This window comes from Pogona vitticeps, chromosome 3 (genome assembly GCF_051106095.1).
Source record: "Pogona vitticeps strain Pit_001003342236 chromosome 3, PviZW2.1, whole genome shotgun sequence".
Taxonomy (NCBI): domain Eukaryota; kingdom Metazoa; phylum Chordata; class Lepidosauria; order Squamata; family Agamidae; genus Pogona; species Pogona vitticeps.
Genome location: NC_135785.1, coordinates 204,429,002 through 204,489,949, shown reverse-complemented (window position 1 = coordinate 204,489,949; position 60,948 = coordinate 204,429,002). Strand labels below are relative to the sequence as shown.

At 39.5% G+C, this 60,948-nt stretch overlaps 1 protein-coding gene and 1 long non-coding RNA gene across 3 annotated transcripts; one reads left to right on the top strand and one right to left on the bottom strand.

Moving 5' to 3' along the window:
- Positions 1–406: 406 nt before the first annotated feature.
- EPCIP (exosomal polycystin 1 interacting protein) lies at positions 407–19,635 on the bottom strand. Of its 2 annotated transcripts, XM_072994087.2 has the most exons (3): positions 9,439–19,635; positions 8,528–8,596; positions 407–2,772 (listed from the first exon to the last, which is right to left on the bottom strand). In XM_072994087.2, the coding sequence occupies exon 3, from the start codon at positions 2,469–2,471 to the stop codon at positions 1,803–1,805; it is 669 nt and encodes a 222-aa protein (XP_072850188.2). In that variant the 5' UTR covers positions 2,472–2,772; positions 8,528–8,596; positions 9,439–19,635; the 3' UTR covers positions 407–1,802. The 2 variants fall into 2 exon arrangements, with proteins under 2 accessions (XP_072850188.2, XP_020651924.3); XM_020796265.3 differs by lacking the exon at positions 8,528–8,596.
- LOC140705666 (uncharacterized) lies at positions 3,047–39,631 on the top strand. Its single transcript, XR_012085114.2, has 3 exons — positions 3,047–7,213; positions 27,984–28,108; positions 32,307–39,631. It is a non-coding gene; the product is annotated as an uncharacterized LOC140705666 (long non-coding RNA).
- The last annotated feature ends 21,317 nt before the right edge of the window (positions 39,632–60,948 follow it).

Here is a 60,948-nt window from a genome sequence, read left to right as displayed (position 1 = left end):
CAAGCCGATTCTGTTTAAATTACATTGGCTACCAGTTGCTGCCCGGGCCCAATTCAAAGTGCTTGTTTGACATATAAAGCCCTAAATGGCTTGGGCCCTGAATTCCTGAAGGACCGCATCCTTCCATATGAACCTACCCAGCAGTTAAGATCTAACCAGGGAGCCCTCCTGAAAGAGCTGTCCCTCAAGGAGGTAAGAGGGATGGCTTGTAGACAAAGGGCCTTTTCGGCAGCTGCCCCAGACTATGGAATGCCCTCCTGACTGAGATTCATCTGGTGCCGACGCTGATGACATTTCGGCGCCAGGTCAAAACCTTCCTGTTCCAGAAGGCTTTTAATTGAAATAATATCAGCTGTGGGTCCTGATGGCAATTTTTAGAGTATATATTTTAATTGCATTTTAATTGTTTTGTCTTTTTATTGTATTTTAAATGTTGTAACCCACCCAGAGACCTTTGGGTAGTGTGGGAGGCATATAAGTTAAATAAATAAATAAATAAACAAATAAATAAAAGTAGTAAGTATTCATAGTGTTATTTTCGATGTAACAAGTGATGTGATCTTTAAAATTTTGCTTTTAAATGGCATTTGCAATAATTTTTAGAGACATTGTCCCAGCCCTGCCCCCCAATTTTATGCCATCCTCTTGTTAATCTTAAGGGAAGCATTAGTCTTTTGCATGGCTGGATAGCTCAGTGACTCAGAGCACCAGATGGTGGAGCCAAGGGTCAAAAATGTGATTTTCCACTGTGGCCTGCAGAAGAACAGCCATACTGTGTGGCCATGGACAAGCTACACAATCCTAGACCACCCATAGAAGGGAATAGTAAACCACTTCTAAATACTCTATACCAAAAAACAAGCAAACAAACAAACGAAACCAAACACAACCCTGAAAAGGGTTGCTATAAGTCAGAATTACTTTGACAGCATATAATTAATGTTTGGAAGTATTTTCAAGGTGTAGTATTAGGAGTGGCTACTAGCACGAACTTGAGGCTATTTCTTGTTCTTAGTTAATATTTAATGTTTATTAACGTATGAGGCAACAAGTTACAAATATAACAGAGTCTGGCTACAGCAAAGCAATAAATAACCCAGCATAATGAGTTTCCTTTAAAAAATAACATTCCAAGCTCTTTTTTAGGACAAAGGGAAAACCACAGTTCATGGAAGACTTCCTGGCTCATTTGCTCACTTGCACAAACTGAGGAGCAAAAGAGTCCAAAATTTTTGGTCATATTAATGTTTATGAAGTTAAGATACAGTTGTCTCAAACATGGCCACAGAGTAAAAATGTGACTGCACTGACAAATAATGCAGGAAAATTTCCAGGATTGGGACAGTCTAATTTGCATTATTTTCCATTATCTACATGATGTACAAGCCAATGCAAATCTGGTCAAAGTCCCACCTGCCCCAATCTATACTTCTTCCCTCTGCCGCTGTGGCTTCTACATTTTTCAAATTGAATGCATTCACATTGGTTTCGATGATATGATTGCTTCAGCCAATGCAATGCTTGACCAAAAACTAGATCCCTCCTTACCCAACTTGCTGGGTACAACTTCACAATGGATCACTTCAGCACTTCAGGTCCTTCCTGTTGCATAGTCACACACTCAGTTATTACAGTTTGAAAAGTAGACACTGTGTCCAGTAGGAGATGAAGACTGAAAGAAAATTTGCACTTTATTAAGAAATATAGAACTAATGTTAATGCAGCACCATATAGATAGCTAGATAGAAGCAATTGATCTCTCTGAATGGCTCATGGCTGTAGGAATGGCTGGGCATATAATGTCAGTAAATGAATGTGATAAGACAGCTGCTATTATGTTTAGTAAAAAAGGTGTCCAAGTACGGTAGATGTGGAAAGTGGATTGTGATGTTAGAAAGGATTTCTATACTGTAGGATTTCAGCGGGGCATAGCCATTGAAAAGAGAAGTATCTATAACAGCAATGTGAGTGCTCATCTCTGTGTCTCTGCACGAAATCTTTAACTGGCTTTGTGTTCCACCATCACAGCTACTGTAAATGGTTAAACTTTGCTTTTGCAACTGGCCGTTGATCTCAGTTCTTATCTGCAGTCTTCGTAGTCCCCAAACAACCAGATGTTTTGTTGACAGAGGAATAATTCCACAGAGTGAGAGTTTCAGGTCGTACACAGTTGTAAAGTTTAACAGCATTCCCAACATGGATGGTTCTGTGAACCAAACAGTTAGGTTACTGTAGTAGGTTTTGTCTATCATATATGGCAAAACAGTCCTGCAGTTGCAGATCAGATTTGCTAGACTGTAATCACAGTCGTTATCATTAATGCCATCAGGACAGGTGCAGTTCCGGATCATGTTTTCCCTAGTGAAAATCAATGTATTGTTCTTTTGTCCTCTTGCAAAACTATCCACACAGAAGCTTAAGTAGCCGATCAAAAAGAGACGGTGCCTATAGATGGATACTGCCATCGTCATTGCAGGATTTCAAAGTCCAAGGAAATCATTTCTTAAAAATCAGTGATGATTGCCATCTCCTGAGAGACAGCAGGTGGCATTATTGGCAAACAGTACACTTAGCAGTCAAGTGTTTTTCTCACACAAACATTATGCTTTGCCTATAATCAGATCAGGGTTGGGAATACTAATTATTCAAGACATTTTCTTGCATTCCTCTTCATAACATACACAGATATGGAATCTGCATTGAAATTCCTCCTTTTCTCTCAGGATTTTGGGAGTCTTGGGAAGTCTGTATCTTTTAGTCTCATTTCCATACCTGTAACATAGGGAATAAGAGTGTTACTGAAGGAGAAATAATATAAATTATGAGTATATTTCACATGGAAAATGTGACAAATATTAATCTTCTGGTGCTGAACCTCACTCCTCCTTTCATCAAATCTAATATGAATTATATGATCGGCCTTAATATAATCACATCTGAAATACGGCTGCAATCAGTTACTGTGTTTCCCTGAAAATAAGAGAGGGTCTTATATTAATTTTTGCTCCAAAAATGCATTAGGGCTTATTTTCAGGGGATGTTTTTTGTTTGTTTGTTTGTACAACAATCTATATTTATTCAAATACAGTCATGTCATCATCTTCTGGTTGCTGCACAATGATGGGGTTTCACTTAACTTATTTTGGGGGCTTATTTTTGAGGTAGGCTTTATATTACGAGCATCCTGAAAAAATCATGCTAGGGCTTATTTTCAGGTTAGGTCTTATTTTGGGGGGAAACAGGGTTTTGTTTTTTTTAATTCTTCCATAGAATACAGATTAGAGCATATCTCTTAGACTAACTGTGCCTCTGCCAAAGCATTCCCCCCCCCCCCATCCTCCTGAAACAGTGTTTTCAGGCACAAGGGCAAAGTGCAGGCCCATCAGAGAATCTGCAATAAATAAGCACATTTTATGTGCTTGGTTACCCTTTGTAACAAAATAAAATGCGAGAATACAGTGAAACTCAGGAGTGTGAGAAATCAGATGTGTACAACAATGCAGAGGATAATCTGTGGAAAAAGGCAACCTGGGCACCAGTGTGCAGCTCTCTTTGTTCTTAAACAAATACAATGAGGAGATTTTTGGCATATTACTAACAAGTTTCATTTGCTATAAGTTTTTACGGACAGCAGACTGTTTCTTCAGATGCTTTGTGGGCTGTGATCTATAAAGGTTTATGGCAAATAAAACAGAGAGCAGTCTATCAACCCTATTTCTTACCACTGTGACTGCTGTACCTTCCACCCATCAACAGCAATGCCACACTGGGTAACATCTGTGCCAGGACATGTTTTTTATTTATTTATTTATTTATTTATTTATTTATTTATTTATTTATTTATTTATTTATTTATTTATTTATTTATTTATTTATTTATTTAACTACAACCTCAAGATCCACCAACCTAAGCAAAATGCAAAAGTTATATTGAGTTAACAAATGGTGTACTTCTGAGCAGATTCAAAACCTATGAATATATTTTCAGTGTAGGAAATGGAATGTATAAACATTGCAGTAAACTAAAGTTTTCACTTAGGCAACTACAAAGTGCTTTTCTCTGGAAATGACAAATTCGGAAGGAATGGAGTGGCTCTAATATTGAGGCAAGATGTAGCACAGGCAGTTAAGGGCTATAATATAAGGTCTGCTCAGATAATATCAGTCAAACATCTGGGTTGGTTCTAACCTATAAAGCCCTAAATATCTTGGGCCCAATCTATCACAAGGACTTCACCTCCCTTTACGAGCCTGCTCTCGAGTGTTAGGATCATCAGGAGATGATCTCCCAGTCCCACCACTTTCACAGGTACATTTGGTGGAGACAGAGGGAGAGGGCCTTCTCTGTTGCTGCTCCAAGACTTTGTAACTCCCTCCCACAGGAGGCCAGGCTGGCCCCATCTTTGCTATCCTTTTGCAAGCAGGCCAAGACCTTTCTCTTCAGGCAGTTTTCCCTGAGAGACTGTCTGGCTTAGTGGGCTTTTTAAATGTTATCATTGATTCCTGAATATTAAGCTCCTTTGCATTTCAGTAAGTCATATGAAATGTCTATTCTGAGCTATATGCTCTGCTCTGATAACCGTTAGCACCTACACTACACCAACATTTGATTCACTGGTTACCTACGTAGAATTATGTATGTGCATGTCTGGGTGTTATGGCACTTGCACTCAGACTATTTTACTGCTTGCATCATTTGGCGTTTTAAAAAACAAATTAACATCGCTAAGCGAGGCACCACTGTACCTATAAAACAAAGCTTGGTAAAATTTTACAGTAGAGCAATAACAAATATCTAAGTACAGTAATTGAAAAACAACACAGTAGCCAAAAGCAGATACCAGACTTACGAAATAAAAATACGGTTGAATGTCAACATGGTTAAAAATACAATTTAAAAAAAAGACCAATAATGAAATTTGTGTTTCTACTTAAAAGATTCATCCTTTCCCTAGAAGAGCCAGCCCATATCTTTCTGGCACAGGGCTAGGGCATGCAGTCTGGCTGGGATGATTCATTGAGATGCAAAATAGCTTTTTGTTCCATCTTCCCAGACAAGCATTTGAGTTAAAATAGATTGGAATCAGAAGATAAGGACTTTTAAAGCACCCACCAGATTGCATCAAATTTCACAGTGTGGATGGGCCCTCATCAGAGAAAACTGCTGGGTGCTGATCAATTTCAGTGATAATGGGTTAGATGGATCTGTATTCTGACTTGGGGTCAAACTATATATTAGACAAAGTATGTGATCGGAAGAGGGAATTCTTTAAGTGCAGAGTGTTGTATTTGCAACTTTGCACACTGCCTGTGGTTTGTGTGAGTTGGAGGGATTTTTCAGGACTGGGGTGATTGTATATTTACTCTACCACTAATTGGTAATTCCTTCCAGACTTTGATTTCAAAGAGAGCCCCACCTCCCTCTTAAGAGTCTTTCTTTCTCTCTTTTGTTTGTTAGAGGCAGTTGTTTTTTGTTTTGATCTGTTAATTTGGCTGTTAATGTGTGCAATAAAGAAAGCAGCATATATAAGTCTGTAATCTCAAGCAACTGTAAGTAAAAAATTTTTATTCTTTCTCCTACAAATGTCTCAGAGTGAGTTATTGAGATTTTAAGTGTCAATTAATGAGAAAGGCATGAACTCTGGGGAACTTGTGTGGATCATTGTACTTCTACTGCATAGCAAAAAGAGAATTTACCAGAAATCCAAAACTCTGCAACACAAAGGGTGTTTGATGGCCACAGCAGGAGTTTTTAAAAACATATTTCCTTGTTCACAAGTTAGCTTGCTTTGTTTTGCTTTCAGGATATAAACATGGGCTTCGTGTGTATGAAATATTAATGTGGTTTGAGCTTCTATTTTTGTCATCTATAATCTGTAGCTTGACCATTGGTACAACATAGTGTCCACTGTTCTTAATAATAGGTTTACACTGAATACGTATTTAAAAAATTAGGTGAGGGTGAAAATATCATATCCTTATAGAGGAACTTTTCAAAAAGCTTGTATTTAAACAACAGTTTAAATTTGTAGTCTTAAAATGTCCAACCTTTCTAAGTCCTACCCATAGTATTTAGTCTTTGTGGTTGGTTGCTGTAGTGAGGAATATGGATTTGTATCTCCTAGACAGAACAGAATAAACCTGGGAATGTCTTTTATTTATCCGTTAAGCGAGGCGAGGGCGCGAAAATGGCTGCCGGCCATTACGAAGCTTCGCTGAACGGTGAGTATTTGGCCCATTTGGAACGCATTAAACCATGTTTAATGCGTTCCAATGGAAATCCCTGCCCCGTTCAACGATGCTTCAGCATAGCGAAGGTTAATCCGGAACGGATTAACCTCGCTATGCGAGGCACCACTGTATATCAATATATATATATATAGGGGCTAGATTGCCCCTTGAAGCAAAAGAGAAAATAAGCTAGTACCATGGTGTAGCTGGCCATAACAATTGCCATTTTGCTTCAGGCAGCAAAATACTTTGGACCAGGATGGCCTGGATCTGCTGGATTCCCACCATTCCTTTTGGTAAAGAAATACAGTAGTGTTCAATTGTAGGCATGTTCTTTGTGCCAAACACAGTGTATACTTGAGACCTGTCCATGTAACACTTTGGCTGAAATCCTGTTGCTTAGAGTAGTAAGTTACCCTAGAATAGACCCACTGAATCAGTGGGCATCTGGTGAGTCAACTGCCCTGTAAGTTCCATTGATTCAAATGAGCCTACTCTGGTTGCACCTTACTACACTAAGGGAAACAGTAGCTAGAGTAGGCCCATTAGAATCAATAGAACTAACAAAACACGTGACCCACAAAGTCCCCACTGATTCAGTAGCCCTACTCTAGTGTGACTTACTATGCTAAGTGACAGGATTTTAGCCAATCTGTGTGTGGCTCATTTATTAAAATGAGAAAAGATGCAGAAGTTATTTTATATAAAAAAAATCAGGTTTCAGGTTCTGGAGTTAGTTTCCTTTTAGATAAACTTGCAAATGCCAATGGAATGACTGCTCTGCCAATGTTTGTTTTATCCAAACATTGCTATGGTATCATAGCAGCCTGTCACTCCCACGAAATGTTTCTACTGATCCTGGAAGAAAGAAATCTTTCAAACTGCACAGAAAAAGATAGGTATTCAACATGAATGGGAAGTGGATAAACAGAAATCTAAGACTACAAGGGAAAGCGTTATCTCCAAATGAAACAGTAATAATGTAAGTTTGCCAAACTGACAATTAGTTTTGGTTTTCCTACGTATTATACAATATACAAGGGTAAATCCTTAGGCATTCTTAAAATCTACAGTTAAATTTATAGTTGCCAGTTGCATATGAATTATAGGACTGAGTTTATTACCGGTGCCCAAATGAACACAGCATTTTCAAATCTGAGTGGTAAATGTGGTCACATTTTAAAATTCCACTTGTATTTAAATTTTTCACCTCGAGTATTGTCTCTTTCCTTGCCCTAGGCAAGCTGCACATTTTGCAGTGTTATATTTTGCACATTTTTTCAATAGACACTATATTAGTACCTCTGTTTAAAATGCAAAAGGAATAGATTTGGGGTATTCCACAAGCTGTGTCTTGGATATAACAGCAGTCTGTCCCTTGGATAACTCCCCAGCGCTTAAGAGGAGCTAGTGAAGCTCTGCTTAAGGTTCAGTTACTCAAATGACTGTCTAGCAGTGAAGGCAAGGGAAAGAGACTTCTAGTTTATTGGCATTTTATTGCACAGAGAGCCTGCTCCACTGCGCACACCCAAAGCCCCACCTGAGATCATTGTGTTCCTGCATGAGGACAAGAATAAAGAAGCACCTGGTTATCAAGTAAAAACACTGGTTAATGACATCAGAACACATAGTGCCCACCAAGATAGGTAACTCCCTCTCCCATCGTTGCAACAAAGGCTTTTTATGTTGTTTGTGACAAGAATGCCTGATGTTCAAGCTGGATTCTGAGAAGGAAAAGGCACTCGAGATCATATTGCAAACATTCACTGGCTACTAGACTCCCCCCAAAGAATTTCAGAAGATCAGTCTATGCTTTATAGGGACTACAGCAAAGCCTTTAACTGTGTTGATCATTAGAAGCTATGGGTTGTTCTGAAAGAAATGGATGTACCTCATCACTTGATTGTCCTAATGAGTAAACAGTATTGTGCACAAGAAGCTACTGTTAGGACAGAAAATGGAAAAAAAGAATGGTTTTCTGTAAGCAAGGGTGTCAGACAAAGGTGCATTTTATTTGCTTGTCTGTTCAATCTATATGCAGAACAAATCATGTGAAAAGCTGGATTAGATTCAGGTGAAGGCGGGAAAACTGGGGGAAGAAATATCAATAATTTAAGTTCTGCAGATGACATCATCTTACTGACAGAAAGCAGCAATGAGTTAAAATGACTTTTAGTGAGAATTGAAGAACAAAGTGTCACATTAAGCATTATTTATATTAAATAAAAGGAAGAAATGATCATCTTAATATATGTTCATAAGAAAGTTCTTAAAGGAAAGCTTCCTTCCACCTCACCTATTGTTGACATTTGTACTCCTGAAAGCTCCTCTTGTGTGGGCAGGAGAACAGGTGGACTGTTTCAGGCTGTTTGCCCCAAATTGGCCAGTAAAATAAGTATATTAGTGTAAGGAAGTTTATAGACAGAAATTTTATCACACCATCTCATGCCAAGAGCCCAACCCCCATCTCTTGTCATTTAAGAGTTCCCATTTACTGGAATTTGCAGGTTGCAGATGGCTATAGAGGGAGGGAGAGAGGGAATTTTTTTCTTGAAAGAACTTCCTTAAAATCCAAGCTGTGCCTGTTTTCTAAGTAATATTCTGGTATACCTGTGTTCGTCCTTTTTTTTTTTTTTAGAGAATTAAGGATTTAGAGAAGCACATATATATAGACTAATTTATGTTGTTGTTCAGGTCCAAAATTAGCACAACTGAACTAGTTCATCTATAGGTGTGCTAAGTCCTTTAAACAAATCAAGACAGATTTTATATGATTGTACTGACTTGTTTTTGTCCTTGTTCCTGTATAGTCAACATAACTAAAATAAGTAGTCCAGTCTGTACAAACTGGAAAGGAGTTTACATGAGGAAATCAGACTCTGTTCTCTACCAACCATTCTTTAGTTTCATTTCTTAAATTTGTACATGTTTATTTGATAATTTATTTCCTTTAAAGTACTACACATGAATACAATTTCCTGACTTGAAAGGCGTTTCTGTCCTTGTGAGTAGATTTATCTAGAGTAAAGCCAGTATAATACTGAAGCCTGAAATTCAAAAACACGTTTCCATTGGGAAAGTATGTTTCAGGGTGGGAGAAAAAGAACGCTGCTGAGGTGGAATCTCCCTAGTTTTGTATGAGGAATTGTCCTCTGCTATTTCTGTAACAGCAATACACATTTTTGTTTTAAAAGAAAGCATACTTACGCTTGCAGCTTCCAAGCTGTGCTGCTGTGTGGCTCTTCACTTCTTAGATGTTATCTATGAACCCGCAGATGCTTCCCTTTCCTATGACAGCCTGGTTAATCATCCAAACAGAGTGGAATGTGTGGTCTTGCACTTGCTGTTCTTTTATGTTTTGGTAGCCCAAGCTACCATGACAACCAGGAGAGACGCCACAGGCCTATCCTACTTCATTAATAACTAAATAAAATAAACACCAAGTTTTATTAGCTCTCTTATGCATCTCTGATTGTTAGCCTAACACTTCATGCTTTTGTCTTGAGAGCAACAGAACTCTCCGACAACAATAGCTATATAGTTGTGAAATAAAATAGTGACGGTCCCCCAGTCTCTTAGATATCTGTCTGACCTAAAAGGAATGAGATGTGGAGAATGCTTTTCTTCTTTATGTATTTTTCCCCATTACAGAACTGAAGCAATCAGAGAACACTGAGCAGGGTATGGCCGTTGCAAGGGTAGGAGTTCAAACTTAGCTTCTGAACAGATCTGGATTCTATTGGATATTCTCCCCGGGTACTGATTAGCTGGATACAATCCCAGCTTTTTTTGGTGGGCTGGCCCAAGTGGCTTTTCTGCCTGAGGCAGAGTAGTAAATGGCATGCATATCCAAGTCAAAGTGTATAGCCCAGACCTCAAGCCAGCCATATTATTTAGACATAATAGGTACAAAAGCGAGACACAAAAGTGAGACACATCTTTCCTTCCACCTCTTCAGTTAGAAGAGAACAATAAATTAGATAAGTATTTGCTGCTTTTTTTATGATATCCATAATTTGCTGCCTGAGGTGGTCACATGCCTAATGGGAGAGCTAGTCCCATTTTTTTTACACTTGTACAGGATAAGTTTCTGACTCAAGAGTAACAATGTCTACTTCCCGGAGTAAATGTCTACCTACAATTCTCCCTCTTCATGCCAGAATACCTCAGTATCAGCTGTGCAGATTAGAGGTGATGGAAGTCATAGTCCAACAAAAGGTAGAGTTGTCCTCATCTGCTCTACCTAGAAAATGTACCTTGGGTTAGTGCATGTAATGTGTGAGTGCACATATATGCATGCATGCTGGCTTTCTCCAGCAATACTGCAAAGGTTGCTAGGACTCATTTGGTGTAGTTTAAATTGCTTATTCCCTATTACTGCTGCTGTCAGTTACAGATGAGATATAAGTGTTATTTCAGAAACTGTAGTTTATTTCCTTGTTGGGACTGGGATTTTCAAGGAAAATAATGAATGTAGCATGTAGGGGTATATACAGAATACAATTGGCAGGATGATTTTGGTGTCAAGGGAGAGTACATTGATTTTGCAATACCAATACAGTATGTCATCGTAGAGCATGAATCCAAGGACTGACCCCCATGCTGGATTTTGGAGGGCCACTCCCACTCCTATACTGCCATCTACCCTGAAGTATTTTTCTTGTTAAACAGAGTTGGAGGGAGACTGGAGACCCTGGAAGGCTGGGGAGCACTATTTCTCCTAACTTTTTTTTAAAAAACCCTAACACGTTCTAGTGTCCTATATTTTAAAAATGTACCTTAGAAAAAACAAGGAGGCCCAAAACATAGCAAATTTGCTACCCATACCTCTTAGGGGGCACAAGGGGATTTATTTTTAATGTTATTTTTTAATTTTAAACAACAATTTTAAAAAGAGTTGACTGTCTTAAATTAAAATATTTGCTTGATACCTTATGGCAGGAGATAATACCCATAGCCAGTATCACAGTGAGCTTCTGCTGAGTGGAAAGTCTCCCCCCCCCCCCAACATAAGAATGTGGAATTATGTGGAATCATGCTGTCCCTGCTAGCAAATGGAAGATGAATTTGATTCATGGGGATCCCTGCCCATAACAATGCTTGTGTAAAGGGGCATGGTGCTCTGTCACCACACTGGCAGACTGTTTGGTTGCTGCTGGCGAGTGTGTGTCTGCGGATTTCAGCCTTGTCCAAAAATCTTGTTTTCCCTATATGTATGTTAGTGCATGGAAAAATCAAGTTGAAGCTGAAGAAGAGCAGCAGTAGTGGCACTGTAGGTGGGAATACCGTGCCATCTAGTGGCTCAGTATTGTTATGAATATGTAAAGGTCTAGCATGGAAAGGACATGTTCTCACAGCTGGCCTAGGAGATTTTGCTGCTTCAGGTAGAATAGCAAATGACACCTGCCAGTGTTAAGATACAAAGTATCCCAGACCAGCCAACATTTTTTTTATACCTGAGGAAAAAATTTCCCCTGCCTGGGTACGAAAATGCAAGTGTAAGAAATCAAGTTACAAACAGTACTATGCTGTTTTGGACAACCAAAATCTGCTGCCTGTAGCGGCTGTCTCAGCTTGTCTAACAGCATGGCCATCTCTCTGTATTTTTACATATCTCCATGTTGCAATGCAGATCCTATTTCAACTTTTGTTGGTTTGGGTGTAGAAGGCCAACAGCTTCTCGTTTGCTTAGATTTTGGGGCCAAAACATGAGACCATGTGGTGTGCCTCTGAAAAATGAAATGCTCGTACCTGTGAGTGAGACCGACGATGTGGATCTCCTGCAGTACATATATGATGTGCGCAACATACATAGCAATGTCTTCACATGGAACTAGCAAGTCCTGGTAGAGATGGGTACCCAGCTTTTAAAGTCACCCACATGTAACTGCACTAAAATTTCTCCTTTTCCAGCTCTGCTTTCCCTAAGATTTCTTTCCTTATCTAGAAACCCAGGGAAACTTAGCAATTCCTGAGATAGGCCAAACCAGCTGGAAATATTCCATATAAGTGTTCCTACCATTTTGATGTTTAGCCATAGTCATAAGTGGGTGTTGTTTGTGCTAACCATGTAGAGAGAGGTGAAAATGTGAACTACATTCTGCTGCCCCGGTTCTCATCTCCTTTGTGCTGGTGATGAGTTTGGCTGCAAAGGTCAGGAAACCACCTAAGGTTCTCAGTCTCTGTCATTATGTTCATTTGAACACTGTTATAACTCTCTTGTAGACCTTTCCCATCAACCTGAGGAGGTTGGCAAAGGAGAGAGTAGGGCTGGAGCAGAGGTGAAAATCCTCTACATGCCATTTAAAGCAAGGGTTTGCCTGCTTTCAATGGGTTTTCTCCCCTTTTTACCACTTAATATCTATGAAGTAATTTAAGCAACAAGTAAGTCATTATAGACTATCAAATAAATTCCAGCTTATGTATGGGTGTGTGTGATGAAACTTGAATATAGTCCTGTTTGGCCGAGGTCAAAAATATTATTGTTGAAAGTAGTATGGAAGTACAGCACCTTTCTTATGTGTCAGGCTCTTGTGTTTTTAACAACTGTGTAAACAATATTTGAGTTCAGCAGTTGACAAGTTCTCAGTAGAATGAGAGAAGTTTCTGCTACCTTCTGCCTGTGAGATGGTTCTCAAAGACACTGAAACCCAACAAATGTCATCAGTCTGGTGAGTCTTTGTCACAAAGCTTTCTGCCACTGGGGCAGAGATATCTAGCATTCTGAAACCAAAATGGGAAGATATCACTCCATCATTCCATTCTCTGGATATTAACTTTGCCTGGTGTTAACAGTTAATATTTATATCATCCAGTTAATTACCACAGAATCTCATATTATTTAATTTCCACAGGCATATGTTTAGAATTGCCTTATGAGTTCCATGCATAAAGTTGAGATATTTTTTGTACTCCTTCATAATTAACCTTTTTGTCCAGAAATTTTGGAACACTGGTCCTACAGTTCTTTATTATAAGCCATGCCAGGAGAGTGGGTGAAGCAAGTGTAAGTTGTAGGCTGAAACCCCTCAAGGACCAAAGCTTTTCTGGCAAATTCCTCTCTAATGGGGGGGGGCGGGGATCTCTGGAGTCAACCAGATGTAAGACTTCTTTATAGGGCAATAGCAAGGAAGAAAAGCTGTTGAGCTTTCACAAGCTGGAGAAATAAACACATAAAACCAGTGTAAGGTGGAAGTGCTCAGAGGATTGTGAAATATGTAATAACTAAGCAATTTGGTTTGTAGGTGGATTCAGAGTTTCTGAATGTATATATCCCAGCTTGATTTGTCTTCCATCCAGTTCATTTTGTACCCTGCATACATATTGATCTGTAAAAGTGTGAAATCAACCCATTGGAAAACTTCAATGGCTATCACTGTTTTGTTTGTTTTGCTGATAAACATGAAATTTAGTGATGTGATAGAGGGAAGCAGGCTGGATTTCATTGCTATTATATCTTTAAGGACAAAGTAGTTTCTTTAGTGGGTTAACTTCTTTAATTGTGGCTTAATTACTGCATTTACTGTTTTGAATAGTCTGCTTTGAGTTGCCCTTAGCAGCTTGTAAGTGTAGGAAAAGCAGAATATTTATGTACTTGTTAGAATTTATTAAATCTTAGGTTTATGTACTCAGTTTTGAGACATCAATTCAGTGCACAGTTACGCAGTCTTACTGCAAAACAGAGACTTTACAGTGGTTTAGGTATTTGGCTGCAGAGCCAGAGGTTGGGAATTTGATTCCCCACTGTGCCTCCTATGAGTAGATCCAGCCTGTGTGGACTTGGGCAAGCTGACAGTTCCAGGATACCTCCAGAAGAAGGTAATGGTAAACCACTTCTGAGTACTGTTTACTTGGAACACTCTGAAAAAAGGGCCCTATGTAAGAATTGGTTTGACAGAACATTATTACTATTAAACATACTTAGGCTTGCCACGTGAATCTGCTACATAGTGCTGGAGAGGCTGATTTGTTTGTTCCTAAACATCAGTTTTTAAAGAATGTTGTAAAAATGTTTTATGTCTTTTAGTGGGTATAGAATCCTTTTACAATGTGCTCCCCTTTTTACTACCATGTTTTCCCATGCTTTGAAAAACAAATATGAAAGAATCAATTTACAATTGGAATATGATCTAATGATCCTACAATGGTGCTAGTTAATACTGGCTGTATAAACCAAGCTGCCAAATATGCAAAGCATGGGGGAGAGGCATAAATTTGTATTCTTTTCTAATCCTCTTCCAGGTACAGAATTCTTCATTTGTACCATAGCTGCTTAATCCAAACAGCTGCCTAATCCATCTCAAATCCAGGAATCATTTCTTCACTTGTTTACTTCAATTAAAAATACCTCTGATAAATAAAATCACATGTAATCATATATTATAGACTGAACTGATTGCTTAGTTAGAAAAATATTATCTTTTCCTCCCCATTTTCAAATGCTACCGATCTGCATCCATAATAGAAACTCAGTTTTAGAGAAGGCAGACAGGCGGGCTCAAATTATCCTTGCATATTTTTAAGGGGAAAATGGTCTGGACAGAGTGAGCAGTTGAGTGCATAGAAGTAGGATCCTAAAAATGGTTAATAAGTCTCTGGATCTTTTAGGTGCAATTCGTGTTTCTTTCAAGAAAATAATGGCTGCTTTCTTCTATATAGCTGTATTTTCCTTCTCAGGAAGGCCTTGATGCCACCTGCAAGACACAAGACTAATTTCCCCACCAAATTATACTAGCTGGAATGACTAGAGATCAAGGTTTCATAATTCCACCCACCCCCTTCTGTTTCCCCAAGTTATCAATTTCTCTACTAGGTAGAAACCTGGACTGAAACTGACTCAAGGATTCATAATAAACAGACATCAGTGGGATCTCTGGCCTAAATTCTGGCTCAGTTGCATGAGGTATAATATGGTCCATAATATGTTTTGCGTCCAGGCTGAAATTATAGCTTCTACTGGAAGGCAGCCCATCTAGGAGAAGGAAAACTCCGATTTCAAACCTCCACTGCCTTGTGGCTATATCCACTCATGGAAAAGGCTTCAGGAGTTAGCCTCGAGGCAAAATCCGGAGATGGAGTCCCGAAGGCAGCATGTGTCATTCTGCCAACTCCTGCGACATTGCTGGAACCAGTTGTATTGGCTCTTGCCTTTCCATTGGACCATTTCAGCAATGTGGAGAGGGGGGATCTGCTGCTTGGGTAACAGCCTATCCTCCATATTACCTTACCCGGGCTTCATGCTCTGGAGAGGACACTCCTCGATTCAGAGCATGTTACCATAGTCTCTCGAGACTGAAGGATGCCTATGGAAAATATGGTCAATGTAATCTGTCCATGGCAGCTGGTCACGATGAAGATATGTCTAAGAAGATACGTCTGCAGACTCATCATGACCCTAAGCACTAATGAAACTGCTCACACTGAAATAAATCTGTTAGTCTTTAAAGGACCACAACACTTTTGTTCCTATTTTCATTTTGTTATACCTATTGAAACATAGCTACATAATTGTTTGTAAACTTCTTTGTACCAGAGATAATGAACATGGTCCAGAATATGTCTCACAAGGAATTTGTTAAGAAGGGGAAAAAAGAATCACCACAATAATGACTTTTAATTGCTGTGCTTGGAGCTGTATGTCTGGAAGCACTGCAACCCCTTAGTATGTGATCCTTTGTAATATTTTATCACCAGGTGGCAGAATTTCTTTACAAGCTACCCTCCTAGAATCTCTTCCTCTTTGTCTTGGACATGTATCTCAGCATGATGCAATTACATCAATATTCTTTGTATTCTTGTGAATATTTAATTACAAGGAGTAGCTCGCAAACATGATCATACCATGACAATGGATACATTTAACAAAATTTTGTGCTGGCTCAGAGGATAATATATGTTATGTAACATGTAGCATATTTCCCTTTTGATATTAAAATTATCCATTAAAATTGTAATCTGAAATCCATTTACCTGGAACTGAGCCCCACTGAAAGCTTACTTCTGAGACAGTGTAACATAAAGCTGCTCTTTAAAGACTATATTCTCTGGTGTTCTGTATAGGCAAGTCTCTGTTTCCTCAAGTAATAGCACAAAACAGTGCTATTGTCTTTTATCATCTTCATCCAGATAACTTTAGAGATTATGGATACACCCCACCTCCTGAGTCAGTGGCTACTACCTGAAAAAGCTTCTCCTTCCATATACCTAACAAGAACCTAAGGTCTTATTTTGAGACATTACTCTGGGATCTTCTGCTAAATGAGATGAGAGAGATAACTACGAGCAGAGCCTTTTGCACCCCTGTTGTGGAATATCTTCAACAATGTTTTTTCTAGGTACAGTATCTATTTTGCAGAGGAAGGACAGATCCTGAAGCTGAGGCTCCAATACTTTGGCCATCTCATGAGAAGAGAAGACTCCCTGGAAAAGACCCTGATGTTGGGAAAGAGTGAAGGCAAGAGGAGAAGGGGACGACAGAGGATGAGATGGTTGGACAGTGTCATCGAAGCTACCAACGTGAATTTGACCCACTTCCGGGAGGCAGTGGAAGACAGGAGGGCCTGGTGTGCTCTGATCCATGGGGTCATGAAGAGTTGGACATGACTTAACAACTAAACAACAACAAAAATGTTGCAGTAATTTTGTTACCCAAGGAATAGCTGGTGTAATTCAGGATTGATTTTAAAACTTTAAAACTGTATTAATTCTTTTAAGACCCTTGCATTCCTTATGGTGTTTCCTTTGATTTTATTCAGTGGCTATTTTAGTTCTGTAATTTTTGAGACATATTTTATTGTTACATACTTATGTCATACCAGATCTTTGTTTTGTGTGAAGAACAGAGTGCTTTGGCTGTTGGGTGGTGCAGAAATATTCTGCAGTATAATTTTAATCCCCCTGCCTTTTTAAGATTGTGATGGAGTTGCTCTTTCTGTTTATGTTTGGCACCTACTTTTTATAGAGAGATTATAAACATAGATGCAGACACACTAACAAACAGTATTCCTAAACCAGCTGATGTGAACCAATATTTAAGTGGTTTGCATTAAAAACTACATCATATTATTATGAAAATGAGGACACTGAAAACTGTCAAGAATGAGGCAATCAGAGGTTTGAACCAAACAGTAATACCAGGCATTAAAACCACATGAGCAGCATGCCCTGTAGACATGGTCCTTTACTATCATTTAGAAGAAGGTCCCAGAGGGTTAGGTTATTGTAAAGATGAGGTGATGAGAGGAGGAGAAGCACGTAGGCCACCTTGAGTGAACTGGAAAAAAGATGGGATACAAAGATAACTGAAAAATAATATTTTTCAGAGTAGTACTGGCCTCATCCAGTAGCTGCCACATCAGCGTTCTGTTGATTTTTATCCAAGATAAATGACATCGAACTGGAACTGAAAAGCTAAACCTAATTAGTAGACATTTATTAATGCCCTGTGGGACATTAAAAAGAAAGAAATCTTTGAAGACATTTCTGCTCTTTCCTCTACAACTGTCCTCCTTCAGGCAAGATACTTAACACCAAGCCTCTGAAATTAAGGTTCCTGTGGCAAGCACCAGAGTCATTCACTGTGGGTATGGATGGAATAAGGCAGCCATCCCACAGTTCTCACCTATACTTGAAATATAATCGTGTCTTATTTATAATTTGGGCCCATGGAAATAAATTCCTCTGGGAATCCCTCTGCACTCTGGGATGATCGAGAACAAATCTTGCCCCTCCTCTGTATGACAGTCTTTCAAATATTTGAAAAGTGCTATCATATCACCCCTCAGCCTTCTTTTCTCAAGGCTAAACATGCCCAGTTCTTTCAGCCTTTCCTCATAAGGCTTGGCTTCCACTCCCCAGATCATCCTTGTTGCCCTCCTCTGAACCTGTTCCAATTTGTCACCATCCTTCTTGAAGTATATTGTCCAGAACTGGGCACAATACTCAAGGTGAGGCCTAACCAGTGCTGAATAGAGGGAGACCAGCACCTCACGGGATTTGGAAACTATATTTCTATTAATGCAGCCTAAAATAGCATTTGCCTTTTTTGTAGCCACATCACACTGTTGGCTTATATTTAGCTTGTGATCTACGACAATTCCAAGATCCTTCTCGCTTGTAGTTTTGCTGAGCCAGGCATCCCCCATCTTGTAACTATGCAATTGGTTTCTTTTTCCAAGGCGCAGTACTTTGCACTTATCCCTGCTGAATTTCATTCTGTTGCTTTTGGCCCAGTGCTCCATCCTATCAAGGTCTTTTTGAATTTTGATTCTGTCTTCTAGGGTATTAGCTATTCCGCCCCATTTGGTATCATCTGCAAATTTGACAAGCATTCCCTGCTCTACCTCATCCAAGTCATTAATAAAAAATATTGAAGAGCACTGGACCCAGGACTTGAGGTTCCTCACTTGTTACCTACTCCCAGTTAGATGACCCATTAATCATCACCCTGTCTGTATGATTCTGTAGTCAACTGTGTATCCAGCCCACACCTAGTTAGCTTACTAATGAGGATATCATGGGGCACTTTGTCAAAAGCTTTGCTGAAGTCAAGATACACTACATCTACAGTATTACTCAATATAAGCAGTCATACTGTGAGGCTCAACTATTTATCTAAGATATGGTGGTATTGTTCCACTCCTCTTTCACATAATGATATCAAAACTCCCTTTGTCTTGTCACAAATACTTAGGCAATTGTCTCTTTAAATAACCAGAGGAATAAATGTATTATCTTTAATAATCTGCACTTAATTCCTTTCTTTCTGTTTTGCCAACCTTTGGCTGTCCCTACATGTGTGTATTTGCCCCTTCATTCAAACCTTTATAACATCCCCCACATAGCCAACCCTTAGGTGTGGAGCTCCACACCACTCAATTTCAAAATTAATATAATGTTTTGTTAAAATAACCGTGTCCACAGGATTTTACTTATTCCTAGGCTTTAAATTTATTCAACATAATTCTTCACTCTTTCATCTCTCTCCTCCTCGAACTCCCCACTCTCATTTTCAAAAACACATCATCATATAAACAACACATTTAAACATAACCAGGCATCATATATATCTAATTTATTTCTGCTGGTAAACTTGTAGGAAAAGGATTGAGGACCTCAGTGTGGAGCAAGCAGAAAAATTAAAGCATCAAATAAGTCCACTTTTAGACCATCCTAGTCCTCTCAAAATATAATAGCCAACAGAGCTGCACCATTAATTTTATTCTGTTGTGGCCAAAAATTGGCTGGAGTTTATAACATAATGTCAATAGAGGGCACTATTTAGCTTCCTTCCTTGTTCTCCAAATTTGGTAATACTGTACAGCTAAAGTCCTTATCTTTGGTGCTCTTTTGTTAGATTATCAGGATGAAAGGAATGGAAATTAACATATACTCTTACTTTAGGTTTTTTTTAAAGTCAGTGCCAGTAGCAAATATTTAGATTTTAATTTGTGTACTTTTATTGCTTCAAATTTGTTTTAACAATCTTTTGGTTCAATCCTATTTTAATGATGGTATTTTAATAATAATATAATAATAATATTTCAGAACTGCAGAGCTGGAAGGGACCCTATGGATCATCTAGTCCAGCCCCTGTCAAGGAGGCACAGTGAGGAATTGAACTCCAAACCATATATCTCCACAGTCAGATGCCTAAACCACCGAGCTATCCAGGACTTCTAATTTATTATGATTTTATACACAGTATTTTTTTAAATTATTGTACACTGGCTTATGATCTTTTTTTGAAGAGAGGCCAGGTACAAATAAAGTAAATAAGATGATGATGATACACTCAAACAGAATTGTGTGTTGTTTTCATACATAAATGTATGCAAGTCAAATCAATCAGTAAAGACAGTAACATACAAGGATATTCTTTTGGAATAGTTGGGAGATATGAGTAGAAAACCTTTTATCACCTTTTACCATTTCTCTCTTTTTTAAAATGAGTTCCTTACTTTAAAATGTTTAGGTGACTGTTTATGAATAGGTAGAAACTGTGAGTAAGTGGAAATTGGCATTAATTTAATGTTTGCCATATAATAAGATTAAAAACACTTTTCAAAAAGGTGGTGGACATTTCACCATTCACAGAGTAGGAACAGTTTTTTTTTTATTACGTGTCATCATATGGCTTCCAATGTACAATTAGCTTATAAATTAATGAGCTCAAAAAGGTTATACCAGGAATAGCCTTGCTCAGGCCTTGCCAAAAAAAAAAGTCCAAGACTTTCTGTATCAAATTAATTTATCACTTGTTTGAGCCTTCTTTTTCTATGGTCTTCCACTTTTCCTGGCATTATTGGCAAGAATTCTACTGGAGGATTCCGCTGTTGTAAGTGTAACTGCATAAATTGCAGTGATGAGTTGCAATTAACATACCTAGACATCACATGCATCAATTTCTGTTGGTATTGAGTTGCCACTTGTCTCCTGATCACATGTCAGTTTCACCATTTGGCACATGATCTGGAAATCAAGCAACAACTAATTAACTAATGATATTTTGCTGCCATGATTTACCCAGTTGAACTTATGCTAGGATAAATCACATATAGGATTCTGGCCATTGTCTTTTTCTGTGAGTCTTATCGTGATACATCCAAAGTACAGTTGCCCGAGTTCAGACATTTTAGTGTCTAAATCAAATTAAAAAGCAAGCAAGCAAATTAAAAGCAAGCAAGCAAGCAAGCAAACCCCTAAAATTTTGAATTGCTTCTTTCTACTTAAGAGAGTGAAGACTATGCCACATTTCTGAAAACTATATTTGTACCAAGGAGACACAGAGTGTTAGAACATGTTTTGGGGTTGGGAGGCAGAAGCTATTGTTTCTTAGGTTAAAAAAGGCCATGGGGCTGTAGAACCAAGAAGGATAGGGAGGAAATGAAATTATTCAGGCTGTTCAGAAATTAATAAATTTTCTGGAATATTTTTAGAAGTCTAAAATATGCTTCTGTTACGATGTATTTGTATGTGTTAGTTCTGGTGTGTAAATATATGGTCAGTATTATTAGATTTTTTTAAAAAAGTGTTCATTTTATATTGTGCTCTTTGTAGCAGTATAGCAGTAAAAATAATAGTTACAGTAACAGTAATTATAATATGGAAAGAAACTACTGATTTCAGTAGGGTTTACTCCTAGGTGTGCTTAGGACTGGATTGCAAATGTTTATACATGTAGCTCCTCTTACTAATAATGTAATTATCACCTTATTTGGATGAAGATAGTTCTCTATTATATAAAAACATTAAAATGACATATAATGTCTAGTATAAGTTGCAAATAGTGTAGATCCATTGGATCAATGGGAATGTGGTGAATCAATTCCTCCATAAGATTCATTGATTCAATGGGCCTGCTCTAGTTCAGCTTACTTCTGGATTTCAGCCACTATCTTTATAGAAATAGAAAAAGGTGTTTGAAGCTTAACTGGTTAACATGGAGTATTATATTATGTACATTAAATGTTAAGAAGCCTTAGAGGAAATCAGTAAGAGTGTTATGTGCTGGTTATACTGTAGATCCAGTGATAGGTTTTTACATCTGCCTTAAGGTAAGGACTTCAAAGAAGTGAAATAGCACATATCATTAGCTAAAGAGATTGACAGCGGGTGGTGGTATAAGGTCCTTATGTCCAAAGTGCAAGTACACGATGGGCATAGTTAATGCCAGGTTTGCTTATGCTACATTTTTTCTGCTCAGTGTTTTAGCCTTTCCCATAGCTGTTATTAATAATCCTACAAAACCTTTGCGGGCCAAAGTAATCCTATACAGAAAATGCTCTATTTGACTCCAATTCTAAGTCCATTTACTTACCTGGATATAATTAAGTTGTACTGTATTTTTTGAATCATAGGTAGAACACTACAGAACTCTTTTTAAACGTCAAGAACACTGTAGACTGCAGCATCATGGACAGTTTGCTTAAGAAGGGATTTCTGCTCAGCCTTAAGATTTACACAGTACAGTATCAGGCTACATTGTTGTTGAATTGTGCCACTTCACCTTCAACTTCTGGTGACCCTATAAATGAAATAGGACTCCAAATGTCCTGTAATTAAGAGCTCAGCTCTTGCAAGAATATGTGTGGGTTCCTTTTTGGAGTAAATCCGTCTTATATTTGTTCTTCCTCATTTCTTGCTGTCTTCACATTTTCCTAATGTTATTGACTTTTCCAGTGAGTCTCATCTTCTCATGATGTGCACAAAGTATCACAACATCAGTTCATCATTTTTGCTTCAACAAAGAGTTCATGCTTGATTTGATTTGACCTAGGACCCACCTGTTCTTCACTTCCATCTTTCACACCTGTACATATTGTGGATGATCTTGGCCTTTGTCTCCACTGAAACATTCTTGTGCTTGAATATCTTTTCCAGTTCCTTCATTGCTGTTCATCTGAATCTCAGTCTAATTCTTTTTTTTTTTTGCAGCAGTCTGCATTTGGATTTATGATTGAACCAAAGTGTACAAAATGTTTAAATATTTCAGTTTTTTTATTGTAACATTAAAGCTGTACAGTTCTTCTGTGGTCATAATTTTTTGTCTTAATGTTCAGTTGCAGTCCTGCTTTGGCACTTTCTTCTTCCATTCTTGCCAAAAGTCATTGCAAGTCATTGTTGTATTCCGCTGGTAAGACTGTCAGCTGCATATCTTAAATAACTGATGTTTCTTCCACCAATTTTCACTCCTTCTTCGGCTCAGTCTAATCCATTTTTCCATATATCACATACAGATTAAATAGACAAAGAGATAAAGTATATCTTTATCTGACACCTTTGCCTATGGAAAACCATTCTGTTTCTCCATATTCGGTAATAACAGTATCTTCTTCTCCAAAATAATGGTTATGCATCAGGGCAATCCAGTGATTAGGCATACCCATTTCCTTTAGAACTATCAATAGCTTCTCATGAGATCCACATACACAAAAACTTTGCTCTAGTCTATAAAGACTAATCTTTTTTTGAAATTCTTTGGTGTGCTTCAGTAGCTAGTAGTAGTGCCCACAGGGACCCTGTTGCCAACATCCATTCTATACAGTCATTAAAGTTGGTTAAATTTCTGTATCAAAATTTTGGCACAGACTACAGTATCTTTGGATCCTATGACCTGAGGAATCCACGATGGCAGAGCTGTCAGGTTTATTTCAAATGAGACCCATTACTGAGCTTAAAAAACAAACAAACCTGGTGCTCCTGGCTCTTAGAGAATTGGAGGGTATGGATTTCTGCTGAGTTGGTTGGCCAGAGGAAAAGTTGCATTTTGAATTATAGCTTGCATGGTGGCTGATATGTCTCCAGCATCTAATCTTGATGAGTAATGGTTGGATCATGACACCTGGGAATATTGTAGGACTTCAATCTCATGGCCACAAGCACCCTGCCAAAAAACCCTAGAAAGATAAGAGGTGGTGGATTAAAAGTAGAAATCATTTAATATTTACTATCTTCTACTGCCCAGTATGGTGTTGAAGAGAGAATGACAGATTAGTATTCAGGAGACCTAGGTTTAAATCCCCTTGACCATGGAAATTCACTAGGGCATGTTGCTCATAGTAAAACTAGTCATTAAATATCTCAACTCAAAACACAATTAGGTCACTATAATTTGGTTTTGACCTTATGGCACATATCACAAAACTCATATTCTACTAATGTTTTCAAAACACGAATATGAAGAAGTTAGAGTAGGGTGAGAATCAGAAGTGACATGAAGTTTGGAAATGTTATCTCTACTTTCTATGTATATGGAGCCTTATCTTCTCCCACTAGAACTGAATAGTATTTTGTTGAGTTCATAAACAAAGAATTCATTCATTCATCTATGAATCAATTGCTATTCTAAAAAGTTAAAAGCTTTGTAAAACAAACAACATAAAATTACATGTATATTCACAGACGTACAACATAAACATTGGAGGCATATAATCAGTAACTTCTTACCTGCGCATGAGTTTCTACAGTAATGGCCATCCTAATAACTTAAAATCATCTACCATTCCTCTGTCATGTTAAGAAAAATGTATATTTCTTATAAGAAGTGTTTGTAGGATATCAATGTTCTATGTTATGTCATCATGAAATAATCTGTCATGCAATAATTGCATGATTTTTTTTAAAAAACTTTCAGAAATGTTTTTTATAATGTTTTCCATTATAATAATATGGAACACAATGCAGTGACACAGTTTTTAAAAAACACGTGAAAATGCAGCGTTGCCCCTTTTGAAATGGTAAGTATGAGAAATAAATGCCTTTTCATATGAATTTATAATGTTTTGTTGCCATGGCAAAATCTATAATCCTCTATTCTTTGATGGAAACATGTCCTTATTCCCATATAGGAGTATGGGTGTGTGTGTACAACAGCAGTATTTGTGGGCTGTGCTTTGATGACTGCAGTTGTACAAGTGCTCTAGAAAGTAAAATGATTTTATTCACTGAAGGTATACAGTCACAAAGGCATGTGAGAGGAGTGTCAGTTCTGGTCATGTAGGCTGAAGCCTCGCGTTGCTGCTCCCAGCATTCTGACTGTTTCATCTCAATGACACTTCTGAAGTGAATCTTATGTGGAGTACACTGAGGTGGAATATCCTTGTGAGGCTGACAAAAGAGGGCTGGATATGTCAAATGGAACGAAGCTTAAAGAGGCTGAAGAAGCTGCACATTATCTTCAGCTCGTGCTATTAAATGTGGGATTAAAGAGGAAACAGCCTCCCGGCTCATTGGGCCCATTCAGAAGGCGCTTGTTCCAAAAATTATTGACAGGGGTGGCTTCTATTCAGAGATGCAGCTGACATCAGCAGCCACACAAAGGGACTTTAGAAGGTTAATTAAAATCAGGTAATGGAAGGAATCAACAAGTACTGACACTGCACAAATGCCACAGGGAATCTAATGCAAGGAAAAATAGGTGGTAGGAAGGCCAGCCTCTCTGTGGCCATCTATTCTGTCATACTCAACTTCTGACTGACTTTAAAAAAAAAATTCCTATGGAAACTTTAATGTTAGCAGTGGGTTCTTTTTCTCTAGTTGTCAATTAAGCAGAAAAATCTGAATAATTATTTGCCGATAAAGTCCACTGAAAATATGGTGACCCTTGGTCCTAGGAAATTGTGCAAGAGAATCTTGAATTCATTGGTGGTTTTGTGATAAAATCACCATAAGTGTGTAGTGTGTGTGTGTTTGTGTGTGTGTGTGTGAGAGAGAGAGAGAGAGAGAGGGAGAGGGAGAGGGAGAGGGAGAGGGAGAGGGAGAGGGAGAGTCTCCAGACCCTTCTGCATCTACCCAAACAATTCTGCTCGTACTGGGAGAAGAGCATTTTCTCTTCATATTGCAACTTCTTATATTGTATTATAGACTGGTCCCCAGACATTCTTTACCTGTTAGCTGAATCTAATGGCGGTGAGAGGCACGAAGGAAAGGGAAGGACCCAATCAGCACCTTCATGGAAACGTGTGGTAACTGAACCTTTCATTGGCCAGATCTACACAGGCATGAGGACTCCCAAGGAAATGGGCATCATAAACAGCTAGAGCAACAAGGGGATTTAATTTGAAAAGGGAAAAGCTTATGAGTGTCTGGGATGTTATCTGATGAAGTAAAATGAGACCTGATCTGTGTGTTTCAAGATATATTAAAACACATTTTCTGTCCTTTTAAATAATTTTTTTTTTAATTTTAGAAAAAGTAAATTTTCACATGCATGGTGTGATATATCGGCTGGAAAGCAAGTACTGTGCAGTCCTCTTGCTTTTATTTGGCTTTGAATATTATTAATTTTTATGAGATTTTTCTAATCAAGAAAAACTGCATTCTGGAAATCGTTTGTCTTCAGAAATCTATATCTGTAATTCCAGTCAGCTAAGGACTGGTGTCTATATATTGCTGTGTCCTGTCTCAGATATTTCCTGGCAGCCAGAAGTTAATGTCGATCCAGTGGTTTCAATCACTTTTCAACCCTGGGGAAAGTATTTTCAGCAAGGATGAGACTTCTGTCTTTATGACAATTTGGAGAAGTTACTGTTTTGGACTATAGCTCTGAGAAACGTCATGCTAGCATGACCATTGATATGGCCTGCGGAATTCTGACAATTGTCATCCTTAAAAATTAGATTTCTAAGCTCTGGTCTCTACTCCATCCTACCCTTCTTTTGGTTTGTTTAAGCTCTGGTAGGTCCACAGGTAGACATTCCATTCTATAAGTAATGGGAGTACAGTGGGGTCTTGACTTGAGAACTTAATCCGTATTGGAAGGCGGTTCTCAAGTCAAAAAGTCTGCAAGTCAAGTCTCCATTGACCTACAGTGCATTGAAAACCGATTAATCCCGTAACAGGCCGTTTTTGTTCCATTTGGGTTTTTTTCTGGTCTGTAAGTCAAACCTAAATTTTGCGGCCAGAGAAGTCTGTAACTCAAAAAGTCTGTAAGTCAAGCCGTCTGTAAGTCAAGGGTGCACTGTATTAGCCTGCAGTTTAATTCCATTTGAGCATTAAACTTAAATTGAAATGCATATTTTTGAAGTGGAATTAATAATTACTTGCTGTCAAATTGATTCTAACCTATGGTGACGTTCTCAGGGCTTTCTAGGTATAAAATACACCAAAGGAGTTTTCCAGTCCCTTCTTCCAATGATGTTCTGGGATGCTGCAGCTTGCCCAATACTGCACCAGAGGCAGGACACATAAGCCTATCAGCTATGCATTTTCTGGACATTCTTGGCGAGCTCCTCTCCTAGTTCGCATAGTGGGGATTCAAGTTCCCAGCCCTTTGGTCCATAGCTAAGTGCTCTGGCTCACTGTGCTTATACCAATACTTGGTATTCATAATAGTGCCGTGCCAAAAATTTATCCCATGGAAATTTCAACAATTTTTAATCAAAAAGATATTATCTTTGAAAAGAATTTCAGAACAGGTGAAATTTTGGAGAAATCTTCACAGCTGTAGTTCAGGATCCTCATGTTCCCCTCATTTAGGAGATGCTGAGAAATGTGTGAATATTTTGTCTTTTGCTGTGTAACCATTTCTATGGCAATTGGCAGTCTACGCATTGCTCCATCTTTCCATACTTCAATTATATGATGGGGAAATGCCCTAAAAACATTTTCAGATCAGAAAGAGTGGGCAGCTGGGCAGGTTTTTCAGATCAAAAGAGTGGGCAGCTGGGGAGCTTCAGAGTGATGAATAGACATGTAATGGAAGGAAAAAAAGCAAATGCAGCATCCATCAAGTACACTTGAAAACATAATCAAAAGAAATTCTAAAAGGCACTGGGAATGGGGCAGAAAAAGGGGAGCTTCTTTGCTAAATGTTCTTGCTGCCAGACACAACACTCCTTCCTTCATACTTCCCTCCTCCCGTGTACAGGGAAGGAGCTGTACCATATGCATCTGTAGCAGAGACTGGAGGAATGTACTGAATCCTGAAGAATTAAGCACTGTTCCAAAATTTCCCAGAACACTTTTGTTGTTGTTTAAAATTATTGCCAACATTTCTCAAACATTTTAAATGACTACTCCCCTTCCCACTGCCTAGAATGACAAAAGGGACCGTGTATTGGACAGGAAGCAAAATGGCCGCTGGGCTGCCAACTCAGTTGCTGTTGTTGCCATTTGTAGTGTCACTGCAAAAAACAAAAGCTGTCATCCTTTGGGAGAAGAAAATACTGAAAATATTTTTGAAATTTGCTGCAAAGGTTAGGATTGGAAAATACTTCAATGCAATTTTTTTTGATTTTGCCCTTTGATTCTAGACTCCGGCAGAGCACAGCTGACAAACAAAGCTAAAGGTAGACTCAGGGAGCTTGCGACCAAAACTCAGGGAGAGGAGACAAACGGAGTTTGCCACGGCAGAGATAGGAAGGAGACCAAGACAGAGGTAAGTGGATTTTCTCTAGAGTAACACCAGGAAAGTGCCTGAAGTGTATCCTTAACAGGAAGAGCTGTGTGCTGAGCAGAACAGGAAGGGGTGTGTCCTTAACAGGAAGAGCTGTGTGATTGGCCTAACAGAAAGGGGAGTGTCCTGATTACTGCTGAAGGCTACAAGTAGCAGCTGTGAATTCTGGGGGGGGGGGTGTTTTGATTCCTGACTCCAGGCAGAGCACAGCTGACAAATAAAGGTAAAGGCAGACCCAGGGAGCTTGTGACCAGAGCTCACAAACAGGAGAGCAAACAGGGAGTTCGCCATGGGAGGCCCCCCCCAAAATTTTTTTTGTTCCTTTGGATATACATACAACTACATTTAAACTAACAAAACAAGAGGGACAGGTATCCTAAACAAACAGTTGAAAGTAAAGAAGTTAGAAGGGATTTATGGAGGGTGGAGACAACTCAGTTGTGGTTATCTGCAAAGGTTGTGCTATGTTTATCTTTCTTCCTGAGTGTAAAATGCTGTATACATGCAACAAGTGTAAACTTGTGGCACTATTAGAAGAGAAGGTCAGAGACCTGGATCAATGAGTAGCCACACTCAAGGCTATAAGGGAAGATGAAGCCTACGTTGATAGAACTCTTGAGCAGCAGCAGCTGTCAGAGGGGGCACTCCTGAGGGAAGAAAACCAAAACATTGCAGTGCAGGAAAATGGTGCAGAGGCTACAAACATAGTGGAGGAACCACCATGGAAAAGAATCACAGTTAAGAGCAAAAGAAGAAGACACTCTTCTCTATAAAACCACTTTCAGTTACTTGAAGAAGAGTCTGTTGGAGAGCATGCAGAGGAGACCACACAGGAGGACATGAGTAAGGCTGAAGTGTAGCAGAATACATTTGCTGAATCCACACCCTACAAAAAGAAGAAGAAGAGGAGAGTAGTTGTAGTAGGGGACTCCCTACTATGTGGGATTGAGACTGAAATATGCCGGGAGGATCCATGGACTTGCCAAGTATGCTGTCTTCCTGGATGATGGATAAGAGATGTGATGGAAGGATTGCCATCACTCATAAAACCTACAGATACATATCCCTTTCTTCTTGTCCACATGGGAACAAATGACACAGCCAAACGGAGCTACCAAGAAATCACCTCTGACTTTGAAGCTCTGGGAAGGAAACTAAAGGACTTTGGAGCCCAGATAGTTTTTTCATCCATCCTACTGGTGCTTGGAAGAGGAATCAAAAGAGAAAGGAAGATCCTCTGGGTGAATGACTGGCTACGAAGGTGTGTCAAAGAGAAGGGTTTGGTTTTTGGACCATAGGCTAAGCTTCCTGGAAGAAGGACTAATAGCAATAGATGACTTGCATCTAACAAGGACTGGGAAGAATGTGTTTGCCCACAGCATGAAGAACTTCATCAGGAGGGCTTTAAACTGAGTTGGAAGGGGAAGGGAGACACAATGAGGAATAGACCAAACTGATCAAAAGGGCAACAATAATAATGTTAACAATAATAATCATAACATTAATCATATTATTATAATAATCATAACAAAATTCATAAAAATGTACAAAGACAAATCATACAACCTCCAGTGTCTGTATGCGAATGCCGGATTATGGGAAACAAACACGAAGAACTGGAAATTTTAATTGAGGAGGGTAAGTATGACTTGATAGGAATAACTGAAACTTGGTGGTTTTAACTGTTTTAATTTTTCTAAAATTGCTTGAAATCTTTAGTAAAAAATTATGTGTACCTTTTTAAAACAAGCAAGTATTTTATGTGCTAACAAGCTAGTTTTTTTAAAAAAAACTAGAACAGTGAATGGATTTTTTTATGGACACACCTTTTTTGTTGCTTCTTCCAGGAGATAATTAGAAGCGAAGAGATATTTCGTGAATATATGTTGTATGTATCAAATCAAAGACTCTGATGTTGTTCATTTAAAGAGGATTAGTCACTGTTCTAGGGAGATGCAGTAAAAACTAACGAAGTGAAAAGGAGTTCATATGGTTTCATGCATCTGTTAACAGACAGTGGTTAAGATCCTTTCCTTGTTGTAAAAGGCACACATTTTCATTGGTAGCTATTAAATAGCCATTACCTTAATCAGCCCTTCTTGGTGTTAAGACCTTTGTCTGTCACGAAAGATACTTCATTATTATCTATATGGTTTAGCTTGACACAAACATCCTTATAAACCAATGAGCAAAATTTTACTTGTCACTGCATCAGGTTTTGGTTCTCTTTTTAAATGAAAAGAACTGCTTGTGTTATAATGAAGTGAAAGTATATAGAACCATGAATCGTGAAGTTGGGCCTATAAACCATTGAGTCCAATCCTCTGCTCAATGCAGGAATACAAATCTAAGGACATCTGCCAGGTGGTTGTCTAAATTTCTCTTGAATCCCTCCAGTGTTAGAGCACTCATTGCTTATTGAGGTAATTGGTTCCATTATCATAGTGCTCTAACCGTTAGGAAGATTTTCCTGATATTCAACAAAAATCTGGCTTCCTTTGACTTGAGCCTATTGTTATGAGTCCTGCACTCAGGGATGATCAAGAACAGATCCTGCCCCTTCTCTGTATGACAGCCTTTCAAGTATTTGAAAAGTGCTATCATATCTCCACTCAGTTTTCTTTTCTCAAGACTATACATGCCCAGTTCTTTCAGTCTTTCCTCATAGGGCTTGGTTTACAGGCCCCCTGATCATCCTTGTTGCCCTCCTCTGAACTTGTTCCAAGTTGTCAACAACTTTCTTGCAATGTGGACACAGTACTCAAGATGAGGCCTAACCAGTACTGAATAGAGGGGAACTAGTACTTTGCAGGATTTGGAGACTATACTTCTGTCAGAAGCTGTGCCATTTCTATTCAAGAATATATTCAAATGTGAAAACATTTTATAATATTTTCTGAAATATTTATGATGGAAAAAAATAACAGTGCCCATTTTAAGCCATTCTGTTGCTAGTCACCTGTGAGTATAGGACTGGGGAGTAGGACTGATAATTTGGAAGGAACATCTTAATAAACTGCAAATTATTACTAAGTGAAGTATTTCTCATTGCAATTATATTAACAGTGACAATAAAATTCTACCAACATATCCACTGCTCAACCTAGCTCTTTAAGAACTGAGAGTGCCATTAAATGCATGTCTACTCAGAAATAATTTCCACAGAGTTCAGTTAGATTCCCTACTTTAGCATAGTAAGTTGCAGTTACAGTAGGTCCATCTGAGTCAATGGAACTTATGGAGTTGACTCACCAAATTCTCATTAATTAAATGGCCTTTCATCAGTGCAATTTACTACACTAAGCAGTATGATTTTGGCCACTCTCAGGTAAATGCATGTAAGACTTTACTTAGCCTGAATCCCACTGAAGAGAATGAGAATGTTCAGTGGACCTCTAAATGGCCCTCTTTGGTGGAATAGATCAATCTCTTTTTAAAAAGTTGAACATCTTTCAGTTGTGGTTGCAAATAAATGATTATGTCTTCTATGCCAGTCAAACATAGGAAATAAAATAAAGAAGTCTGTCTTTCAGTTCAAAGAAAAACGTTTTATTACTAAACAAATTTAGAGGGTTTTTTAAAAAGAAGGGTTTATTACTAAACCACATCATCCATCAATAAACCACGTCAGCTGGCATGGCCCAGGCCCAAGAGCAATCGTATCCAGAGGTATCCAGTCACAACAACTCTGAGCTTACAATAACTGGTCTCTGATCTTCTTGAACTAGGATTCTTTGCCTTGATTCTGTTCACATGATCTCTCAGGAGGAACCACTGCCCTGTGAGTCTGACAGTTGGGACTCAGATTCCAGTGAGTAGGGACACTCTGAAAAGCATTCCTTGCCACACTGCCCAAACATCCAAGAGAAGCAGGCAACCACAGTTAAATACCCACTTACCTTCTTACCAACCAATTAACCAAACATGATTTCTGTAGTTTGGTGCCATGCATAAATGTTTGCCATGTTATCTCTCTCTCTCTAACTATGTCTGCGAGAGCGGATTTGTCAAAAAATAAAAGATCATATCAAAATATAACAGTGCCACTACATTTTTGTCTTTTTAAATTTTCATTTTGTTTTTGATAGAACTGGATATGGAACAACTGATTGGTTCAAAATTGGGAAAGGAGTACAACAAGGCTGTATTTTGTCTCCCTGCTTATTTAACTTATATGCAGAATACATCATGCGAAAGGCTGGACTGGAGGAATCCCAAGCCGGAATTAAGATTGCCGGAACAAATATCAACAACCTCAGATATGCAGATGATACCACTCTGATGGCAGAAAGTGAGGAGGACTTAAGGAACCTTGTAATGAGGGTGAAAGAGGAGAGTGCAAAAAATGGTCTGAAGCTCAACTTCAAAAAAACTAGGATCATGGCCACCGGTCCCATCACCTCATGGCAAATAGAAGGGGGAAGATATGGAGGCAGTGACAGATTTTACTTTCTTAAGCTCCATGATCACTGCAGATGGTGACAGCAGCCCCGAAATTAAAAGACGGCTGCTTCTTGGGAGGAAAGCAATGACAGACCTAGACAGCATCTTAAAAAGCAGAGAATCACCTTGCTGACAAAGGTCCACATAGTCAAAGCTATGGTTTTTCCAGTAGCGATGCATGGAAGTGAGAACTGGACCATAAAGAAGGCTGACCGCCAAAGAATTGATGCTTTTGAGCTGTGGTGCTGGAGGAGACTCTTGAGAGTCCCCTGGACTGCAAAGAGAACAAACCTACCGATTCTGTAGGAAATCAACCTTGAGTGCTCACTGGAAGGACAAGAACAGATGCTGAAGCCGAGGCTTCAATACTTTGGCCATCGCATGAGAAGATAAGACTCCCTTGAAAAGACCCTGATGTTAGGAAAGTGTGAAGGCAAGAGGAGAAGGGAACGACAGAGGATGAGATGGTTGTACAGTGTCATCGAAGCTACCAACATGAATTTGACCCAGCTCCAGGAGACAGTGGAAGACAGGAGGGCCTGGCATGCTCTGGTCCATGGGGTCACGAAGAGTCAGCCATGACTTAATGACTAAACAGCAACAATGACCCTACGTATCAAGCCCTGTGAATTGACCGTGTAGGTCAGTGCTATGATAACCCATCTCAACTGTGCTGCAGTTATGGGCTGCTCTCCATTGTGCTGAAACTTAATCCAGTGTTCCTGTCTAGTACTTGTGGTACTAGCCATGGTACTACAGTGGTGCCTCGCATAGCGATTGCTCCATTGAGTGATGCAGTCGCTTAGCGACTAACTGTTTGCAATTGCAAAAGCGAGCGCTTTGTGATGGTCCCTATGGGGGTTTTTCGCTTTGCCATGATCATGGGGAAGCGATCATGGCAAAGCGACCCTTTTTTAACGGCTGATCAGCGGTTTCAAAATGGCCACCGGAAAAACAAAATGGCCACCCACTGTTTTTCCTCGTTTTAGAGGCACCGAAAATGGCCGCCTCATGGAGGATTTTCACTTAAAGGTGAGTTTTTAAGCCCATAGGAACGCATTAATTGCATTTTAATGCGTTTCTATGGGCTTTTTAATATCGCTTAGCGATGAAATCGCTTAGCAACATTTTTTTCCAGAATGGATTAATGTCACTAAGCGAGGCACCACTGTAATTCTATTTTTTCAAAAACGTGTCCCTCCCATCCGCAGCATGCTACATGATATTAAAAATATGTACACACATTTCATATATTAAGTCAAATATCAGAATATATGCAAAAAAATCAGTGATTAGTAAAAAAAACACCCATTTCCTGATATATTCATTAAAATTTAGTGCAAAAATGACATTGTCATTATGCGGAAGACTATTTTGGGATCCACTGTCAAAGTGCTGGTTTTAACTCATAAAGACCTAAATGGTCTGGGCCCAAATGATCACAAACACCATATTATGAGTCGGCTTGTGTGTTAAGATCATCGGGAGAGTCCTTTTCTTCGGTCCTACCATCTTCATAGGTGCATCTCATGGGAACAGGAGAGGGCCATCCCTGTTGCTGCTCCCAGACTTTGGAACTCCCTCCCACAAGAGGTCAGCCTGGCCCCATCTTTGCTATCATTTCACAAGCAGGCAAATACTTTTCGCTTTAAACATGTCTTCCCATAGTAACTGGCTGTGTGTGATTTTTTTAAAAAATGCATTGTTATGCATTACTGTTTATACATATACACATATATGTATATACATATGTGTGTGTGTGTGTGTGTGTGTGTGTGTGTGTGTGTGTGTATATGTATATATATGTATGTATATATGTATATATCTATCTATATGTATGTATGTATATATGTGTGTGTGTGTATGTGTACATATATATATACACACACACACATATATATACATACATACAAATATAAATATACAGTATTTGTTTTTGCTTTTACCTTTAAAGATTACCTTTTAATGAGGTTAACCATTGTTGTATACTCATTGTTTTCAACATCAAATATTGTCTTTCAGTTTTGTAAACCACCTTGGATCCTGTTGAAGGAGAAGGGCAGGGTACATATATTTTAAATAAATAATAAAATAAATGAATAAAGCCAGACCACCAGTATCAGAAGGCCAAAACAAAAGCAAACAAAAAATAAAAACTCAAGAAGCCTAGCCAGGCAGTGATGCATAGCAAGGAATCAGCAGCAAAGGTTAGGATACAAGGATCTTTTTTTAAAAATTAAACCGTGGTTTAAATTGTGATTTAAATCAATTTGATTTCTTAAAAAATCATTGATTTTTATCCACCCTCATCCTTCCACGTGTATGAATTTAGGATGAAGATCTATAATGTAATTAGTTCATTGCAATGCATGGCATGACTCTGAACCGCATCAATTTCACTCTTTGATGGACCACACAAAGAAGCCCTTGCTTTTCCGTTGGTGACAGTCTGGCAAGTTATAGCCAAGTCTTGGAAGTCAAACAAAGCATCGTCATCAGCACACAATCTTATGTGGAACGTAGAATATAGAAAACAATATTGCTTGTTACATACTAACAAAAGCACCTAGCTTCATGTACAACAAGTCTGGGTCAAAATCCAGCGTCATTCTGGGGATCAGCTGTAACTCAATGGGATTTTCTTCCTCTTCTCTCTGTGCTGCATCCCTTTCACTACCCAAAGACCTGCCCTAGAGAGTTTTTTGCTAGTTTCCGAGAGCATATGTTGAAGATACAGGGGGGCTGCAGAAGGGAGGAAGGTCTGCTGTTCTCCCAGTTCTGCTACCAGAAGCAGTTTTGTCGGTGGAATCACCCCACTGGCTCTCCTTCACCACAGATTTTTTTCAAAAGTCATGAGAAGAAAACAAGTGCTTTGAATCAGACCGTATATTTGTAACGGTATCTGCATTTATCACAAGAGCTCCCCCACTTCTTGCACAGAATCTGCTCTCAATTAGCGCCCGCCCTTTAACCGTGCTCTTTTTTTGCCATGGAGCGGCATGAGAACTTAATTAAATTTAATAGACACCATCCTTGATTTGAAGCTCACTCTTACTTAAAGCTTCAAGAGGAAGCAATTAATTGCTGTGCAAGCCATGGCTGTGAAAATCACTTTGGAAAATATGATGCCTGAGTATTTGGAAAATAGATGAGAAATCATTTTTACATGGAGAAAAACACTGATCAGCCACCCTGTACTAAAACCAGAAGTTATATATTGATTATCGTGCTGAACTCGGATAAGGTTTATCATGATTTCCGTTGGTTTGGAAGGGGAATCAAACTGTTATTAGTTCAGTTAAATGAGACTTGATTTTCTATTCTGTCTTGCTATCCCAACAACAGATGATTTTCCATTCTTAGCATGGTAAGACAGGGTAGAAATTCAGTTCTCGTGTTGATATTCCCTTCTTACCACCATAGGTGTGTGGCATCATTTGACAAGTTATTGGTAAGAATGTGGTAATATATTCTGTATCTTATTTTCTGTGCTTTCAGTATGATATAATTTTAATGTAAATTATAAGTTATATGTAGAATGGCAGAAATTATTACACTTGGCAGAATAAAACAGTTTCTACAAATAGTGGATGTTGCAGAAGAATGTGGTGCTGATGTGCTGGAGAGCAATTGTCTACTGTGTACCCTGCCCTCAGTCCCCAGCTGCCCTCATGTGTAACAGAAGATACTGTCCCAAGCTTTCATCATCCAGTCCTGTTGGCTTCTGTATGTGGAATGGGCGGAGCTTGGAACTTGCCTTTAAGGATGATAGCTCCCAGAATCCCCCAGCCAACCTGGTGACATTGTGTTGGGTGGGGGATTCTGTGAGGTTCCAACCAAAAACAAGTAAGAGTTCCAAGCTTGGAATAGCTGAAGAGTTACATCTTGCCGTTTATCTTCGGCCCCACAAAGGTCTAGGGCTAGCCCTGCTCTTAAACATTGTTAATCAACATAGCCACTCCCAGAGAATGGCAAAGGAAGACGACAATGGGGGAAGATGGAAAAATAACAGCTCTGTTTTGCATAGTAAATACTTAGCTGGGGGATAAAATAAGTCCAGATGGTTTACTACAGTATTAGCTAAGCAGCACTATTGGATGCATTATCTACCTGTTTTTTTCAGATTGCCACTTGCCACTTTAATGGGGTTTCACACTGAATATTTACCTTCCTACTGCAGGCTTTGGAGGACTTTCTGTTCCCAAGATGAAAGCTTTTCCCTTTCAGCAAGAGTTTAACGGCTGTTTACAGTGCTCGGTTTCTATCTAGTCATGGTGGTATAATTAACTCCCTGTTTGCTTTCTGTGTTAAGAAAAAAGAAATCCAAGCACCTCACAGCCAGTCCATAAAGAAGCTATCCATTCCAGTGTTTTCCCCCCTCCCTCCTCATGTTACCAACAAGAATTCCTGTTTCCTGATAGCAATTAAAACGGCGTCTATTAGATGTAATTTGTTGGGAAACACACACACCACACACACACATTCATTTGAGGTGCTTCATCTGTTTCATAGATAACGAGGACACGTCAATGTGTTCAATTTGTCATTTAACAACTTTCGAAGTAGAGCCATATGGTTTCTTTAAATATTCCTTTAGTGTTTAATTTGAGTGAATGTTGTGCCATCATGTTGGCAAGGCCCATAATTGATGAACAATGAATCATTAGGCCTCCCCTGATTTTAATATCAAGAAACGAGTCTTAATTACCACAGTTGAATTCTATTTCAGAATGTACACTACAGTTTACAATCCAAAGTATATTTAGAATGCAAAGTATATTTATTATTTTACAAGTCCCAATAAACTTAGCAGGGCCAACATCTGAGTAAAGATGCTCAAAAATAATATGACAGTTTATTCAAATATTACATTAGTATCTTGGAAATTATGTATAAATAAAGAGCACAACACTTTCCCATGAATGCATAATACTCGGAAAGAAGTGAATTTGTACAAAGTACCCTGTTTCCCCGAAAATGACACCTGACCTGAATATAAGCCCTAATATGATTTTCCAGGATGCTTGTAATATAAGCCCCAAATAAGCCCTAGTTAAATGAAGCCCTGCCCTCCACCATTGTGCAGCAGCCAGAAGAAGATGACATGACTGTATTTGAATAACACAGTACATTAAAAAAATCCTGTGAAAATAAGCCTTAATGTATTTTTTGGATCAAAAATTAATATAAGACCCTGTCTTATTTCTGGGGAAACACGGTAATTACTAGGACATATGGTAACTGGTATTCTTCAACAGATGAATGCAGAAACCATTCATATTGAATACTAGAAGAAGGGTTCAATATGTCTTCCTGTTAACATTAGTTTTCTGTGTGCAAGGTGTTATTTTTTTATACTGAGAGAAAAGCATTCAATCATATGAGCTCCTGCCTAGTTTCTGAAGCAGTATACCCTGGATACATATTTACCGCATCGGATGGAACTGGCAGTACAAATCTAATTTTCAAAATTAGAATAATGTACAGTATTACTGTGCTTCTGCTGACTTCTGGCAGTAGAGAGGATCACCACTACAGGGAATGGCATGCAGGTGCCAACAGGAAGCAGAACTGCCCCAAATGAGCAGATTTCTGGGTAAGGAGTGGGATTTGAATTGCACCCACTGAATCCAAAGCTAATCTGTTGCACCAGATGGGACAAAACTGGCACTCGGCTATGCTCACTATGGGCCTCAGTCACTTAACCCTTGCCAGCACCATTATCATTGGGAATGGGAGACTGAAAATCCATGGATCCAGTGGACTGTGCAGCTGCCTCATAAAATGCTTTCCACTCATCTGCCTTTGGTGATGAGGGAATAGACCAGTCACACTGCTCCTTTTCAATACTTCTAATTACTGTTCTGATATCGGTGTGTATTACCAACCAATCTTTCTTTGAATTTGCTTGAAATCACGGCCAATGAGTAGCTGGAAGGATTTATCGACACCAGATGAGGTACAATATGCAGACTTTGGTAAGCAATCAGATAAAGAACAGATGCAGGCAATGTAAGTTGTTGAATGTTTCTTGGATGAACAGTATCAGTTATGGTGGGCCTCTTATGGCTCCTATGTATTCAGTTTTATTCAGTATTCTTTAGGATTTCCAAACATAAATAGAATAGTATAAATTGTTGTTGTTTAGTCATTTAGTCATGTCCAACACTTCGTGACCCCATGGACCAGAGCACGCCAGGCCCTCCTGTCTTCCACTGCCTACTTGAGTTGGGTCAATTTCATGTTAGTTGCTTCGCAGACACTGTCCAAGCATCTCATCCTCTGTCGTCCCCTTCTCCTCTTGCCTTCACGCTTTCCCAACACCAGGGTCTTTTCCAGGGAGTCTTCTCATGAGATGGCCAAAGAATTGGAGTCTCAGCTTCAGGATCTGTCCTTCTAGTGAGCATTCAGAGTTGATTTCCTTTAGAATGGACAGGTTTGTTCTCCTTGCAGTCCAGGGGACTTGCAGTTTGTTCTCCTTCCAGTCCTGGGGACTCTCAAGAGCCCATTTAGTCCTTACTAAATGGGGATTTCCATTCTAAAGGAAAAGAGAAGACTCCCTGGAAAAGACCCTGATGTTGAGAAAGTGTGAAGGCAAGAGGAGAAGGGGACGACAGAGTACGAGATGGTTGGACAGTGTCGTCGAAGCTACCAACATGAATTTCACCCAGCTCTGGGAGACAGTGGAAGACAGGAGGGCCTGGCATGCTCTGGTCCATGGGGTCACGAAGAGTCAGCCATGACCTAATGACTAAACAACAACAAAATGGGGATTTCCTACATCTAACATGAGGGTGTGTCTGTGTCTGTGTCTTTGTGTGTGTTGCAAGTATGTATATGTTTTCAATAACATTCTGCTTTCTCTTTCATAATGGATAACCTATCTCTTTGGGGGTTGTGAGCAAGGCTAGTGTGATGACACTTAATGTACATTTTTGCAATCAGAGATGGTATCAATATGCAAAGATACTAGATAGGTTACAGGAACAAATAACTGCTTGTTTAAAATCAATTAAATTCCTTTTACTTTTTCTTCTCTATATCTAGGGGCAGCAGTATCCACAGAATGCTAGTATGGTAAGACAAGATTATATCTCATTCATACCCATATTCATTGACTTGGAACAAAGAAGCCAATAGGGCCAGATTTGCTAATTCAAAAAGGGCATCTGGGAGCAGTCTGATCTTATCAAATACTTGGCTTTGATGGTTGTTGTGGGTTTTTCGGGTTGACTTTGAATTTGTGTGTTTTCATCCTTGGTTATTCCCTAAAAGTTCTTTACTAAGCACATTTATAAATGAATTTACACTGGATTCCATTTAAAGATGTAAGTGATTGTGTAACCAAATATATAACCAGACTTAGTAACTTATAGCAAAATGGTGTAATTAGCTGTAATCAAAGTAGAAGCTTGTACAGTACCATTTAGTATAAGGAAAGGAATAATGATATTGCTGATGTTCATTATAATACTAAAATGCTGCTGCAATGCTACTTTCTGTTTCTTTCTTTGTATCTTTTACAGATGGTTGAATTGATTATCTCAAATCTCAGAAACATGCAGCACTGGCATTATTGACCTCGAGCAGCTAATTGTGCAATTATCTTTCAACTTCAGGAATCAAGTGCTGCTTGCTCTTATGTCTGAATTCGGAAACCTAGCACTGAATTTCTGTTCATTGCAGCCACATAAAAAGTTCCTGTTTTTTACTCACCTTCAGTCTAATAAACTTTACGATGTTTCATTTGACTGGACTGTTTTCTGTTGCAATTGTGAGTGTTCTCTTATCTACTCAAACCTTCCCAAAGAGTGTCTTGAGAATGCTTCCTTGTAAGATGTCTTTCCTGTTCTTCAAAATAAGGGTCTGCATACAGAGCTGTTAACTTTCTCTGTAGCTATCAAATACCGTGGCCATGGAGTACTGTGAGAAGACAGTCTCATTCATGTCTCAGCTACCATCTTGGCAGCGGCTCTGTTTGATCTGTTAAACATTTTCTGCTGCATGAAGAGGAAAGGTTGGTGAAGTACATTCTCAAGAAATAGGGAAAGAGAGAAAACCTTTGGTTTAAAGCAAGAACTTTTGATTGAAACCCGTACTCCCCAAAGAAAAGAAACTGAGAGCACAGATCAATCTTTCATCACAGAAATTATGGGTCCATAAATCTACCGCACTTGTACCTTAACTTCCATCTCAAGTAAATACTTGTGTTTATTTGTATCAGAAGCACCACAGTATATTAATAAATAATTTTAGTCCACTAACAGGCAACACCAAAAATGTTGTGGGCGACTAACATCAAGTCTTCCATGGCACATGTTGAAGAACATAAGTCAGAAGATGTATGTTGTTCTCTGGCCTTGCAAAGGACTGTGCTGCTGCAAAAGCCTAATTTTCTCAGGTTCACTTTGGTTCTGCCAACTTCACTGTTATATAATACCAGTCAATGTTTTAATAATTTTGATTGACTGTGCCTGATGTTTAATAATAATAATAATAATAATAATAATAATAATAATAATAATAATAATAATAATAATAATAATAATAATAATAATAATAATAATAATAATAATAATAATAATAATAATATTGATTTCCAGAAACCCTTTCTAAGGTTTTCTAGGCAGAGAATACTCAGAGGTGGTTTACCATTCCCTTCTTCTGGGGGTCACCCTGGTAGTGGGAATCAAATCCCAATGGAAATCAAACTCCCAACCTCTGGCTCCACAGCCAGTTTCCTAACTTACTGGGCTGTCCAGCCAGCTGTAACCTATTATTTATCTCCTATATTATTTAATATCTACACGAAACCACTGGGAGAGATTATCCAGAGTTTTTTGGGTTCGGAGCCACCAGTATGCAGATGACATCCAACTCTACCTCTCCTTGCCACCTAAATCCAAGGAAGCTACTTCAGCTCTAGATCAGTGCCTGGTATCAATAATGTGCTGGATGAGGTTGAATAAACTGAAACTAAATCCAGACAAGACAGAGATACTCCTGGTGAGTCAAAAAGCAGATCAAGGAATAGGGATGGAGCCGGTGTGTGTGTGTTTAGTCGTTTAGTCGTGTCCGACTCTTCGTGACCCCATGGACCAGAGCACGCCAGGCCCTCCTGTCTTCTACTGCCTCCCGGAGTTGTGTCAAGTTCATGTTGGTTGCTTCGCAGACACTGTCCAGCCATCTCATCCTCGGTCGTCCCCTTCTCCTCTTGCCGTCACACTTTCCTAACATCAAGTTTTCTTCCAAGGAGTCTTTTCTTCTCATGAGATGGCCAAAGTACTGGAGCCTCAGCTTCAGGATCTGTCCTTCCAGTGAGCACTCAGGGTTGATTTCCTTTAGAACTGATAGGTTTGTTCTCCTTGCAGTCCAGGGGATTCTCAAGAGCCTCCTCCAGCACCACAATTCAAAGGCATCAATTCTTCGGCGGTCTGCTTTCTTCATGGTCCAGCTCTCACTTCCATACATCATGACAGGAAAAACCATAGCTTTGACTATTCGGACTTTTGTTGGCAAGGTGATGTCTCTGCTTTTCAAGATGCTGTCAAGATTCGTCATCGCTTTCCTCCCAAGAAGAAGGCGTCTTTTAATTTCAGGGCTGCTGTCTCCATCTGCAGTGATCATGGAGCCCAGGAAGATAAAATTTGACACTGCTTCCATATCTTCCCCTTCTATTTCCCAGGAGGTGATGGGACCAGTGACCATGATGTTGAGTTTCAGACCGTTTTTTGCACTCTCCTCTTTCACTCTCATTACAAGGTTCTTTAATTCCTCCTCACTTTCTGCCATCAGAGTGGTATCATCTGCATATCGGAGGTTGTTGATATTTCTTCCGGCAATCTTAATTCCGGCTTGGGTTTCTTCCAGTCCAGCCTTCCGCATGATGTATTCTGCATATAAGTTAAATAAGCTGGGGGACAGTATACAGCCTTGCCGTACTCCTTTCCCAATTTTGAACCACTCAGTTGTTCCATGACCAGTTCTGACTGTTGCTTCCTGTCCCACATATAGGTTTCTCAGGAGACAGATAAAGTGGTCAGGCACTCCCATTTCTTTAAGAACTTGCCATAGTTTGCTGTGGTCCACACAGTCAAAGGCTTTCGCATAGTCAATGAAGCAGAAGTAGATATTTTTCTGGAACTCTCTGGCTTTCTGTATAATCCAGCGCAAGTTAGCAATTTGGTCTCGAGTTCCTCTGCCTCTTCGGAATCCAGCTTGTACTTCTGGGAGTTCTCGGTCCACATACTGCTGAAGCCTACTGTACCTTGGAGGATTTTGAGCATAACCTTGCTAGCGTGTGAAATGAGTGCAATTGTACGGTAGTTGGAGCACTCTTTAGCACTGCCTTTCTTTGGGATTGGGATGTAGACTGATCTTTTCCAATCCTCTGGCCACTGTTGAGTTTTCCAAACTTGCTGGCATATTGAATGTAGCACCTTAACAGCATCATCTTTCAAGATTTTAAATAGTTCAACTGGAATGCCATCACCTCCACTGGCCTTGTTGTTAGCCAGGCTTTCTAAGGCCCACTTGACTTCGCTCTCCAGGATGTCTGGCTCAAGGTCAGCAACTACATTGTCTGGGTTGTACGGGATATCCAAATCTTTCTGATATACAGTAATTCCTCTGTGTATTCTTGCCACCTCTTCTTGACGTCTTCTGCTTCTGTTAGGTCCCTCCCATTTTTGTCTTTTATCATGTTCATCTTTGTGCAAAATGTTCCTCTAATATCTCCAATTTTCCTGAACAGATCTCTGGTCTTTCCTTTTCTGTTATCTTCCTCTATTTCTTTGCATTGTTCATTTAAGAAGGCCCTCTTGTCTCTCCTTGCTATTCTTTGGAAGTCTGCATTCAATTTTCTGTAACTTTCCCTATCTCCCTTGCATTTTGCTTCCCTTCTCCTCTCTGCTATTTCTAAGGCTTTGTTGGACAGCCACTTTGCTTTCTTGCATTTCCTTTTCTTTGGGATGGTTTTCGTTGCTGCCTCCTGGACAATGTTACGAGCCTCTATCCAAAGTTCTTCAGGCACTCTGTCCACCAAATTGAGTTCCTTAAATCTGTTCTTTACTTCCACTGTGTATTCATAAGGGATTTGGTTTAGATTATACCTGAGTGGCCCAGTGGTTTTTCCTACTCTCTTCAGTCTAAGCTTGAATTTTGCTATGAGAAGCTGATGATCAGAACCGCAGTCAGCTCCAGGTCTTGTTTTTGCTGACTGTATAGAGCTTCTCCATCTTTGGCTGCAGAGAATATAATCAATCTAATTTCGATATTGCCCATCTGGTGATTTCCATGTATAGAGTCGCCTCTTGTGTTGTTGGAAAAGAGTGTTTGTGATGACCAGCTTATTCTCTTGACAAAACTCTATTAGCCTTTGTCCTGCTTCGTTCTGAACTCCAAGGCCAAACTTCCCTGTTGTTCCTTTTATCTCTTGGCTCCCTACTTTAGCATTCCAGTCCCCTAGAATGAGAAGAACATCTTTCTTTGGTGTCAGTTCTAGAAGGTGTTGTAAATCTTCATAGAACTGTTCAATTTCAGTCTCCTCAGCAATGCTGGTTGGTGCATAAACTTGGATTATTGTGATGTTGAATGGTCTGCCTTGGATTCGTATTGACATCATTCTATCATTTTTGAGATTGTATCCCATTACAGCTTTTCCCACTCTTTTGTTGACTATGAGGGCTACTCCATTCCTTCTACGGGATTCTTGCCCACAGTAGTAGATATGATAATCATCTGAGCTGAATTCGCCCATTCCTGTCCATTTTAGTTCACTGATGCCCAGGATGTCGATGTTTATTCTTGCCATCTCCTGTTTGACCACCTCCAGCTTCCCAAGGTTCATAGATCTTACATTCCAGGTTCCTATGCAGTATTTTTCTTTACAGCATTGGACTTTCCTTTCACTTCCAGGCACGTCCACAGCTGAGCGTCCTTTCGGCTTTGGCCCAACCACTTCATTAGCTCTGGAGCTACTTGTATTTGTCCTCCACTTTTCCCCAGTAGCATGTTGGACGCCTTCCAACCTGAGGGGCCCATCTTCCAGCGTCATATCTTTTAGCCTTTTGTTTCTGATCATGGGGCGTTCTTGGCAAAGATACTGGAGTGGCTTGCCATTTCCTACTCCAGGTGGATTGCGTTTAGTCGGAACTCTCCACGATGTCCTGTCCGTCTTGGGTGTCCCTGCATGGCATAGCCCATAGCTTCTCTGAGTTACTCAAGCCCCTTCGCCACGACAAGGCAGCAATCCATGAAGGAGGTGGAGCCGGTACTGGGTGGGATTACACTCCTATTGAAAAAACAGGTGCACAGCTTGGGGGGGATTCTCCTGGATTCATCCCTGAGCCTGGATGCTGAGGTCTCAGCAGTGGACAGGAGTGCATTTGCACAATTGAAACTAGTGCCCCAACTATGTCCATTTCTCAAGAGATCTGATCTGGCCACTGTGATACACACTCTAGTTACATCCCGGCCCAATTACTGTAAGGTGTTCCATGTGGGGCTGCTGATGGAAAGTGTCAGAAACTTCAATGGGTCCAAAACGCAGCAGCCAGACACACACATGTGTTACAGCAGCTCCACTGGCTGCTTATCAGTTACTGGGCACAATTTAAACTGCTAGGTTTAACCTTTAGAGCCCTAAATGACCAGGGTCCAAGCTATCTCAAAGACTGTATCTCCGACTATGAGCCAGCTCGAGTGTTAAGATCATCAGGAGAGGCCTTTCAATCTGTCCTGCCACCTTCACAGGTGCATCTGATGGGGACATAGGAGAGGACCTTCTCTGTTGCTGCTCCCAGACTTTGGAATTCTCTCCCACAGGAGACCAGACTGGCCCCATCTTTGCTATCCTTCCACAAGCAGTTGATTGTTGGTGTAGATGTTAAACAAAATAGGAGCCAGTATGCTGCCCTAAGGTATACCATTCTTCCTTTGGCTGCATTGTTCTTGAAAGTTGATGAAAAATCTGATTTTGTTAAAGGATTTTTATTACTTTAGTTACTTCATAATCCATAGTTAGATTACTGGGGTTTTGCCATAGTATTTGATGATAAACAATGTCATAAATAGTTGAAAGATCAACAAAGGCTACCCCAATTATCTCTCTGGTTTCAAAGCTATTCTAAATGTTATAAACATAGAATTTACACTGTATAATTCTTCCCAGGTCTAAAACCAGCCTGCTGTGGGATGAGAAGTGGTTCCATGACTTTCATTACATGGTTAAGAATCATTCTTTTCAGGGCTTTATAAAGGCAGCAAAGTAGTAAGATTAGCCTAAAGATTTTTAGCTAATCTATGAGTTCGTTACCAGATTTCAAACTAGCGGTCACTCATGCCTTTCTCCAAATTTTTAAATTTCAGAGAGAGTCAAGACAATTATTAAAGAAACTAAAGAACCATTTTTTTTCTTACTGTGCCAAAATATTATATTTGCTCTACGCAGATGTCACCCAGATCTACTGCCTTGCCACTTTGTAGCTTTTGTAGCTACAAATCACTTTTTCCATTTTGAATGGGCTTTTAAGGTAATTGGTTTCCAATAGCTTCTTTCAAGTTTAAGTTTTAATTTCCTCTGGCAATGTTCAAATCTGCCATTAATGATGAGTTGGTAGGCAGTTTATTTGCAGAAATGTTCACGTTGGGTCACTGTTAAGCTGCTATAATAATCTCCAAACTTTTTTGATTGTTTCTTGATGTTGTTTATTTCTTTTAGTTTTTGAGACTGAAGAAATTAATCACTGCCTAGCATTAGAGATGTGCAGGGACTGCAATTTTGCAGTGTGCTGGGCTTCCTTGCCTCACCTCCTCATCTGAGTGGGTGGCTGCTGGAGGAGGCAGAGGAGGGAAGGGCATGCTGTGATTCGTGATTGGGCAATCATGCTGAGGAGGCAGGGGAGGGGCAAGCACACAAAGGAGGCAGGAGAGAGGAGTGTGCAGCACCCACAAAACATTTATATGGGCAATGCATTGGAGCAAACCGCCTAACAGCAATTTGTGCCCATCTCTACACAGATATCGCATGAAGGATATAGGAATGAACAGCTGAGGTAATCATTACTTTGGTGGAACATTTTCAACAGCAACACTATCTAAAAAGTTATTTTTCATGATATTTCAAAAGTATTTGAAAATGCTCATTCACTCAAGATTGATTGTCTGCATCAGGGCTGCGCTACCCATTTGGATGAGTAAGATAAACACTTCAAGCAACAGGTTTGGGGTGTAAAGCAGTGGTTCCCAACCTTGGGTCCCCAGATATTCTTGGACTAAAACTACAAGAAGCCTTCACCACTAGTTGTGTTAGCTAGGGTTTCTTGGAGTTGTAGTCTGAGAACATCTGGGGACCTAAGATTGGGAACCACTGGTATAAAAGAAAGGCTTCATTCACCACGTGATCTGTATAAGTCCGAGGGAACTTATTGGACTAACCCAGGAAGACGTTGGAGTAATTCAAAGGGGAAAATATGGCAGAGAAACAGCAACAGATGTAGATATATAATAGTGTCTTTTCTCACTGTCTGATTACACTTTTACTAATGGTGGAGGGGAAAGCAACTTCTGGGATTATCTATCTCATTTTCACAAACAAACAGCTTCAATCTTGACCTGGGTGGGTGCCACTTGCTGCTCTGCCTCAAGCGACAAAGCATCTAGTTCTCACTTCTATCTTCATTTGCCCTCAGTGACTTGGTTTGCTCCCTGGGATAACTGCATATCCATATCTGATTGACTATATGGAATTACTGTGATGCCATTATATTGTGCATTTGATCCCAAAACAGCTGGGATTGTGCATGAGACTAATGGAGAAAGAAAATATACTTACTCAAAACATGGGAAGTGGTGAAGAAGGACCAGCAGATGGAGGTGGGTGGAGATCTGTGGCACCAAAGGAGACTGGTCATACTTGAGAAAAACTTCTGTCTCTTTTGAAGAACTCTGATTGGGCCAATAATAAAAGAACCATTCAGCTCAGCCTTGTTCAAACACGCTTTTAGACAGCACCTAGCACCACCAGAGAAAAGGCATTCTGCAACTGCTCCATGCTTCCTTCCTGAACAGATCCTCTGTGTTAGGAAAAAAAGATGGAAAAAGAGGTGGAAGATTCTGGAAGGCTACGATCCCTTCTTCTTTGTGAAATTATTAGAACAAAGCAGAGAAATCACACAATAAAAATCTCATCTCGAAACACTTTGAATGCCCTGTTTGGAAGTGACTGAAATCTATCATTTTCATCACTGGGCCATACTGTCTTGGGAACTTTGGGTGATACCTTTCGGACTTTAGATTTCTACTTAGTGCAATGATTTTAAAACATCTGTTTAACACTTTTATTTGTTTAATTAGAATGCAGCTTTTACTCTAGAGTAAATAAAAATATTTTAAAAATTTATTCAGGGGAATAGTTCTCCCAGATGTCAGTAAGCAGTAAAATAGGCATGCCCTTCAAAGCATTGCAATAGTTTTTTCTTAAATAGGTACCGGTACTTAAAGTATAAACTTCAAAGAAGTGATTCAGATTTCACCATCAATTTCATCAGCTTTTGTAGGAAAAGGAGGAGGATGGATTTCTTCCGCCTTCAGAAGAACTGAGCACGTTTTCATGGTGACTAAGATGGTGCCTGCTACTGCGTTACACAACTGTCCCATTTATAGTAGTTGCTTGATTGCAAGTGGATGGAAATGGCCTCAAGCAAAGCAATCTTTGGGTTGTTGTTTTTTTTCTCTTGGTAAACATTTCGAAGTCTGTCCCATTTGTACTGACAAATCTTTGGCATTAAGAGACTGGGGAACTTAAATCCACATGCACACAAGCAGTAACTGTTTGTATGCCAAGCTGTTTGTAAGCCTGATTTGACAGCACAGGGCTATTCATTCTTTTGTCAACCATCGGTCTAAAAATGTTAACCTGCGTGAGTCTTGGGGTATGGGAGCGCTAAATCTTCCTTCTACCACTGTATAATGAACAGACTGTTTCATTAGGAGGACAATTCACTCGACAAATCCAGCCCAAACAACTTATTTCACAATTTGTGAGCAGAATTAAATTTAGGAGGAGTTGTCTGGAAGGGAAGGGGGAGTAGGTGAGTGCCACACAATGTACTGAGGGATCAGCGCATTAGGACAAGTGCTCCAGTTAATTTCAACGGCAGTTGTGGGCCTGCATCTCGTAGGACTTGTAGCATGCAGATCAGCGGATTAGGGGGTCCACAGCATCAGGTCAAGTGTCTTGAGGGTAGCTGATAAACACCCCAAACCTGACAACAGATTTTTCTTTCTTCCCGCACCACTTGTTAAGTGTCAGAGCAAATCTTTTGAATGCTACCAGAGTTTACTCGGAGGCCTTTTCTTCAAGAAGACACTCTATCCAGTTTCTGAAGCCTATTTCAGCACTCTCTAGAATAAATTTGCTCCACATCTTGCATGAACTGACCCCCCCACCCGCAATCCATTTCATTCCTTCCATCATCTTAAATATACTCTTTGTTTCAAGGTGTGTGAACAGAAAAAGAACCTCTGCAGTGAGAACTGCAAAGCCCCTATGGATTACTACTTCATAGAAATGGGGTACTTAAGAAACTGGAAAAAAAACCACATTTTGTTCATGATGTGTGTGAGGGATTTGTGTTTCCGTGCGGTTTTAAGAATGTGTCTTTAAATAGATATAGAAGAAAACCATATTATTTAGGAAAGTAAGTAAAAATAAATACTTTCAGCAAATGAAAATAGAAAAGAAATCAATGTTCTGCAATATATATATGTAAAATATTGTTTATTTCTAACAACGTAGTCAGTAATTAAAGTAAGCATGGAAGATACCCAGGCATCTGCTACAAGACAAACAAATTCATCTGAGACTTCAGCTTTAATGAAATCTTCTTCATTTAAGTTTTCTAAAAAGTTATCTATGCAGCACCTAATGTTTCCTGTTTATCCATAAGTCTTCTGAGTAATCAACAATTTTATTCCAAAGTCTGTCCCCCCTCTCTGTATTTAAATAGCATAAAATATGAAAGTAACTTTCCAAAAGGATTTGACAAAAAAATCTGCTCTTCAAGCTCAACATTTTACACCAGTTCAATTAATAATGTTCAATTTTTCCATTTTCCTGTACTATCTTCATGCTACTATTTGATTAAGACATTTATGCTTCTCTTTCAACATTTTCATGATGCACTTAGTTTACAGAATACTCTTACTATCTTTTTCCTCAATGTTAATTTTCTCACAATTTTAATTAGAAAGTTATTATTGTGCAATGTAGATGACATTATGCATTTCTCTGCCTCTCTCATTAGATAAAATGTCACCTTCCAAAGTCAGGAAATAAATATAGCTAGTCATTAGTTGTCTCTGCAAAAATCAAATAACATTTCCTTGACTAGGAAAATCTGTCTGTTTAGCATGAGGATGGCTAATTAGCAGCTATAACCAGAACGTGGAAAAGTTATTTTTGATAACTTCCAGAATCCACCAGTTACAGAATCCCACAGCCACTGGGAATTCTAGTATTTCTAATCCAAAAAAGTAACTTTTCCATAAGTGTATGCATAAATATGAAGTATTTTCCTAATGCTCTAGTGTCTGCATTTCATGTGTATGTTTCCCCATTGTGCATGCTGCTGTTCCCATGTATCTGTATGTGAACTTACAGTACTGTAAATAGAAATCAGGACTGCGAAGTTATATGAGTTAGATACCAGTGGGCCATTTATAATTTCTTCTCTGTTAAACACTATTAGTTATTGGAAACTGCATATGTATCATGTATATATCAAATGTTATGTATAAGTAGAAATCACACAATATATTGAATGTGCATGAAACAGGATCGTGCCTGCATGTGGGCTCCACTATTGCCACTATATGCTTTAGTCATAAACAGTGGATCAGTCTGAGTGTATAGAAACAGTACTTGGATGTACAAAAGCTGGTGATTCCAATTTCAGAGGTGCTGTGAATCCACTCTGGATTTCAATCCGTACTTTCTATGAGCTATTCAAGGTGCTGCTCCTTATTCCCCAAATAAGTTCAACATGTTGTATAACTCCAATAATACACTGAATAAAACCTGAAGTGGATTCAGAGCACCTCCAAAATTGGGATCTCTAACCTCCATTGCATGGATTAACTCCGCACAGCTGATTGAGGAACCTGTCTATGCAAGGATCCTGTCAATCACACATACTGGGCATATAAGAAAAGTCTATTTCACAGGTTATACTGAGCATGTGTAAAGGGGAAGGTCAGCTGAAACTAACAGGCACAAATCGACTTCATACATTCCAAGTCATTTGCTATCAGTCCCCACCCATTACCACCACTTTTTCAGTCTATGTAAACAGTGGTTTCATATCCAAAACATCTAGCCAAGAATACCTCTTGGTAAATTCATACATTCATATGGTGATTGCCCTAAAGCCATTGCCCCCCTTACTCTGGAATAATGACGCAAGACCAGAATTGTGGATTAAACACGGACCACACTTTATTGAAATAATCAATGTTGCCAATCCTTTGGCAAAGGGGGGTCCTGGGCCAAGTTTTTGCAGCCATGAAGACAGTGAGAAACCTGGTCAGCCCAAATTTGACCACCCCCAGACATCTGCCACTAAAGTAAATTCTGAACCCAAAGGAGCCTGCAGCATCCAACTGGACCTGAAATTCAGCCTTAAGCGTCTCCTCTCCAAAAGGAAATGCCATTGCCTTCAGTTAGGAACTAACCTCAAACCTTCAAATCCTCTCTCATACCATACGTAACTCCAGTCCTGTGAAACGGGCGATGGAGCCCTTTCATTGCCTTGTAAAGACATGCAGAAAGGTGCAACCTGGTGCCATGACTCTATAAGCAAAATTTAAATATCCTACCATCTCCTGAAGCTCTCTCAGGGACACTTTTGTCTTATGCAACATCAAGGCTACCCTGACCTTAAGGTCAGCCAACATGACATCTGCCAGCCTAGATGTTTGCTGTACCATGTCCGCTTCAATGCATCAGGGACGTGGTTGGTCCCTCTGTTTTTCCTCAACCAGAGGTAAACTCTTCTGCCATTTATTTATTTATTTATTTATTTTATTTATATCCCGCCTATCTAGTCGTGGAGGACTACTCTAGGCGGCTTGAATGAAAGGCATCTAGTATGAATTTACACCTTCCCATATTCCTTTCTGTTGGGGTTCAGGCAATGAGCAGGCTGATGGGCTTTGTGATTATCACCAGATAATAGGATAGCAAAGAGTCTCTTAGCAATAGATTGAAGAAGTCAGCCACACACACAGATGGATGTCTGCCAGCAGTACTCCTAGTGGGCGACTCAGCAAGGAAGTAGAATGAGAAGTCATCTGTCCCTCTGCGATGTTCTCCTCCTCTGCCACCAGGAGACTGTCCTTTTATTAACATTACAAGGTCACAGGTAGTGACAGCATTACAGATAGTAGACAGGGTCCAGATAGGACAATGGTTACATTAGGGTTGGTCTGGAGAAAGGCAATTAACCAAGCCCTCTAATTGGACTAAGGAAAGGCTTCTATGCCAAGCTCCCTATGATAATGAGAAGGACGGAGAATGATGGCAGTTTCTTCCCTCAGAAGCAGCCACAGGATGCTAGGAGAGTTTTCCCTCGCTAGAACACCCATGTGGCTTAGCAACCTTAAGAATGGTACCCCCACACCTTTCACCAAAAAAAAAAAAAAAAGATAAGCATCCCAATAAAGGGCTATAGTTACATCCCGCTCTACATCTAAGTTTCCACTCAAGAATTTCCTGAGGGATGGCATTGATAACCGACTCCCCCTTGGGGTAGGACAGATGATGTATTGATCTAAACTCACCTTGTGCCTTCTTTGTTACTACTTCCAATGGTGAGACACACAAGGTCTCCAATGGAGCTGCTGCAAATGGTTCCAACACTCTCCTTCCTGCCCTTCTTTGGCCATATTTTCTCGACTGCAACCTCCATGCCACATACAGATTTAAAGTTTTGGGCAAAGAATGCCTTGCACTCCCCTACTGTCGGTATTCCTAAAGCCTTTCCTAAAAGGCCTCCAGTAAATAACTTGCCCCGCTCCTACCAGGGGATTCTGATTCAGGCAGCCTTTCTAGTAAGGTGTCCACTATCAGTCCTGTCACCTAGATAGGCCTGGCTGGGGTCATAGATGGCGACCAGAGGCCTGGCAGGGGCTCATCCCAATGTACATTTGGGTTAATCCTCCTCCTCATGCAGAATGATCCGTCATAGACAAAAACTCACCGTCCAGAGAAGATCCTCCGCAGGGGTGTCCAGGAAGATCCTCATTTTCGCTGCCTGTAAAGTGAAGAATCCATCCTAGAAAACAGCGGGGGGCCATTTTGTACACCCGGCGGCCATTTTGAAACCCAACGATCAGCTATTTTATATCGTTGTAATGGGAAAATTGGTTCCCGAGGCAGGGAACCGATCATCATGAAGCAGATTTTGCCCATTTAAATGATCATTTTGCGATCGCTTTTGCGATCGCAAAAACCTAATCGTCAAGCAATTTCCTCATTAAGCGAGGCAATCTTTAAGTGAGGCACCACTGTATTTTAAAATTGATGCCTCAAAACCAAAGCGTGCCCATCCCAACTGCCAAGCATGTGGTGCAATTCAAATCTGGGCACTGCCAAGCGCTCTCAACTCTTTCTCTTCAAAGGAGGGGATAGAGGGAGGGGTGGGAGCGCCATCACAATAAATTCTAATTGATTAATCAATCAGCAATCCCCTCCCCTTCTTATTTATTTATTTATTTATTTATTTATTTATTTAATAAATTAAAATGCTTCAGGCCAATGAACGCCCCCCCCAGCTGTGGGTGGGGCCAACCAAGCTAAATCTACTCTTCATTTTAACAAAAGATATTTAAAATAAATCCAATACCAGCTAAACAATTGAAGAGGGAAATCAATCTACTAAATCAAAGACATGAAAATAAGCGATTAACTAAGCATATAAACATAATCAATTAGAAGGCGCTGCTGAGAGCCTCCCAGCTGATCCGGGCCGCTCACAAACCGCAGCCCGCTGCTTTTAGCTGTATTAATAACACCAATTTAAAACTTCCTTTCCTTTATGTAATTACTCATTTGATTTACAAATGCATTATTATCATTAATGGTAATCAACTAATTTAAGCAATCAAAGCATCCATGAGCAAAAACTGCCCTTAAAAGTTAAGGGCTTGAAGGCGCGCGAGTGTCCGCTCGGCAAGGCCCCAAGCAGCGGCGCCAATTCAGCCGACGCTGTTCCTTCTCACCCCCAAAAGTAAGCACCAGTGAACCTGTTCTAAGAGAAACTAACTTAAGCAATCAAACTATTCATGAGGGGAAAAAACCTCCCCTCGAGATTTAAGGGCTTGAAGGCGTGAGAGCGCCCCGAGCAGCGGCGCCAATTCCAGCTGACACTGATCCCTCTCACTGGCAAAAGTAAGTAACATTGAAAGTGTTCTAGGAGCAGATAAGAAAACCAATATTGCCAAACAGCTGGTAACCCCAGAGCCACGGAAGATTGAAGAGGTCTCGCCACCCCCAGTCTCACAACCTCCGAGGAAGAAGGCAAAGGCAAGCAGCGCTGCTGAAGTTCGGTTCAGCAGCAGCTCGTTCATTCTGAACTTTTTTTTTTACCATGACCATAAACACAATATGGAAGAAATATAGACCGAATCTGGATTGTATAAGGTATATAATGAACCTTATAAGGTGATGCGTGAAGAATTGTTTCCAGTTTCTGGCCCCCTTCAGATGTGTCAGCCCCCCCCCCCAGATGCCATATGGCCCCTGTTGAGAAATACCCTAAACCATTGGTAAATTCTGCTGGCTTGGCAGGGGAAAATGTTATGATGAACCTGCAGATTATTCCAGCACTAGTAAAATTTACATTTTTGAAGCCCATCTCTCAGAAGCCCTCAGCTAGTAGGACTGCTGGCCATGCTGGCTAAGGGATTCTGGCCCAGGGTGCAAACATGTAAATTTATTACATTCTTAATTGTAACATTAGTAGCATACTTTATTACGGTCAAAGACCAGTAAAACCAAATCAATATAAAATAGATACATATAATTATTGTTTAGTAAAGTCGGGCAGGGTAATAAAATTCCATTAACATGGAATTTCCAATTAATAACATCATGTATCCTTAATATAGGTAAAACCTCAGGCAGTGTTATATTAAAAACATTATATTGTCCATCTAAAATCACCAACCCAAACATCTGTTTACAAATAACCATTGCTGCAGCACAGAATTTAGCCACTTGTCTTGTAATATAAGGGGTATTGTCAGAGAGTAGCCACTGCACATAATCCTCCTCTGATCTCCCAGGAGATTTACAGATAATAGATGATAAAAGCGCCATGCGAAGATCCCGATAACAAGTACAAAAAAGAAGAACATGACCAACTGATTCAACTTTGTCACTATTACAAGGGCAGAGACAATATGATGCAGGCAAACCTCGAAATATTCCCCCCAGAAGCTTAGAAGGTAGTACATTAAGCCTAGCTAGCATAAAAGCCCTTATGGCTTTAGATGACATAAAAGGTAAAGGTAAAGGTTCCCCTTGACAATTTTTGTCCAGTCGTGTTCGACTCCAGGGGGCGGTACTCATCCCCGTTTCCAAGCCATAGAGCCAGCATTTTGTCCGAAGACAATCTTCCGTGGTCACATGGCCAGTGCGACTTAGACACGGAATGCTGTTACCTTCCCACCGAGGTGGTCCCTATTGATCTACTTGCATTTGCATGCTTTCGAACCGCTAGGTTGGCGGGAGCTGGAACAAGCGACGGGCACTCACTCCGTCGCGTGGATTCTATCTTACGACTGCTTGGTCTTCTGACCCTGCAGCACAGGCTTCTGCGGTTTAGCCCACAGCGCCACCACGTCCCTTAGATGACATAGTGCTAGCTAAATACGAGGCAGTGATAAAGGCAGATTTCTTAAGGAAGTTATATTTCCCTAACTGGCCAACATGGTCCTGTAGTTCAATGTCCCATACCCTTAACTTCACCGCATTAATGGCACCCGTAAGACCCACTGTTATAAGTATATTGGGAGAAAAGCCAATTTTCGATATCTCTTGTGTTACATACTTCTTCCACTCCGACTGAAAGGAATCTAGTAAGATCAGTGGGGCCAAGCCTTCTAATGAAAAAATCAGTTTAAGCCAGTATTTCAGCATGAGGACTTTAGCCTGTGCTTTAATGGATCTTAATTCAACCTCTAAGCGAAGAGCCACATTGGAAGTACAAGGTGGAACTCCAAGAATGGCTCTTGCAAATTTGGTCTGAACAATCTCCAGAGTTCGTAGATTAGTGTAAGCAAATAGTTGAGAACCATAAAGCATTTGTGAAATAGTCCTGGCCTAAAAAACTTGTATTACCGATGGTATATGTTTACCCCCAACAGTGTGAAAAAATCTTGTTACTGCCCCAATATTTTTCTGAGCATTCATTGCTGCATGATTAATTGTAACATTGTAAATTATCCAAACTTGTAGATGCTCCCAGATCACTAAAGCAACAGATGCAATCAAAGTATTGCTTGAGCATGTGTCTTCCTGTCATTTCCTTTCCAGGAGACTTATGCATTGTAAAGAAATGCATTTAAGTAAGATTACAAATGTCCAAATTAAATCTATTGCTGGCAAAATAAAGGGGTTGTTTTCCTCTTTGTACAACTGTTTGTTTTAGAAACAATATCTCTGTGGATTAGAAAAATATGTTCCATCCAAATTATACCTGTGTAGAGCATCCATCAATTTAAATCCCATCTTTAGGATTACCCGTTATTAAAAACTTTAGAAATGAAAGCTATCAAATTTACATCCTGGCTGATACGGGTGGCAACATGCAGAAAGGGAGTAGCATGTGTGCCTGGAATTGCTAAGTAACAGATAAATAGGCTTAATTTATTTAAAACTACATCACAAATAGATTAAACAGCATGTTTTGTATCATCTACATTTCTGAATACCTGTAGTATATTTGTAAACATGGCAATCCAACATTTCACTGAGTGCTACATTCAAATTCAAATTAACATAAATGAGGATTTAACAGCTGATTGCACAGTGTGAATGATAGTAACTAATTTTTTAAGTAGTAAAGTTGTACCGATAATAGTGCTAATGTGATCAGTGTGGAATAAGTATTGTGTAGGGTTTTTTGTTTTTGCTTTTTTAAGATCACAGCTTGCATCCCCACAACAGGGATGACAGATAAATAGATACTTGATTACAATATGGGCAAAATGGGCAGTCAAAATGGGGGAAAGAAGGGAGAAGCCGGAGAGGCTGAGCAAGTTTTAAAGGGTGGTGTGAAACCTTTTCCACGCAGGCCTTCACCTCTTTTATAACCCTGATCAATGGGGCTTGGTGGCTATTGAATGCTGTTCCTCTTTCGAGAAAGCAATTGTTCAGAGGTGTGGCTCATTTCAGGCATTTAATCTCTATTGAATGGGGGCTGTGTTACCCATTTTGTTTTTGGTCCAGGGATTGTAGGCAGCTGGTCAGTGGAAAGCAACAATGACCATGAGTGTTGAATTGGGTTGGGGGGGATGGGGGGTGCCAGTGCTTGTGTGCAGATGCCTGTATCCCCACCATTGACCTTGGTTATTTCCCTTCACAGGGTGCCTTGTCCATCCCAGCAGGAGCCTAGGTTTTTTAACTGTTGTCATTGTGAAGGAGGGACAGGCTACCTGAAGCTTCTTTGTCCAAGCCTAGTAACGTTTGGACCCCAGTGGCACATACAACAAGGGACGAAGGCTGTGGCCAATATGGGCGAGCTTGGTAAAAGCAAAACACAACAACAGGGAGAAACACTCCCTTCCTCTAGTTTTCTTACCAAGGTTTCAGCCCTCATTTGTTTCTAAATACAAGCAAGTTGGATTCACTTCTTATACATCTGTGAGCTCACTGCCATAGGGTGGCTTGAGTTGCCATTCTTTTGGTTACCTACCTAGACTCCCACAATTCTTTTGCCATCATCAGGCAGAGTAGAGTGACACACTGATGATGGCATCTTCCTCCTGTGCGAAAAATATGTTTGGAACTACACTGCTGCAGGGCTAAAATCTGGATGTCATTCTTGACATCTAAATGAGAAAACGGTGCTAATTACAGTGCAGAAAGCAAACACACTGCTAGATCCTCTGCTCAGTGGAGATTTAGATACTATGGGCATTGCTGGGAGAGGTGACTGGTAGCAGAAGTCTCCATTATTAATGCTGCCCATTTGCTATGAAGGATGCCAAAACCCAACAGAATCCAAGTAGTGTAGCGTCTATGAATTTTTGTGTGAAAAAGGAGCACTCCTAAATGTCATGGTCATAGAGCAAAGTGTATAAACAAGGAAGTAGAATCCTGTGTGAACTCATCAAGCCAAGAGCTAGAATGGTTCCAAGGATGATGTCTGGAAAAGTTATCTTTAAGAACAACAACTCCCAGAATCCCACAGGCAGCATTGCCAAGGGCTATGCTACCTGTTGAGTCTCAGAACTGTAGTCCCCGCCCCCCCGGCAAATCAAGTTCTCTGGATTCTGCCTCAGGGGCTTTTTCCATCATAATATACACTTTTCCTCATCCAGATACTGCATGATACCGGGCTCAAGAGCACATCTAGATTTTCTGTGTTTTAATATGATGAGAAATAATGAGATTGTCTCATTTGTCAGTAATCCCAATTCTCTTACTAAAGATTTTCTGGATCATATAAATGTTCCTTGAAACATTGGATTATTTAAGTATCCACATCTAAGTTGTTTTAATGTCTATTATGCTTGGATTATCTCATCTTAGTCAGATAACTACAGAGAGTTTCTATCTGTGGGTGGCAAATTTAAGGAACTCTAATATTAAGGTAAGATACAGCACAGGCAGTCATGGGCTGTAATGTAAGATTTAACCCAATAACATCCGTCAGACGTCTTGGAAAACCTATTTAAAATTGTTTTAATTATATTGTATTATGCTTGCTGTAAGCCGCCTAGAGTGGTCTCAACGAGACTAGATAGGCGGGATATAAATAAATAAATAAATAAATAAATAAATAAATAAATAAATAAATAAATAAATAAATAAATAAATAAATAAACAAACAAACAAACAAACAAACAAACAAACAAACAAACAAACAAACAAACAAACAAACAAACAAACAAACAAACAAACAAACAAACAAACAAAGCAGGAGAATGAGCAGAGTTCTGTGAAGCCCACAATCTGTATATCGAAAACACATGCTTCTAACAACTAAACAGATTACTGTACTGTGCATGTGGACATTGCCAGGTGGTCAATACAGAAGCAAAATAGACTATGTAATTGGAAGCAGGAGATGGAGAGGCTGTATTCTCTTTATATAAGCAGCATACTTTGCTTTGCTTTGCCAAAACAACCTGGAACAAGCTGTGGTACTGATCATGACCTGTTAATATCAAATATCAGAATGAAGCTGAAGAAGAACACTTAAAAATTCTAGAACCAAAATATAATTTAAACAACATTTCTGGTGAATTTAAAGTCCATGTAAAGAATAGATTTGCATTCCTAAATTAAATTGACTATGAAACAGAAGAACTGTGGACTGAAACCAGAGATATTATTAGGGAAAAATGCAAAAAGAAAATTCTTGTAGTAAAAGGAAAAGAAAAACCTAGATGGATGATGGAAAAACACAGCCAACAAGCTAAAGTAATAGGTGACACATGTAGGGTTAGAATCCTGAATACAGTTTTTCAGTGACTGTCACATAGGGAGAGAAAGCAAAAAAAAAATATTACAATGGCCAGTGCAAAGAAGAAGAAGAAGACAACCACAAAAGAGAAAACACAAGAGATGTCTTTCAGAAGATCCAAGAAATCAAAGAGAAATTTAGGCTCAGATGAGGAATGCTGAAACTCCAACAACACAGCACACTATCTGACCAGAATAGAATAAAGAGAAAGTGAGACTTTAATACTGAAGGCCTGTACAGAAGAGATAAAAGGATAACAGGTTCCTTGGAAGAGGAATCCTATGATGAAAAACCCGTAATTCTAGAAAATGAAATGAAAGCTGCTCTAAAAGTACAAGGAAGAAATAAATTACCAGAGGTAGTTGGGAAACCGGTAAAACTATTCCAAACCACAAAAGTAAAAATCTTAATGAGAATGTGTCAAGAAATATGGAAAGCAAAACAATGGCCCACAGACTGTAAATGTTCAATATGAAGATATCCTGTTCTGCCAGAAAGATAAATAACTGGATTCTAGATCAAATCCTGCCTGAACTACCTCTGGAGGCAAAAATGTTGAATCTGAGGCTGTCATACTTTGGGCTTACCATGAAAAAGCAAAATTTGCTGGAAAAGACAATAATACTGGGTAAAGTTGAAGACAGCAGGAAAAGATAAAGACCAAATATAAGGGGATTAACTCCATAAGGAAGACCACAGGCTTGAGTTTACAAAAGCTGAGCAGGGCTGTTAATGGCAGGACATTCTGCAGATCACTCATTCATAGGGTTGCCATATGTCAGAGGTGATTTGACAACACACAACAAGAAAAATGACAACATACTCACCTTAGATACTCCATTTCTTTTCAGTGTGCCTTTTAGCCTGTGATGGAACACCATCAGAATTTGTTTGCTGTTATTTGTCTACAGTGGACCCTCTACTTATGGAATTAATCCGTATTGGAACGGTGGCTGCATGTCAAAAAGTCTGTAGGTCGAGTCTCCATTGACCTACAATGCATTCAAAACCGATTAATCCGTAACCGGCCGTTTTTGTTCCATTTTGTTTTTTTTTCCTGGTCTGTAGGTCGATTCTCCAGCTGCAAGTCGAACCTAAATTATGCGGAGAGAAGTCTGTGACTCGAAAAGTCTGTAAGTCGAGCCATCTGTAAGTCAAGGGTCCGCTGTACTCCCTATGTTTTGGAAACTTAAATAATTTTCTCCTGACTTCGTGTGACTACAAAATATGAAAATTCATAATTTTAGCCCCCCAACCCACATGAATTAATTTTGTTCCAACCTTCCTCACACTAGTCTTCAAGGCAACTCACACAAATAAAATATCCAATGCTACTATAATTGTTTTCATACAAGAAAGAAAGAAAGAAAGAAAAAGAAAAAGAAAAAGAAAGAAGAAATGCCAACCATATACAGTACGTATATTATTGTGACTGGATGCCTATGAACAGCAACAAAGCAACAAGAAGCCCACTGAAATATTAGGCTTGTATTACCTTACTTCAAAGGCTTGATTTTTAAAATTTGCATTAATGGGAGTAACATTTTCCAACATGCAAAAGATAATGCTCCTAGCTGTCATCAGATTAAACACTAAGAAAAAGGCATCCAAAACACTGTCTTTTTT

Coding starts and splice junctions, on each gene's coding strand:
- EPCIP (XM_072994087.2), bottom strand. CDS start 2,471: ATGACGATGGCAGTATCCATCTATAGGCACCGTCTCTTTTTGATCGGC.